The following is a 72,089-nucleotide window of genomic DNA, read 5'->3' on the forward strand; positions in this document are numbered from 1 at the left end:
AATGACCCACTAGCCTATACCAATCCCTTTTCGTCCATAAACCTATCCAGAGATCTCTTAAACGCCCCCAAACTAGACGCATTTACAACTGCAGCAGGCAGGGCATTCCAATCCCTCACCACCCGCTGGGTAAAGAACCTACCCCTGACATCCGTCCTGTAGCTACCCCCCCTTAATTTAAAGCCATGCCCCCTCGTGCTAGCTTTCTCCATCCGAGGAAAAAGGCTATCACTATCCACCCTATCTAAACCTCTAATCATCTTATATGTTTCAATAAGATCCCCTCTTAGCCGCCTTCTTTCCAACGAAAACAACCCTAGATCCCTCAGTCTCTTCTCATAGGACCTCCCCACCATACCAGGCAACATCCTAGTAAACCTCCTCTGCACCCTCTCCAACGCCTCCACATCCTTCTTGTAATGCGGGGACCAGAACTGCACACAGTACTCCAAGTGCGGCCGCAAGTTCCTCTTGTTCAGAGGGCAATTATGTCTCAACCACATTTCTGTGTCCCTGGGGTCACATTTAGCCCTGACCGTATAAGGGCGACAGATTTCCGTCCCTGGGACATTAGTGATCCAGACGGATTTTTTTTTCCCGAAAATCTACAATGGTTTTCTGGTCACCAACAGATTCTGAATTCCAGATATATTTATTCCAATTCCACCATCTGCCGTGTGGGATTGGAACCCGAGCACCCAGAACATCAGCTGAGTTTCTGTACTAATGTTCTAGTGATAAAACCACCAGTCCATCACTTTCACACCCTGAGTGTACACACCCTGAGTTCTGGAAACACAGACACAGTATATTGTATACGTCTGCAGGGCTCCCTGATAGTACAGCATTAACTGTCTCAATCAGGGAGCTCATAATCCAACAAGTCCTCCTGATAGTTATTGCTAAAGTCATTAAATATCTTTTTCTCTCTGTCTCTGTCTCTCTCCCTATATCTATATCCATCTCTCTTTCTATATCTATAGGTATGTCAGGAATGAAAGAATGATTAGGGTAAGATTAGGGCCAGTCAGAGACAGTAGTGGGGAAGTTGTGCGTGGAGCCTTAAGAGATAGGAGAGGCACTAAATGAATGTTTTTCATCAGTATTCACGCAGGAAAATGTCAATGTATCGAGGAGAATACTGAGATACAGGCTTTTAGATAGATGGGATTGAGGTACATAAGGAGGAGGTGTTAGCAATTCTTGAAAGTGTGAAAATAGATAAGTCCCCTGGGCCGGATGGGATTTATCCTTGGATTCTCTGGGAGGCTAGGGAGGAGGTTGCAGAGCCTTTGGCTTTGATTTTTATGTCATCATTGGCTGCGGGTATCGTACAGTAAGATTGGAGGATAGCAAATGTTGTCCCTTTGTTCAAAAAGGGAGTAAAGATTGTCAAAAGAACAAATGAACAACACAGCACGGGAAACAGGCCCTTCAGCCCAACGAGCCCGCGCCGCCATTTTAACATTGTGGGTTCCCTCCGCTACCCGTGACCTTTGTCTACGCCTATTGGGGAAGATTGAGGGAAGACTAATTTAGGGATAATTTGTTACACCAATCAGCCTAATAGCACATCTTTGGGGTGTGGGAGGAAACCGGAGCACCCGGAGAAAACCCACGCAAGCACGGGGAGAATGCGCAAACTCCCACAGACACCGGCCCAAATCCATGTATCTGCACAGCAAACAGTGATAGTCACTGAGCTGTCATGTTGCCCGTCAGATGGTCCAGTTTAAGCGTACACTAACGACATGAAGCCCGAGGCAACTCTCGAAGCAACAACCAAGAGCAGCCCTCGCACGACCCACCGCGTGTATACACCTTGTTGGAAAACAAGGCAGACTGAGTAACCGGTCAAGTAAAAGAGAAAGACATCAATAAACATGCAGATTTCGACAGACATTTATGGAACCCCCAGAAGTTCAGAGTAAGACAAGTGAGCCATGAAATATGTTGGAAGGTCCATAGGAATCAATTGATTCCCAGGGACGTCCCAAGGCTCTTGATCTTTATTTCGAACAGTCTCCTGTATCCCTCCATCTCCAGTCCGCTTGTGTGCCTGTCTAAGAATCCCTTAAACAACTCCAGCGTGCCTGCCTCCATCACCCTACTTGGCAGTGCATTCCAGGCCCCCACAACCCTCTGTGTGAAAAACCTCCCTCTAACATCCAAATTATACCTTGCCCCCCTCACCCTAAGCCCGTGGCCCCTCGTAATTTTTGTATCCAACCCACGAAAAAGCTTACCACTGTTTACTCTAGCTATACCCTTCATAATCTTATACCCCTCTATTAGATCCCCCCTCATTCTCCGCCTTTCGAAGGGGAACAGCCCCAATTTGCCCAATCTCTCCTCATAACCCAGTCCTTCCATACCAGGCAGCATCCTGGTAATCCTCCTCTGTACTCTCTCCAGGGTCTCCACGTCCTTCCGGTAGTACGGCGACCAGAACTGGACGCAGTACTCCAAATGTGGTCTAACCAACGTTCTGTACAACTGCAACATTAGACTCCAGCTCTTGTACTCTATACCCCTCTCTATAAAGGCAAGTATACCATAAGCCTTCTTCACCACCTTCTCCACCTGTACTGCCACCTTCAAGGACTTGTGTACTTGCACCCCCAGGTCCCTCTGTGTCTCTATACTCTTAATAGTCCTACCATTTATTGTATAACTCCCCCCTACATTATTTCTTCCAAAATTCATCACCTCGCATTTATCTGGATTAAATTCCATGTGCCATTTATCTGCCCGATTTACCAGCCTATCTGTATCCTGCTGGATTGTCCGACACTGCTCCTCACTGTCTGCCCAGTCCAGCCGTCTCCATGTCATTATGGCCGTGAAATCCAATTCCACAAATCATGGTGATTTTTATTGAATTATCCAGAGAGCACATTTACTTTAATCTGACAGATTGTTGTTTTTCGTGAAGGAAATAGAATGAATAATATGAATAAATAATTCATAATGAGAATAATCACTTTGTTCTGCGATGGGGGATAAATTTTGTTAACAGGGCTTCAGAGATACAATTTAAAATTCACAGCTTTTAATACGGCCACTGCATATCACCCTGCCTTTGGGAATTATTTGTGTGAAGCCTTTACAAACACAATTTCATTTCTCATTCACATTGTGTTCTTCAGAATCATAGAAACGCTACAGTGCAGATGGAGACCATTCGGCCCATTGACCTGCACTGACAACTATCCCAGCCAGGCCCTATTTCTGTAACCCGACATGTTTATCCTGTTAACCCCCGATACTCAGGGGAAATTTCGTCTGGTCAATCCCCCCTAACCTGGGCATCTTTGGAAACATTAGGGGCAATTTAGCACAGCCAATACCCCCTAACCCGCACATTGTTGGGCAAATTAGGGGTAATTTGGCAGGGCCAATCCACCGAACCTACACACTCGGGCAGCACTGTAACACAGGGGTTAGCCATGCTGCCTCACAGTGCCAGAGAGCCGGGTTCAATTCCATCCTGAGGTCACTGTCTGTGTGGAGTGTGCTCATTCCCCCTGTGTGTGTGAATTTACCCGTCACTGTTCTGGCTTCCTCCTAAACTGTATCTATCACCTGGTCAGACAGCGAAACTCTGCCCACTGCACCTACCTGGGTTCAGCTGCCAATCCTCCCCCGGCTCAGAATCCGCACCCTCACACTCGAGTGGCTTCTCCCCCCACCTCATCACTCCGTACGGTCAGGCCCGGTCACTCCGTACGGTCAGGCCCGGTCACTCCGTACGGTCAGACCCGGACACTCCGTACGGTCAGACCCGGACACTCCGTACGGTCAGACCCGGACACTCCGTATGGTCAGGCCCGGTCACTCTGTATGGTCAGGTCCGGTCACTCTGTATGGTCAGGTCCGGTCACTCTGTATGGTCAGGCCCGATCACAAGGTTCATTAGAAATTTTCCCTCTTTGGGCCACATTACTACAGTCGGCAAATCTCGCCCCATCCTGACTTTGAAACATGTCGGCTGTTCCTTCACTGGGTCCAAATCCTGGAATGTTCTCCCGAACAGAGCTGTGGTTAAACCCACAGGACAGACTGGAGTGGTTCAAAAAGGGAGCTCATCCCCAACTTCTTAAGGGCAGCTACGTGTGCACAATAAATGCTGGGAATAGCCAGCGGTACACATATTTCATAAAATTATATTTTTAATGAAGTGGGCAGATTGAAAGTTTATGGCCAGTGTCTCCGCTATTTCCACTCATCCTGCTCTGAGTGAACCTCCACCATTATCCAGGCTGGGTACATGTTCTATTCCATTGTGATGTGAAAAGTGTTGGATTGAAGGGGGTTAATTGAACTGTTTGTTTAGTGACTGGAATCGATGTGAGTCTCCATGGATCTGATTAGTGTTTCTGCAAGAATTCCCCTTTCTATTAATAAGGGAATCTGTTCAATGTGTTGTCCCATTGAGTCAATGAGAGAGGCAACTCCGACACTGACAGAGATCAGCGGCTGTGGAGAGAGAGGGAGGGGGAGAGGGAGAGATCAGAATCCGGGAACAATGGAATGGAATGTTTCAACAATGGCTCAGAATCCGGGAACAATGGAATGAATGTTTCAACAATGGCTCAGAATCCGGGAACAATGGAATGGAATGTTTCAACACTGGACAGGAGTTTTGCCGAGGGTCTGTACTTTCTTTCCTTGCACTGGTTTGGTTCGATACGGTTAACAGGCCGTATCCGTTTTGTGCTCTGGGTAATTCAGGGGGTTTACTATCCAATCCTGGCCATTGTTGGTGTCCCTGGTAAGTCTCTGTGTTCACTTATTCAATTTGTCAGGTATGTTTGATGACTGTTCTTATTATTTCAGTTTTGGGAACATGGAGTCCATTGGCTTCAGTTTCCCAATTAATCTCTGTTTCCTGTCCATATTCCTGTACCTGAAGCTGGTCCACACTGATCACACCCCCCATTATCCCTTTGACATTGAGTTGATTACTCACCCCATATCCCATGCAGCCATATAAAACATTAGTCTGTCCACACTTCGGGTATTGTGTGCGTTACATTACCTGAAGGATGAGTAAGCTTTGGAGACATTGCAAAGAGAGTTCACCAGGATGTTACCATTTACCAAAAACTCAACTGGTCTCACCACACAAACACAGTGGGGCCAACCGCAGGTCAGGGATGAGGAATACTGCGGGCGAGTAAGTCACCTCCTGACTCAGAAAGATTGTCCACCATCTACAATGCACAAGTCAGGTGTGTGATGGAATACTCCCCACTTGCCTGGATGGGTACAGCTCCAACAACACTTAAGAAGCTCGACACCATCCAGGACAAAGCAGACCCACTTGATTGGCACCACATCCACAAACATCCACTCCCTCCATCATCGATGTTCAGTAGTAGCAGTGTGTACTATCTACGGGATGCACTGCGGCAATTCACCCAAAATCCTTAGGCAGCACCTTCCAAACCCAAGACCACTTCCACCTCGAAGGATAAGGGCAGCAGATGCATGGGGACACCACCATTTGCAAACTCCCCTCCAAGCCACTCAACCTCCTGATTTGAAATATATTGTCAGTCCCTTCACAGTCCCTGTGTTAAAACCCTGAAAATCCCTCCTAAAGGGCACTTTGGGTCAACCCACAGCACATGGACTGCAGCGACTCAAGAAACCGGCTCACAACCAACTTCTCAAGGGCAACTGCGATTGGACAATTTAAACTGCTGGCCACCCAGCAATGTCCATATCCAACGGATGCATTTAAAGATATGTTGCTGATCTTGAGAGTTTGTTTAAGAGGAGAGGCTGGATAAACTAGAATTGTTTTGACTGGAAAGATAGTGGCTGAGGGGATTCCTGATAGATGTCTACAAGATGATGACAGGGGAAAGCAGGGTGGGTGGTCAGAAGTATTTTTCAGGGTGGAAGTATCAACTACAGGGTAGCACAGGTTCCAGGGAGAGACACTAAGGAAGGTGAGCAGGAGGGTTCTGTTTTCACACAGAGTGTTGTGGGTGTCTGGAAAATGCTGCCAGAGGATGTGTTGGAGTAGAGAGAGACGCAGTCAGAGTAAGGGCAGTGGCTTTATGTTGAATTGGGACATTATAGAAACATAGACATGTAGAAGACGAGAGCTGGAGGAGGCCAATCAGCTCATTGAGCCCGCTCTGTCATTCATTACCATCATGGCTGATCACCCAACTCAATAGCATCATCCAGTCTTCCTCCCATAACCTTTGATCTCATTCAGACAGCCCTTGGAACACATTCAGTGTTTTGATACCAGCTGCTTCCTGTGAGAATGACTACCACAGCTGTACCACTTCTTGCATGAAGAAATGTCTCCTCATCTCTGTCCAAAATGGTCTACCCTGAATCCTTAGACTGTTCTGGATTCCCCCACCATCAGGATTGTCCTCTTTACATCTACCTTGTCTAGTCCTGTTAGAATTGAAGAAGTCTCTGTGAGATTCCCCCCTCATGCATCTGAACTAAGTGAAAATAAACCTAACGGAGTCACTCTCTCCTCGTACATCAGTCCCACCATCTCCGGAATCAGCCTGGTAAACCGGGTAAATCATGATTGGCATTGGCTTGGAGGGCCCAATGGCCTGTTCCTGTACTACCCAGTACATCACAAATCCTATACCCCGTCACCACCAGAACCATCCTCCCTCATTCCAGCTGTCACATGTCCCGACTCAAATATACTCTGCTGACTAATCTCCAAGTTACAGAGCTGCAAAGTTAAAGCTCATTGGAAACTTCTCTATCCATATACTAACTATCACCAAGTTCCCATTTACCATCATCCTTCTGTTCACTGACCTCTGTCACCAGCTGATCTGGTTAAGACATCAACTTTTCACACTCATTCGATTGAACCCCTCCACCTGATGGTCTCACACTATCGATTTTCCTAGATGTTTCTGTTAGTGGGCATTTCAACAGGCAGTGCCAACCACTGCCCCCCCCCAAACCCCACCCTTCCCCCGCTCCACCCCTCCCCCCCTAACAACAGTACAAAACCAGGTTAGGTTAAGGGTCCATGGTGTGCACAGCCGGTAACATAGGGAGAATGAGAAATGGTGGTTAAAGTAGAACATAGAACATAGAACATAGAACATAGAACATTACAGCGCAGAACAGGCCCTTCGGCCCACGATGTTGCGCCGACCAGCTTTTTAAAAGAAAACACTAACCCACTAATCTAAACCAATCCCATTTCGTCCATAAACCTATCCACAGATCTCTTAAACGCCCCCAAACTAGGCGCATTTACAACTGCAGCTGGCAGGGCATTCCAGTCCCTCACCACCTCTGGGTAAAGAACCAACCCCTGACATCAGTCCTATAACTACCCCCCCTTAATTTAAAGCTGTGCCCCCTCGTGCTAGCTTTCTCCATCCGAGGAAAAAGGCTATCATTAAACTCCATCCGCCACCTCTCGGCCCAGCTCTGCAACCTGTCTAAGTCTCCCTGCAAACTATGACACCCTTCCTCACAATCTACCACACCTCCGACTTTGGTGTCATCAGCAAACTTACTAATCCACCCAACTATACCCTCATCCAGATCATTAATAAAAATTACAAACAGCAGTGGCCCCAAAACAGATCCCTCAGGTTGCTGTATTTAAAAGCCAAAAAAATTACAAAATGAAGTCAATGAGCTTGTAATGCAGACTGAAACTGACGGGTACAATGTTGTGGGCATCACAGAGACGTGACTGCAAGGATGCCAAATCTGGGAGCCAAATATTCAAAACTACAAATCCTATTGAAAAGACAGACAGGGGGTGGGGCTGCTTTGTTCGTAAGAAAATAAATCAAATTGATTGAAAGAATGGATATAGGGTCGGAAGATACAATACGGGACTTTACAGCCTCGCTCATCCCCAAACTGTAACATCCAACCCGAGGTCAAGAGGCCTTTCCCGTGTCTCCCATCGCCCACTCCGATTGCCGTGGAAAACAGGGCAGGAAAATTCTGGCCAATCAGTGTGGGTAGAGTTGAGAGAATAAAAATGTAAAAAGAACCTGATGGGAGTAATGTACAGTCAGGATGTGGGTCAAAATACACCTGGAGATAAAAAAAAAGACGGGCAAGTTTACAGTGATGATGGGAGACTTCGATATGCAGGTGGACTGGGAAAAGCAGGTCGGTAGCCGGATCCCAAGAAAAATAATTTGTGGAATGGATGTGAGATGGATTCTGGAGCAGGTTACGGTGGAGTCCACTAGTAAACAGGGAATTCTGGACTTGGTGATGTGAAATGAGACAGTCCTGATATGGGAGCTTGGGATGAAGGAACCCGAAGGAGACAGTGAGCCATTGTATCATATAGTTCACTCTGCAGTTTGAGAGGGAGCAGCTGGAATGGGATATAATCGGATACAGTGGAGTAAAGCAACTATCGGAGCAGGAGGGAGGAGGGACCTTGTCAGAAATCCCTCTATCATCAGCTACAGGTGAAATTCTAGAGCACTGGAGAACGGCAAATATTAATCCACTGTTTAAAAAGGGCAGCAGGGATAATCCAGGGAATTATATGCTGGTGAACCTTTCAACAGTTGCACAGAAAATATTGGAAAATGTTCTGAAGGGCAGGGTTTACTCACATTTGGAAAAAAATGGACTTGTTAGTGACAGACAGCGTGGTTTTGAAAAGGGGAGGTCGGCAGCATTAACTTGTTTGAACTTTTTGAGGGCGTGACCGAAGATGAAAGCTGGGGAAAATGCACTGGATGTGAAATACATGGACTTCAATAAAGGCTTTGACAAGGCACCTCATGGTAGACTGGTATGAAAGTTGGTCACGGCATTGTTGTCCCCAGCCAGGACAGTTAGTGAGATTTTGCAAGCCCAGGCAAGTCGTGGAGGTTGCAGATAGTGTGACATGAACCCAGGATCCCAGTTGAGGCCATCCTCATGTGTGCAGAACTTGGCGATCTTGTGTTCTGCGCCAATGGAGTTTGAAATTACTGTTTCTTCTTGTGTTGTGCTAACGGTGGCCCCAATGCGATGGTCTCCTCCCTTGTATACAGTCCTGGATAAATATGATAGAGATTCTGTGCTGTCAGGGCATCAGGAACTCCCTCTGCCAACTGTTAGTATGTTCCGGGGGAAGGGTGAAACCAGCAATGTTTGGTACCAGCTCTGCTGCAGGGATTGTCAGTGAGCTGTCTGAGAGACAACAGATTACCACCCACAGGACTCCAGTCGGGATTTTCTGACAATGTTTAATCCCTCAGCCTACATACCCTCCAAATCCCCCACAAGGTAGAGGGGCTATTTACTTGTAGCTGAGTGAGGGTCAATGTTGTGGAATCTCCAGAAAGTGGAGCAGCACGGTGACACAGTGGTTAGCACTGCTGACTAACAGTGCCAGGGACCTGGGTTCAATTCCAGGCTTGGGTCACTGTCTGTGTGTAGTTTGGACCTTCTCCCCATGTCTGTGTGGGTTTCCTCCGATGATCCTCTTTCCTCTCACTGAAAAAAGATGTGCTGTTAAAAAAAAATGTGATTTTATCCGTGTACATTCTTTTTAATTTCAACCCATCCTCAGTCTAAATGGTAACTTCTTTCCCTGAATCGTGTCTAATTTTATTCTTTATTTCCCTTCCTGACAGTGAACATAATCACAATTGTGACCCTGGTGAGGAGAAACTGTGGTCTGTCCGGCTGTGTCACTTGTTACCTGGTGGCCATGTCAGTGGGGGATCTGCTGGTCATTATCCTCGACCTGATATTGAGACACATTCCTATCGTTTATCAGGAGAAGTTTAATTTCTTGACATCGGTCCCCGTGTGTAACATCCACGCCGTCCTGCTTTATACAGCCACTGACTGTTCTGTCTGGTTCACCGTCACTTTCACCTTTGATCGATTTGTGGCCATTTGCTGCCCCAAGCTGAAAAGTAAATATTGCAGTGAGAAATCAGCGACTGTGGTTCTGGGAACAGTGACAATTTTGGCCTCTTTAAAGAACATTTTCTGGTATTTTCTGTTTTCAAACGAATATTTGCTGGTGAATGAACCGTGGTTTTGTGATGTTACACTGAATGTTAAGGAATCTCTGGTCTGGGGAACAATTGAGTTTCTCCACTACATTCTAACCCCATTTGTCCCATTCATCCTGATTCTGCTGCTGAATGCTGTCACTGTCAGACACATTTTAGTGAGCAGCAGAGCCCGCAGGAGACTCCGGGCTCACAGCAGTGGGGAGAATCCCAAAGACCCAGAGATGGAGAGTCGAAGGAAATCCATAATTTTACTGTTTGTTATCTCAGCCAATTTCATCCTATTATGGTCAATATTAATGGTTTATTCAATATGGAATCGGATGTTTTACTTGGATGATCAGTTGGGATGGTTAGATTATTTTGTCGTGGAATTGGGTTTCATGCTGCAACTCACAAGTTGCTGCACAAACACGGCAATTTATGCTGTGACACAGACTCACTTCAGACAACAGCTAATACATCTACTGAAATGTCCTCTTACTTCAATTCTTCAACTCATTTTCCCCAAGAAGAAACTACAACCACAAGACTCCTGACTCTTCCTATTGGGCATTCAAATTGTAAATAACAACAGTGTATGAGTGACAGATGGAAAGCGAGGACAGTGATAGCAACAGTGAGTGTGATAGAGAGTTAGAGATTGACAGATGGGGCAGGGCACAAAGAGATTGAGAGTGACAGAGTTCGAAAGAGTTTCCAACAGATACAGAAAAAAGAGACAGACAGAGAGAAAAGGCAGAGACAGAGATTCTCAAAGAACGAGAGAAACAAGAGTAGAGGGTAAGAAAAATGGCAAGGGAGATAGACTGGTAATGAGAAAGGAAAACAGAGAAAGAAAGATGGGACGATGGAATAAGAGATGGTGAGGGAGACTAAGTGTGAAAGGGAGACAGAAATGTAGGCAGAGGAAATAGTCAAAGGCAGAAAGAAACAGAGATACAGAGACAGAGATTGGGAGCAAATGGGAAAGAGTGAGATTGAACGAATACAACAGACATAGCAATATCAAAAGACAGGGTGAGGTAGAGGGACAGAGGGGGGGAGAGAGAGACAGAGAGACAGAGAGAGAGAGAGAGAGAGAGAGAGAAGCACAGAAAGAGACACAGATACATACTTAATGACTTTTACGACAACCAACAGGTGGACATTTTGGAATATGACCTCCCTGATTGAAGCAGTTAATCCGTGAGCCCTGCAGACATACATAAAATGGTGTGTCCAGGTTACCAGAACTCAGGGTGTGGATGTGATGGACTGGTGGTTTTATTACTAGACTATTAATACAGAAATTCAGCTAATGTTTTGGGCACCCGGGTTCCAATCCCATGACAGGAGATGGTGGAATTTGAATAAATATATCTGGAATTCAGCAAGAGCTCGACCATAAAACCATTGTTAATTTTCGGAGAAAAAACATCGAGTTCACTAATGTTCTAGGGAAGGAAATCATTCGTCCTGACATGGTCAGGCCTAAATGTGACTCCAGGGTCACAGCAATGTGTTTGACTCATAATTCCCCTCTGAACAAGGGCAACTAGGGATGGGCCATGCATGTTTGATGGCCAGTGACACACAAGTCCCAAGAATGAATAAAAATGTGTTGTACTGGGAAACTTTAAACAAACGGTAAACTGTTTCTCACAGCTGGGTAAATACTCAATCCCTTGGATCGAGGAGCTAAACTCAAAGCTGCAGGAGGATTCTTGTTTCAGAATGTGGAGTTATTCACGTTCACTTAACTAACAGCTAGATGAGGATTCTCAGCAATATTCAACAATTCGTAATCAGAGGAAGCTTAACATTTATAAAGTTTCAACTGCTTACATTAACATTGCAATGAAGTTACTGCGAAAATCAGCTGGCCGTCACACACTGCTGCCTGTTTGGGTACAGTGAGGGAGAATTTAGCATGGCCAATGCACCTAACAAACTAATGGGCCTAACAAGCTTGTTTCTCAGATTGTGGGAATAAACGAGAGCAACCGGAGAAAACCCATGCAGATACAGCGAGAATGTGCAGACTCCACACAGGCAGTGATGTAAGCCAGGAATTGAACCAGGTCTCTGGCGTTATGAGGCAGCAGTGCTCACCACTGTGTGAATGGTGTGGGATGTGTTTGGAGACAGGGTGTCCCAGTTTACCCCAGGGATTCTCAGTTTGGACAGGGTGGGAAGTGTTTGCAGAAAGGATGTCCCAGTTCCCAACCCTATTGTCCTCAGTATGAACAAGGTGGGATGTTTTTGTGTCAGCATCTCCCAGTTCTCACCTAGTATTCTCAGTGTGGACAGGGTGGGGTGTGTTTGGAGACAGGAATGTTCCAGTTCCCCACCCTGGGATTCTCAGTGTGGAGGGGGTGGGATGTGTTTGGAGGGAGGATGTCCCAGTTCCCCACCCTGGGATTCTCAGTGTGGACAGGGTGGGGTGTGTTTGGAAGGAGGATGCCCCAGTTCCCCACCCTGGGATTCTCAGTGTGGAGAGGGTGGGATGTGTTTGGAGACAGGAATGTTCCAGTTCCCCACCCTGGGATTCTCAGTGTGGACAAGGTGTTATGTGATTGGATACTGGATATCCCATTTCCCCTCCGTGGGATGCTCAGGGTGGATAGGTTGGGATGTGTTTGGGGACAAGGTGGCCCAGTTCTCCACCCAGGGATTCTCAGCGTTAACAGGGTTTTATGTGTTTGTGGGCAGTTTGCCCCATTCCCCCACACTGGGATTCTCAGTGTGAAGAGGGTGCGATGTCCCAATTCCACACCTTGTGAATCTCGGAGTGAATGGCGTGGGATGTGTTTGGGGGCAGGATGTCCCAATTCACCAAGCTTGGATTCTCAGAGTGAATCATGTGGAATCTGATTGGGGGCAGGATGTCCTGTGGGTGAGGGACTGACCACCCTGTCTCCAAACACATCCCACCCTGTCCACACTGACAATCCCAGGGTGGGGAACTGGAACATTCCTGTCCCCAAACACATCCCATCCTGTCCACACTGAATGAGAACTGGAACATTTCATCTCCAAACTTATTCCACTCCACTCGCACAGAGAATTTCAGTGTGTGCCACGAGGATACCGTGTCCACAACCATAACCAGGAATTGGCTATCAGATAGGAGACAGAGGGGGGTGGTTGATGGTAAATATTCGTCATGGAGTTCGGTTACGAGTGGTGTGCCTCAGGGATCTGTTTTGGGGCCACTGCTGTTTGTAATTTTTATTAATGATCTGGATGAGGGTATAGTTGGGTGGATTAGTAAATTTGCTGATGACACCAAAGTCGGAGGTGTGGTAGATAGTGATGAAGGGTGTCATAGTTTGCAGGAAGACTTGGACAGGTTGCAGAGCTGGGCCGCGAGGTGGCGGATGGAGTTTAATGCGGAGAAGTGTGAGGTAATTCACTTTGGTAGGAATAACAGATGTGTAGAGTATAGGGCTAACGGGAGGACTTTGAATAGTGTGGATGAATAGAGGGATCTAGGTGTATGTGTACATAGATCCCTGAAAGTTGGGAATCAAGTAGATAAGGTTGTTAAGAAGGCGTACGGTGTCTTGGCGTTTATTGGTAGGGGGACTGAATTTAGGAGTCGCAGCGTTATGTTGCAACTGTACACAACTCCGGTGCGGCCGCACTTGGAGTACTGTGTGCAGTTCTGGTCCCCACATTACAGAAAGGATGTGGAGGCTTTGGAGAGGGTGCAGAGGAGGTTTACCAGGATGTTGCCTGGTATGGAGGGGAGGTCCTATGAGGAGAGACTGAGGGATTTGGGGTTGTTTTCGCTGGAAAGAAGGCGGCTAAGAGGGGATCTTATTGAAACATATAAGATGATTAGAGGTTTAGATAGGGTGGATAGTAATAGCCTTTTTCCTCAAATGGAGAAAGCTAGCACGAGGGGGCATAGCTTTAAATTAAGGGGGGGTAGTTATAGGACGGATGTCAGGGGTAGGTTCTTTACCCAGAGGGTGGTGAGGGATTGGAATGCCCTGCCTGCTGCAGTTGTAAATGCACCTTGTTTGGGGGCGTTTAAGAGATCCGTGGATAGGTTTATGGACGAAAAGGGATTGGTTTAGGTTAGAGGGTCATTGTTTTTTAACTGGTCGGCGCAACATCGTGGGCCGAAGGGCCTGTTCTGCGCTGTAATGTTCTATGTTCTATGTTCTATGTTCTATAACCAACCCAGGGTAAGAGAATCCTGTGGTCGGGAACTGGGACATTTGTCCAGAACACATCCCACCCTATTCACACTGACATTCCCAGTGAGGGGAACTGGGACATCCTGCCCTCAAACACATCACACCCTTTTCACACCGAGAATCTCAGAATGAGAACAGGTACATTCCACCTCCAAACACATGCCATCCTGTTCACACTGAAAATCGCGTGCTGGGGAACCCACACATCCTGTCTCCAAACATATCCCACCCTGGTCCCGCTGAGATTCCTAGAATGAGAACAGGGACATTTCATTTTCAAACATAGAATCCCAGAGTGGGGAAATGGGATATGCGACCCCAAACATATCCCACCCTGTTCACCCTGAGAATGATGTGGAGATGCCGGCGTTGGACTGGGGTAAACACAGTAAGAATTCTGACAACACCAGGTTTAAGTCCAACCGATTTATTTGATAGTAAACTCACAAGCTTTCTCGGTTTGTCCCTTTGTCAGGTGAATGGAGAGTTCGGGCCTCAGACAGAGCATATAACAGCACAGACAGTTTACAGATTAGATCAGTAATCAGTAATCTAATCAGGAATCTGTAAACTCGCGTCCCTTATTTGCCTGGCTATTTGCAGAGTGACCATCATCTTCATCCTTTTTCATACAGAGGGTGGTGAGTGTCTGGAACGAACTGCCAGAGGTAGTTGGAGAGGTGGGTATGATTTTGTCAGTGAAAAGGTGTTTAGAGAGTTATATCGGTAAAATAGATATAGAGGCATATCAGCCAAGTGTGGGCAATTGGGACTAGCTTTGGGGTTTAAAAAAAAGGGTGGCACAGTCAAGTTGGGCCAAAGGGCCTGTTTCCATGCTGTGAAACTCTAAATCTCTAAGGAAAGGATAAGTATAAACATAGAAACATAGAAGGTAGGAGCCGGAGGAGGTCTTTTGACCCTTTGAACGCATTCCACCATTCATTTTGACCATGACTGATCATCCAACTCAATAGCCTAATCCTGCTTTCTCCCCATCAATTTTGATACCAATTGTCCGAATGCTCTATCGAGCTGTTCGATGCTTTGACATCAATTACTTCCTGTGGTAATGAATTACACGTTCCCCACTCTTTGGGTGAAGAAATGTCTCCTCATCTCGGAACTAAATGGCCTAAATCCTCAGGCTGTGAATCCTGATTCTGGCCTCCCCCATCATCGGTGCAGTAGGGAATGGGTTAATGAACTTTGTAATACTGAGAGATTGATTAAAAAAAAACTATTGGAAGACTTGTTTTTGTGTGTCCCAGACAAAGAGACTGCAGCTGTCCTCGCTGTTGTAACAAGTTTATGAAAGTCTGTTCAGGAATGTAGCTGATCCAACTCGTATCTATGTGCCTTTAACATAGTGAAGCTTGCGTGCCATAAATATATTCATACATATTCATTATGTGCTGCTTACATGTCGGGTACCAACACATTATATGCTGTACAGCTTATGAACATAAAATTGTTATACCGGCCTGGTTAACTTTAATTTGTTTTGCCAGATGTTAGCTCAGGGCTAATCACACCACCAATAAACTGATTTAAACTGATTCAGAGGAGGGGTGGGATCCTGGGTAGAGGGGGTGAAAGTGAGGGGGGCATAGAAGGGGACGGCATTGCACGGCATTGTGGGGGTGGGGCGGAGCGAGGTTTGAAATGTATATACTTTAATGCGAGGAGTATTCGCAATAAAGTGGATGAACTTGCAGCGTGGACCAGTACCTGGGACTTTGATGTTGTGGCCATTTCAGAGACGTGGATAGAGCAGGGTCAGGAATGGATGTTGCAGGTGCCGGGGTACAAGTGCTTTAGTCGGAGTAGAGAAGGAGGTAGAAGGGGGGGTGGAGTAGCATTATTGGTCAAGGACTATATCACAGTCTCAGAGAGGAAGTTTAATGAGGACTTGTCAGTTGAGGTAGTATGGGCAGAAATTAGAAATAGGAGAGGAGAGGTCACCCTGTTGGGAGTCTTTTATAGACCTCCAAAAAGTTCTAGAGAGGTTGAGGAAAGGATTGCAGAGACGATCCTGGTTAGGAGTGAAAGTAATAGGGTAATTGTTATGGGGGATTTTAACTTTACTAACATTGATTGGAATTGCTATAGCTCTAGCTCGTTAGAGGGGTCAGTGTTTGTTCAAAGTGTGCAGGAAGGTTTTTTGACTCAATATGTAGATAGGCCAACTAGAGGTGAGGCTATATTGGACTTGGTGCTGGGAAATGAGCCAGACCAGGTGCTAGACTTGGAAGTTGGTGTGCTTTTTGGTGATAGTGACCACAATTCGGTTACGTTCACCTTCGTGATGGAAAGGGATAGGCATGAACCTCGGGTCAGTAGTTTTAGCTGGGGGAAGGGTAATTATGAGGCCATTAGGAGAGAATTAGGAAGCATTGGTTGGACTAGGAGATTACAGGGACTAGGAACGTCTGAAATGTGGAGTTTTTTCAAGGAGCAGCTACTGTGGGTCTGTGATAGGTATGTTCCTGTCAGGCAAGGAGGAATTGGTAGGGCTAGGGAACCGTGGTGCACAAAAAAAGTTGATGTGTTGGTTAGGAAGAAGAAGGAGGCTTATGTTCGGATGAGGCTTGAGGACTCGGGTAGTGCAGTAGAAAGCTTTAGATTGGCTAGGAGGGAGTTGAAGAGGGAGTTAAGAAGGGCTAGAAGAGGGCATGAGATGACTTTGGCTGATAGGATTAAGGAGAATCCTAAGGCGTTCTATAGGTATGTCAAGAACAGAAGGTTGGTCAGGGCAAGATTAGGGCCAGTTACAGACAGTAGGGGGAAGTTGTGTGTGGAACCGGAAGAGATTGGAGAGGCATTGAAGCATTATTTCTCTTCGGTGTTCACGCAGGACGATATGAATGTAGCTGAGGAGGTCACTGGGGTGAAGGGGTGTAAAATAGAAAGTATTGTAGTTGATGCAGAGGATGTGTTGGATATTCTAGATGGGTTGAAGATAGATAAGTCCCCTGGTCCAGACGGGATTTACCCTAGGATTCTATGGGAGGCAAGAGAGGTGATTGCAGAGCCACTGGCTCTGATCTTCAGGTCGTCGTTGGTCTCTGGTATAGTACCGGAAGATTGGAGGACAGCGAATGTTGTCCTATTGTTTAAGAAGGGGAGCAGAGGCTTCCCTGGGAATTATAGACCAGTGAGTCTTACTTCTGTAGTGGGCAAGGTTTTAGAAAGAATTATTCGGGATAGGATTTATAGTTATTTGGAGAGTAATGAATTGATTAGAGATAGTCAGCATGGTTTTGTAGCGGGAAGGTCGTGCCTTACTAACCTTATTGAGTTCTTTGAGAAGGTGACCAAAGAGGTGGATAGGGGTAAGGCAGTAGATGTGGCATATATGGATTTTAGGAAGGCGTTTGATAAGGTTCACCATGGTATGCTTCTGCAGAAAATGCAGATGTATGGGATTGGTGGTAATTTAGGTACTTGGATCAGGAATTGGTTAGCAGATAGGAGACAGAGGGTGGTGGTTGATGGTAATTATTCATCATGGAGTTCGGTTACGAGTGGTGTGCCTCAGGGATCTGTTTTGGGGCCACTGCTGTTTGTAATCTTTATTAATGATCTGGATGAGGGTATAGTTGGGTGGATTAGTAAGTTTGCTGATGACACCAAAGTCGGAGGTGTGGTAGATTGGGAGGAAGGGTGTTGAAGTTTGCAGGGTGACTTGGACAGGTTGCAGAGCTGGGCCGCGAGGTGGCGGATGGAGTTTAATGCGGAGAAGTGTGAGGTAATCCATTTCGGTAGGAATAACAGATGTGTTGAGTATAGGGCTAACGGGAGGACTTTGAATAGAGTGGAGGAGCAGAGGGATCTAGGTGTATGTGTACATAGATCCCTGAAAGTTGGGAATCAAGTAGATAAGGTTGTTAAGAAGGCGTACGGTGTCTTGGCGTTTATTGGTAGGGGGATTGAATTTAGGAGTCGCAGCGTCATGTTGCAACTGTACACAACTCTGGTGCGGCCGCACTTGGAGTACTGTGTGCAGTTCTGGTCCCCACATTACAGGAAGGATCTGGAGGCTTTGGAGAGGGTGCAGAGGAGGTTTACCAGGATGTTGCCTGGTATGCAGGGGAGGTCCTATGAGGAGAGACTGAGGGATTTGGGGTTGTTTTCACTGGAAAGAAGGCGGCTAAGAGGGGATCTTATAGAAACATATAAGATGATTAGAGGTTTAGATAGGGTGGATGGTGATAGCCTGTTTCCTCGGATGGAGAAATCTAGCACGAGGGGGCATGGCTTTAAATTAAGGGGGGGTAGTTATAGGACTGATGTCAGGGGCAGGTTCTTTACCCAGAGGGTTGTGAGGGACTGGAATGCCCTGCCTGCTGCAGTTGTAAATGCGCCTAGTTTGGGGGCGTTTAAGAGATTGGTGGATAGGTTTATGGACGAAAAGGGATTGGTTTAGATTAGTGGGTCAATGTTTTTTTTTAAAAATAAGACTGGTCGGCGCAACATTGTGGGCCGAAGGGCCTGTTCCGCGCTGTAATGTTCTATGTTCTATGTTCTAATAGTTGTGGCCTTGAGATAAGCATGAAGAAACGCCAAGGAAGTCATGTTCTCACAGTGAAGGACAAGCCGCAGCCTGGGAACCCGCTGAGAATGAGATGTATACGTGATGGGGGCAAGGGAGGTATAAATACACGCTGTTAAATTGTGTTCCGAGAGAAGCCTGGGGAACTGCGGTTAGGTACCAGGTGTATCTCCCAAAAGCTTTTAAGAACAAAGAACAACCCAGCACGGGAAAGAGGCCCTTCGGCCCAACGAGCCCGCGCCGGAATAACCTGGCTATACTCCAACTCACAATCACCTCAGAGTTATCTTTTACCCACAGCACCGGGAATATCCTCCCTGCAGCTACCCTACCTGGTACTGTTAGAATTATACAGGTCTCTCTCTGGGATCCCCCATCACCTGTCTGAACCCAGTGAAAACAATCCTAGCCCAGTCCACCTCTCCTCACACATCAGTCCCGTCACCCGCAGAATCAGCCTGGGAAAGATTTCCTGCCCTTCCTCAAGAGTATCTTTCCTCAGAAAATGAGACCAAATCTGCGCACAATATCCCCGGTGTGTCCTCACCAAGGCCCTGTATAATTGCAACAACATATTCCAGTGCTCGAAGCCTCTCACATTGAAGCCCAACATGCCATTTGTCCCCTTTCCCACTGCGCTTCCCTTCAGTAACTGGTGCACGAGGACACCCAGGTCCCACCGCACACTCTTCATTCCCCATTTACAACCATTCAGGTAGTAATCTGCCGTCTTGTTTTTGCTGCAAAAGTAAATATCCACGTAATTATCCAAATTATTCTGCATGTGTTATTGATTTGTCCACTCAGCCAACTGGCCCACATAATTCTGAAGGATCACTGCATTGCCGTCACAGATCCCTCCCTCCCAACCATCCTGCTATCAGCTGCAAACCTTGAGATGTTACACTGTGTCTCATCCAAATCATTGATATATATGTTGTGAACAGTTGGATTCCCAACAACGATCCGTGTAGACCCCACTAGTTATTGCCCGCAATTTGAAAAGCGCCCATTAATTCCTACTCTTTGTTTCCTCTCTGCCAACCAGATTTCCATTCATCTCAGCACACTTCCCCAGTCTCACGCACTTTAATCTTGCATGATAATCTCTTGTACCAGACTTTGTTAAAACCTTCTGAAAATCGAAATATACCACATCGACTGGTTTTCCCCTTGTCAACTCTGCTAGTTACATCTTCAAAGAATTCCAACAGATTCATCAAGTGTGATTTCCCCTTTATAAGTGCATTCTGACTCTGTTTGTTCCTGCCACTGCTTTCTAAATGCTTTGCTATAAGTCCATGATAATGGATTTGAGAATTGTCCCCACTACCGATATTACACCCACTGGTCTATAATTCCCTGTTTTCTCAATTCCCCCCTTTTTGAATATTGAATTGTCTTTTGCTACCGTCCAACATGCAGGGACTGTTCCAGCGTCTACTGAACCCTGAAGATGACCACCAATGCATCCACCATTTCGAGCTACTTCTTTAAATACTCTGCAATATAGATTTTCAGGGGATTCACCCACCTTCAATCCCATCAATTTTCCCAGCACCTTTTCTCTATTAACATTGATCACCCTCAGTTGGTCCCTCTCATTAAATCTTCCATTCTCCAAAATCCTTGGCATTTAATTTGTGCTCTCTTATGGGAACCCAAAACTAAAGCATGTATTCTACCATCAGCCATTTCTTTGTCCCACTTCAAGATAATTTAAAAGCTCTGCAAATGTTAGGAACATTTGAATGCATTTAACACGTGTATATTTTGTTTAAAATTGATCAAATTAACATCCAATGGGAGCCACTAACAGCTATCAAATCTTTGGAACATCACCTCAACATCAATTGTCGCAAAGTGATTCAGCCCCTGGAGGATGTTGAAATGTTTGATTAGACCATGCCTAATCTGAGTGTGCCCGCTGGGCACCACAGGGGCTGGGGTGTGTTATAGACCCTTATAATCACATTTTGATTTAATGTTTTAAGTTTCCTTTGGACTTTGCTTTCTGTTCGGGCCGTCCCCCTTCCTTTTTGGGCGACTGCCCCTTTTAATTTGTCCCTAAATTAATTTGAGTCTGTTTACTTGTTGGGTTGTCAAAAGACATGCCTAATCTGAGTGTGATCTCAGATTTCCATTCTGTCTATTGTCAGTAACCACCCTGAATAACTTGTTAATGCTTTTAAATGTCTAAATTAGCGCAGATCATCATCCACTGTTATCTATGATAAACAGAACTGAACAGAATACTGAAGGTTTGAGAGTGTAAATTTCTCCTCATTTCATTTTTTAATATAGCTGCCCTGTTCTGAGATGATGCCTAATTTTTGATCCCCCCACATTATCTCACCATCCATCCGATTCGACAGGGAAATCATCGATCTCTTTTCCGATATGCTTGTGAGCAGTTTCATTCTTCACCGAACCCAAGTTTTGTCACTGAATGTCAGAACCGGATTGTGTGCTGAACAGCCTGAGTCTGTTCCTATATTCCAGTCTCCCACAACCTAGATCAAACGTGTATGACCAATTGGCCAATGGCCAAAGCAGTTTGGCCCAACATATCATTAGAGGCCTCAAATCTACAGATTACCAGCTTCTGCAAGAGAAAAAAACCCTGATAGGACTCAGAACGGTCAAGGCTGTTATTGGTCAAAAGCAAAGAGGGAACAATCAGTTCTGTATTACTTATTCACCAGCGGTGCTCAACCTTAACATTGAAAAATATCTATGGTTTGATACCAATTAAGCCACACTCAGACATCAACAATGTAGGAGAGAAATTTGTTTCCCAATGATGGACAATCTAGTCCCTTGGATACCGACCTTATCATTATTTGGCAGAAGGAGAAACGTGTGCCCATAGCCCCCTGACAAGGACAGTTTGGGCGACCATTCCGAATCCCATTGGGTGTCACGTGCCCTGCTCTGTGACTCAATTGGCAGAAAGCCAGATAGCGATCCAGAAGGGGGTCCAGGAAGGCGCAGGGGTCAAAGACAATGAGAATTCAAGGGAAATGCTGCAACCCGTGATGGTGGAAAGGGACCTGCGACATCCGTGTTCGCGCCAAGGAGACCCTGAGTTCATCGGTTCAGTGAATTGGATCCAAAAGTTCAGCCAAAATAAATGTTATCTTTAATCGCAAGGAAGTGTTACATTATCAATGCAATGAAGTTGCTGTGGGATACCCCTATCTGTCATGTGCCGGCCTGTTTGGTTCAAAGCACCCGAACCGACACGTCTGTCAGGCTGTGGGAGGAAGCCAGAGAGCCTGCAGGAAACCCAGGTAGACAGGGGAGAACATGCAGACTCCATACTGATAATCTCATATCTGTCCCTGGCGCTGTGAGGCGACCCTGCCAACCATCCGTCCTCTTGTTCAGTTGCGCAGAATTGGTAGCATTTGTGTTTATTCAGCTAGGTTTAGAGAAAAATTAACTTCATTTCTGTTATAAGAATTGTTTCATTTAACTTGCATGTGTTCTTAATAACAATAAATTTGAACCTCGGAACAAGCCCGTGTCCTTTGATTGTGTCATAGCAGCATCTGGGTAAAGGTGTTTTTCATCAAAAACTGGGTGAAATTCTGTATGTGAGTTGCCACTGACAATACGTTTTCAGATTGTGAACAAATCTGGATTCTGTGTCAGCTAAAAGGCAGCTCTTTCCCCATTCGTTAAACAGGAATGATTTCAAATCACAACAAAATAACTTCGAAAGCTGGACCTTCGAAAACAGGTCAAACCAAACACTGATACAGCACCAGAGAAAGCAGTTCTGTTCCAGCATCAGGCACCGGAACTGGGAATATAAAAAAAAATGCAAAATGATGTTCGCTGGTTCAGATGGGCGGCTACGGAAGGGGTTTCAGTGGAACGAATAAACACACAAGATTGGAAAGCAGGTGATGGGAAAGGTGAAGGCAGATAATTCACCAACATGTGAGTGACAAAACACACAAATCATCAGGAAATGTCCATAATCCGCAATTACAAAGAAATGCATGTCCGGTGGAATGCATTATTATTAGCTGTCCATTGGTACAAATTCCTGGATGATAGTTTATTCACCTGAATAACGGACAACTTGAAATTCCACCTATGTTTTATTACATGCTAATAATATCCGATGGAATCAGGTGATTTTAATAATGAATTGAATAATTCTGTATTTCAATTTCCTTCAATTGAAATATCAGGAAACCAGCATATATAAAAAAACAAACACTGTTCACTGTGCTGTGTTGGTGCTTTCAGAGAGTCACATACTAGCTCCTGCCGAAGTGTATCTGTAACAACTCAATGAGTTGTTCTGGAAATGCAAAACTTTTTTTAAACAAGTTTGAACCTGACTTACTGAGGTTCTGGTTTTGACAATGTCCATCCAAGTATTTTCTCTGGAAAGATATTTGACATTTCAGTAACATTCAGTAGGTATAGATGTGATGGGTGCAACTTGTGGACCGAAGGGCCTGTTTGTGCTGTAGTGTTCTATGTTCTATAGAGCCGAGAGTTAGCTTTGGAAAGCTGATTCATCTCCCTCCTGAAGATGCAGATTTCCTTTCAAGTTCAGCAAAGGACCGAGTAAACTGACTGCTCACACAACACAGTGGGAAACAAATGTTATTCAGTCGGTCTCGGGGGCGAGAGAGTTACTGATCTTCAGGGAATTGGAAAGCATCATAACCAACAGGTCTTGGAGTCAGGTTGTGTAACCTACAGAGGAACACAACCCAGAGTGAAAATATCCCTTTGTCAGTAATGTTAAAGCTGCCATTATAAATTGTATAAAACAATACAGTCTAGGAACCCGTGTGGGAGACAGGCACTGGAGACAGAGACCATCAAACACTGTTCATAAATTCAAAGATTAAAAATAAACAAATACTTAAACAACTCACTCAAGAAAAACGCTGAACATTTTGCCGTTTCGGTCTCTCCAGTAAACTTTCTGAATCTCAGTCTGTTTATCCAGCCGCTAGCGCACTCTCCTTTAACTTGGAAGGTTCAAACAATCCGAGAACTTTGGACCCGATTTTCCTGGTTGTTGTCTGTTACTCCACCTGCACCAAATTAAACAGTGGTGTTTATCTGTGTGTCTGTTCACAGGGGAAGCAGGTCCCACACCCTGGAGCAGAATGGTCCTGGAAACAAACATAGAACATTCCAGCGCAGTACAGGCCCTTCGGCCCTCGATGTTGTGCCGGCCAGTGGAACCAATCTAATGACCCTCTAACCTAAACTATTCCAATGTTATCCATATGCCTATCCGCTGACCATTTGAACACCCTTAAAGTTGGCGAATCCACAACTGCTGCAGGCAGGGCATTCCACACCCTTACTACCCTCTGAGTAAAGAACCTACCTCTGACATCCGTCCTATAATTATCACCCCTTAATTATAAATCCTATCCCTTATAATCCTTTCCAAAACTTTGCCCACAACAGAAGTAAGGCTCATGGGTCTATAATTCCCAGGATGGTCTCTACTCCCCTTCTTGAACAAGGGGCCAACATTTGCTATCCTCCAGTCTTCCGGCACTACACCTGAAGCCAATGACGACGAAGATCAAAGCCAAAGGCTCTGCAATCTCCACAATAGCAACGTTTAACAGGCATCTTTACAGATACATGAATCGACAGGGATAGAGAGATACGGACTGTGTGGAGACAAAAGATCTTTAGTTTAGAAAAGTGTCATGTATCAATGCATGCTTGACGGGCAAACGGGCCTGTTCCTGTGCTGGAACAGCCATCACCATCCGAGGTAAAAGGCTCTCACTGTCCACCCTATCTAACCCTCTGATCATCTTGTATGCCTCAGTTAGGTCATCTCGTAACCTTCTTCTCTCTAATGAAAATAACCTCAAGTCCCTCAGCCTTTCCTCATAAGACCTTCCCACCATACCAGGCAACATCCTGGTAAACCTCCTCTGCACCCTTTCCAATGTCTCCACATCTTTCTTATAATGCGGCGACCAGAACTGTACGCAATACTCCAAGTGCGGCCGCACCAGAGTTTTGTACAGTTGTAACATGATCTCATGGCTCCGAAATTCAATCCCTCTACCAATAAAAGCTAACACACCGTACGCCTTCTTAACAACCTTATCAACCTGGGTGCCAACTTTCAGGGAGCTATGCACATGTACACCGAGATCTCTCTGCTTGTCAACACTACTAAGAGTCCTTCCATTAGCCCTATATTCTGTACTCCTGTTATTCTTACCAAAGTGAATCACTTCACACTTTTCCGTATTAAACTCCATCTGCCACCTCTCGGCCCAGCTCTGCAGCTTATCTATGTCCCCCTGCAAACTGTACCATCCATCCTCACTGTCTACAACTCCTCCAACTTTGGTGTCGTCAGCAAATTTACTAATCCATCCTTCTACACCCTCATCTAGGTCATTTATAAAAATGACAAGCAGCAGTGGTCCCAAAACAGATCCCTGAGGTACACCACTTGTAACTGAACTCCAGGTTGAATATTTCCCATCAACTACCACCCTCTGACTTCTATCAGCTAGCCAATTCCTGATCCAAACCAATAAATCTCCCTCAGTCCCATGCATCCGTACTTTCAGCAGTAGCTTATCATGGGGAGCCTTATCAAACGCTTTGCTAAAATCCATATACACCACATCAACTGCCTTACCCTCATCCAACTCTTTGGTCACCTTCTCAAAGAACTCAATAAGGTTTGTGAGGCATGACCTACCCTTCACAAAACCGTGAAGGGTAGGAGAGTAATGGTAATGGGGGACCCAATAGTTAGAGGACAGACTTGTGGTTCTGTGGGCGTGAACGAGTGTCCGGGATGGTAGTCTTCCTCCCTGGTGCCAGGGTCCTGATGTCTCTGAGCGGATAGAAAACATCCTAAAAAGAGAGGGAAATTAGACAGACATCATTGTCCACATCTGTTCAAATGACATAGGCAGAAAGAGCAGGGAGGTCATGCAAGAACAATTTAGGGAGTTAGGAAGAATGGTAAAAAGCAGGACCTCTAGGGTAGCAATCTGTATAGACAGAGATATAGATATAGATAGGCTGGGAAACTGGGCAGACAAATGGCAGATAGAATTTAATCCAGATAAATGTGAAGTGATGCACTTTGGTTGATCTAATGTAGGGGGGGAGCTATACAATAAATGCCCGAACTATCAGGAGTACAGACACACAGAGGGATCTGGGTGTGCAAGTCCACAGATCCTTGCCCAGGTGGGCAAGGTGGTGAAGAAGACATATGCCAGGCTCGCCTTTATTGGACAGGGCATAGGGTGTAAAAGTTGGCATATGATGTTGTAGTTATATAGAACGATGGTTAGGCCCCGTAGGGCCTGGGTGTGATTGTTGTCAGTGCAGGCTCGATGGGCTGAATGGCCTCTTTCTGTACTGTCGGGATTCTATGATCCTGTGAGCTAAGCAATTCTTACCCAGCATCCCCCGAGACTGGATGTGAATAAATTCTGATGGCTTTACGAATTTGTGCTTAATTGCATTAAGTGTAAAAGAAAGTTCTTAATTAACTAAGTCAGTGATTATATATAGAATTTTACATTGTTTCTTTGTTTACAACAGTAAAATTATTAAAACAGGTTTATGAACACAAACGTCTGTGGCTGGTAGATGTGAAAGAGATTCGAAAAACAAACACAGACACTTTTCTCTTGCGATGAAATAGTTATTTATTCGGCAAACAAAGTGCAGCTACTTTGCCCACCATTGAAACAGTAACACAGTAACACCATTGAAACAGTAACACATTGAAGGTCAACATAAACTATCTCATAGTGACATCTTAGCGTTCAACTAAACTCAACCGTCCAATCTGCTTTGAGCTCAGCTCAAGTCATGCCATGTCAAGTTGTATAAACCCAAACCACTTGAAGCCAATGCAGAAACGAAACTGACCCATTGGATTCCATTCAACCCAAAATAATGCAACACTTAAAAAAGCAAAACCATCGTATCGCCGCCGGGAATTACTGGAGCTTTCAATCCAAACTGAAGGCAGCCTTATGGACAAAGCTTCATTGTGAATAACTCCTGTGCTATGTTATTTTTTTAGCTCCCATATTTCACAGATTGGCAATGTTTAAAATGAGAAAGAATGTCTCTTTTTTTCTGTTCTGCATGATGCTATAAATAAGAGATATTTAGGCCAAATTCACCTGTTAAAACAGCAATGTCATGATGCTGAAGAAGGAAAGGACTAATGAACTCTGTAATGAACTTTGTAACACGAAGAGATTTGTACAGAGCATTGGACGACTTGTTTTTGTGTATCCCAGACAGTAAGAAAAGCAGCTGTCCTTTCTGTCGTACATAAGCTTATGATTTTCCCAGCTAATTGTGTTCTAATTCAGCCAGGATCCATTCTGTGTCTTTTAATATTGTGTTACACGCATGTTTTTTTTTGTGATCGGATAACAATAAATTCATACATATCTATTACCGATATAAATCCTTATCAATATAAATTGCTGTACAGGTACCTTCGAAACGTAAAATTGTGATTAATGCTCCGTACAAATCTCTTCGTGTTACAAAGTTCATTACAGAGTTCATTAACCCTTTCCTTCTTCAGCATCATGACATTGCTGTTTTAACAGGTGAATTTGGCCTAAATATCTCTTATTTATAGCATCATGCAGAACAGAAAAAAAGAGACATTCTTTCTCATTTTAAACATTGCCAATCTGTGAAATCTGTACCCTTGTACGTCAGTTCGTGTAAAACCTGTAATCTTGTATGCCGTACGGCGGCTAAACAAATTGCAGATGTGCATCACATAGAGGGATAGAACAGAGACAGTCGAGGCCTTGAGATAACTACAATTACACAGACAACACAAATGACAAGATCACCAAGGCAGCAATATTTGTGAGAAACTGCACTGTGGACGTGACCAGGGGCAAGAATATATGCATAAATATCTGTTTGTAACCTGTATTCAGGGAGAAGTCCAGAGAACAGCTGTTAGGAGCGTGACTTCACCCACAAGCTTGTGAAAAACTAAACCACTGCACTTTGACTCACTACTAGTCTCAGAGGTATATTTTACCGACAGGGTAGATTCAGAAAGAATTTCTTGAATGGTGGGGAAGTCCAGAACTAGGGGTCATAATCTGAGGATCAAAAGCCTTTGGGACTGAGGTGAAAAGCGATTTCTTCCCCCTGAAAGTGGTGAATGTGTGGAATTCACTACCACAGAAAGTAGTTGAAGTCAAAACTTTGTGTGATTTCAAGAAGAAATTAGATATAGGTCTTGGGGCTAAATGGATCAAAGGATATGGGGGGAAAGGAGGGATCAGGATGTTGAGCTCAGAATCTGACATGATCATAATGAATGGTGCAGCAGGCTCAAATATCCGAATGGCCTCCTCCTGTTCCTAGTTACTATGTCTTTATATTAAGAAAAACGTCAGTGAAAATACGTCTCAAATTGACAGAATCCCTTCCCTTGTCTTCAGGGAATTTTCGAGTTGGAAACTCCGCTGTGATTGTTAAGAGATTTGGAGCGTTCGCTTCTGACTTTGTTTGTTCACCGATTGGAAGTAAGTCCAGGCATCAAGGGACCCTGTTTCCCCTTCCATAAATTAGGGGTTCCTCCTAAAACATACAAGGCAGAATTTATTCCAACACCAAACCGGCTGGATTGAACAGAGGAGAAAATATCTCCAAGTTTTCTGATGATGTTCAACATCCTTTGGGCACTTTACAAGGTCAAAAAGATTTACTTCCCCATCCTGGCTGCGATTGGGGTCCCAGGTAAGTCACTGCCTATCTCCAGGGCAATCTAGTGTCTTGGAATGATTGGATAGCATTGTGAGCATTGACCAATGTGAACTGAACTTACATTCTTTCTGTCTTCCTATTTTTTTCTCTCTCCTTTCTTTCATTCTCGTTCTCTCTTTCTTTCTTTCTCTCTCTCTCTCTTTCTTTCACTCTTTTTCTTCCTCTCTTCTTTGCTTTTTTATCTGTCGCTCTTTCTCTCTCTCTCTATCTCTGCTTCTTTCTCTCTCTTTCTGTTCCCTTCTGTCTTTTTTTTCTTTCTTGCTATCTTCCTTTCTGTTTATCTTTTTTTCTGAATTCCTCTCCCTTTTTTTCCGGTTCTCTCTTTCTTAGTCTCTTTTTCTCTTTCTCTCTTTTTCCTCCCTTTCTTTCTTTCTTTCTTTCATTTTCTCTTTCTCTCTCTCTTTCTTCCTGTCTCTCTTTCTTTCTTTCTTTCTCTCATTCTTTCTTTCTCTCTCTCTTTTTTTCTCGTTCTTTCTCTTCCTGTCAATGTTTTTTTCTTTATGTCTTTCTTTCTTTCCATCTCTCTTTCTTCCTATCTTCCTTTCTATCTTTTTTCTGCATGTCTCTCTTTCTTTTTTTCTCTCTCTCTTTTTCCTAATTCCCCTTTCTCTCATTCTCTCTTTCTCCATTTCCCTCTTTCTTTCTCCCTGTCTCTCTTTTGACCTTGCTCACGTTCTTTCTTTCTCTCTGTCTTTCTTTCTTTTATCTTTCTTTCTTCCTGTCTTTCTCCCTCTCTCTTTCTCTCTTTCCCACTTTGTTTACTTTCTTTTTCAGTTTATCTCTCTCTTTCATTCTTGCTGTCTCTCTTTCTCTCTTTCTTTCTTCCTTTCATTCTATCTTTGTTCCTTTATCTATTCCTTTCTCTCTTTCTTTCTTTTCTTCTTTCTTTCTTTCCTTGTCTCTTTCTCTTGTTCTTTCTCTCTTTCACTCTATCTCACCCTCACATTTTCTCTTTTTCTCACTCTTTCTCTTTCTTTCTCTCTTTTCCTTTTCTTTCTCCCTCTCTTTCTTTATTCCTCTCTTTCTTCCTTATTTTCTCTTCTTTTCGCAGTCCCTTTCCGTCTTTCACTCTCTCCCTCACACTTTCTCTTCCTCTATCTCTCTCTCTCTTTCTTTCTTTCTCTCTCTTTTTCTGTCTTTCATTCATTTATTTATTCTGTTATCTGCGCAGTCCGGCACATCAAGCCTCTTCAACAGTGAACTGACATCTGTCGAGTATCTGCAGCGATGAAATATAGTATTTTGTAATATTTAACATCTAACATTGGGTCTTGTATCTGGGTTGGGAAATTGTGCAATTCACAAAGTAAGTGATATAAATTATAGAATTCCCACAGTGCAGAGGGATGCCATTTGACCAATTGAGCCTGCAGCGACTCTCCGACAGAGCACATTACACAGACTCTATCACCATAACCTCATGCATTTACCCTAATAATTCCCCGAGTATACTGATATTTGGTCATTAAGGGGCAATTTAGCATGGCCAATCCATCTAACCTGTAAATCTTTCAACACATTAGTGTTACCCTCCCTCCTTTCTCTTCTAACCAAAAAAAGGCGACTGTGAGAAGTTAAATTAAAGGTAAGAGTTTTATAAATGTTCTTATATAATTGAATTGGTGCTCCAAATGTCAGCCAGTGGGGTTAAGTGCTGCACTTGTGAGATGTGGGAGAACCAGAACACTTCCAGCACCTCGGACGACTGTATCTGCAGAAAGTGCACCCGATTGGCAGCTCCTTCCAGACCTTGTGGACAGGTTGGAGAAGCAGCTGGATGCACTTAGGAGCATGAGGTTGGTGGAACGCGTCATGGTCTGGAGCTTTAGAGACACGGTCACACCCAAGGTGCAGGCAGATAGATGGGTGACTGCTAGAAGGTGCTTGATGTCAGCTAGTGGTGAGCGGGAGGTTTAAAGAGCAAGCCACTCGATACTGTGGGCAGCGGAGAGAGAGGGAGCAGAGTGAAGGCTGAAGGGCTTTGGCTCATAGTGGGCTTTGGCGAGAACAGGCAGAGGCGAGAGTAGGTTTTTGTTTTTGGAAAGTTTATTCTTGTTTTTTTTAAGAAACAAAAAATGCCAGGTGAGATGTTGGAATGCTCCTCTTGCAGGATGTGGGAGATCAGGGAGACCGTCGGTATCCCTGATGACAACACCTGCAAAAGATGCATCCCACTGCAGCTGTGAGCAAAATGTGTTAGGGAACTGGAGAAGGAGCTTGGTGACCTCTGTCTAATTTGGGAGAATGAGAAGTTTATAGACAGTAGCTTTAGGGAGGTAGTTACTCCCAAGCAGCAGAGCACAGGAAGTTGGGTTACTGTAAGGAGAGGGAATGGAAATGTGAAAGGATAGGCAGAGCAGGGTTCCTCTGTGGCCATTCCCCTCCACAACAGGCATACCGAATGAGATACTGTAATAGGGCATGATTTACCTGGGACAAGTTACGACAGCCGGATCTCAGATACTGAGTGTGATTCAGCAGCGCAAAAGGGTGGGAGGGAGAAGTGGTAGTGATAGGGGACTCGATGGTCAGAGGCACGGACAGGAGGTTCTGTGGTTGGGACAGAGACTCCCGCGTGGTTTGTTACCTCCCGGGTGCCGAGGTCAGGGATGTCTCTGATCGCGTGCACACTGTTCTAAAGTAGGAAGGTGATCAGCCAGATGTCTGGTACACATCGGTACCAATGGCGTAGGTGGGAAGAGTGAGGAGGTCCTAAAGAGAGAGGATAGAGAGCTTGGAAGGAGGTTAAAAAGCAGGAGCCCGAGGGTAGTAATCTCAGGATTGCTGCCTGTACCACGTGCCAGTGAGGGTAAGAGTTGGATGCTTGGGCGGATGAACACGTGGCTGAGGAACTGGTGTAGGGGCAGGGTTTCCGATTCTTGGATCATTGGGACCTCTTCTGGGGCAGGTGGGACCTGTACAAGAGAGACGGGTTACACCTAAACTACAAGGGGACCAATATACTCGCAGGTAGGTTTGCTAGTGTTATTGGGGAGCGTTGAAACTAGATTTGCAGGGGGATGGGAACCAGAGTGCCAGAGCAGATGATGGAGCAGGGGTAAAAGAACGGGTTAATTCAACTAAAATCACCAATGGAAGGATTGGGTGTTGTGGAAATAATCTTTTGAGGTGTGTCTATTTCAATGCCAGGAGTGTTGTGGGGAAGGCAGATGAGCTGAAGGTGTGGATTGACGTGTGGAAATATGATATTATAGCCATTAGTGACACTTGGCTACAGGAGCGGGAGGACCAGCAGCTCAATGTTCCAGGGTTCCAATGTTTCAGGCGTGATAGAGGCAGAGGGATAAAAGGTGGGAGGGTGGCATTGCTGGTCAGGGAAAATGTTACTGCGGTACTCAGGCAGGATAGAGGCCCTCTGGGGGGAGCTGGCAAAGTGGATACAGAAATGGCTCTGCCATAGAAGACAGAGGTAGCAGGGGAAGGGTACGATTGTGAATGGAAGACTGTAACCATTGACGTTCCTCAGGGATCACTGCTGGGACCATTGCTGTTTGGAATATATATAAAAGATTGGAGGAAAATATGACTGGTTTGACCAGCAAGTTTGCAGACCACACAATGTTTGATGGATTCACGGATAGCGATGAGGAACATCAGAGAATACAGGAGGATATAGCTTAGTTGGAGATGTGGGCGGAGGAATGGCAGGTGGAGTTTAATCCGGAGAAATGTGAGACAATACATTTTGGAATGTCTCATGTAGTAAGTTGCAGAACCCTTTGGAGTATTGATAGGCAAAGAGATCTGGGTGTACAGGTACACAGGTCACTGCAAGTGGCAACGAAGATGGAAATGATAGTCACAAAGGCATCAGCCAGGGCATTTGGTTTGAAAATTGGCAAGTTGTGTTGTAGCTTTATAGAACATTAGTTAGACTGCACGTGGAATAGAGTGTTCAATTCTGGTCTCCCACACTACCAGAAGGATATCAAGGCTTTGGAGAGGGCACAGAAAAGATTTACCAGGATGTTGCCTGGTGTGGAGGGCATTAGCTATGAGGAGAGGTTGGAGAAACTTGGTTTGGTCTCAAAGGGTTGACAGCAGCTAAGGGCCAAACTGATTGAAGCTCACAAGGTTTTGAGGGACTTGGGCAGAACGGCTAATCAGAAGCTATTTCCAGGGTGAGAAGGGTCACTTGCTAGGGGGGCAAGCTGCGAGGGGCAAGGCTAAAAGGAAATGTAAGGGGCAATTCTTTTACAGAGAGGGTGCTGGTTGCCTGAGACTCACCTGAAGAAGAGGGAAACCCCTCGAAAGCTAGTGAGTTTACTATCAAATAAATGGGTTGGACTAAAACCTGGTGTTGTCAGACTTTTTACTGTGCCTGAGACTCACCAGGGGGAGGCAGTGGAAGCAGACAGTGAATTATAAGGGGTGTCTGGACAAATACATGGATAGGATGGGAATAGAAGGACATGATCTCCTGAAGAGTAGGGGGTTTTAGATCAGTCGGGCAGTGTGGTGGTGCAGGCTTGGAGGGCTGAGAAGCCTGTTCTTTGTTTTTTTGTTCTTTAATATCCTCACTGCCTTTGGGAATGATTGCTGATTTCTGAACCCATATCCCCTCCACTTCACACCCTGGTTCCCATCCCCTCAACGCTATTCTGAAGACTATAAGAAAAGGAAGTGGGAATGAGCCACGTGACCCTTCAGGCCTGCTCCTCCGTTCATTTTGATCATGACTGATCATCAAACTCAATATCCTTCCCACCCCCCACCTCATAACCCCTGACCCCTTAAGCCCCAATTACTGTATCAAATTTCTTTTTGAAAAAAAATTAGTCACAACTACTTTCCGTGGTAGTGAATCCCACACACTCACCCCCTCTGGGTGAAGGGATTTCTGTTCACAGAACACTACAGAGCAGAAAGAGGCCCTTCAGCCCATCGAGTCTGCACTAACCACAATCCCACCCAGGCCCTATCGCCATATCCCTACATCTTTACCCACTAATCCCTCTAACCTACACATCCCTGGACACTAAGGGGCAATTTTAGCCTGACCAATCAACCTAACCCGCACATCTTTGGACTGTGGGAGGAAACCGGAGCACCCGGAGGAAACCCACGCAGACACGAGGAGAATGTGCAAACTCCACACAGACAGTAACCTGAGACGGGAATTCCACATCAGTTTGAAAATTTTTACCCCTTATCCTCAAACTCTGACCCCTAATTTTGGATTCCTCACCATCAGGAACATTCTTTCTGAATCTACCCTGCCTTTGATTTGAAAATAATTTCATTTATTATTGCCTCATGTATTAGTATACAGTGAAAAGTATATAGACAAGTCATACTGTTCTTAGACAAGGTAAGGAGAGAGTGCAGAATGTAATATTCCAGTCATAGATCGGGTGCCGAGAAAGATCAACTCCGTGTGAGGTCCATCTTTTCAACAGTTTGATGGCAGCAGGGAAGAAACTATTTTTGAGTCGATTTGTACGTGTCTTCAGAACCTTGTTTCTTTTTCCTGACGGAAGGAGGTGGGTATGTCCGGGGTGCATCGGGTCCTTGATTCTGCTGGCTATTTTCCCACTGCAGTGGGAAGTGTAGACAGAGTGAATGGATGGGAGGCTGGCTCCCACCATGGACTGGGTTTCATTCACGACTATTGGTATTTTCCTGCAGTGTTGGGAAGACTAGGAGCCCAGACCAAGCTGTGATACAACCAGAAAGAATGCTTTCCATGGTGCATCGGTAAAAGTTGGCGAGAGTTATAGTGGGCTTGCCAAATTTCCTTAGTCTTCTGAGAAAGTAGAGGCGTTGGTGGGGCTTTCTTATCTACAGCATTACCACAGGGGTAGAGGTTGTTTGTGTCCTTTACAGTTAAATCTTAAAGCTGTCAACCATTTCCACTTCATCCCCATCGATATAGACAGAGGAATTGTGGAAGAGATTATTGTTGTCACACCAGTTCACTCGATTCTCGATCTCATTCCTGTGCTCCTTCTCATCATTGTTTGAGATCCGAATCACTGCGATGGTTTCTTCAGCAAACCAGGAAATCGGGTTGGAGGAGAGTTTGGGCACACAGTCAGAAATAAGGAGTACATTGGAGATTGAAAACGCAGCCTTGTAGGGCACCAGTGTTGAGGATGATCGTAAAGGAGGTGTTGTTATCTATCCTTACTGATTGCAGTCTGTTAAGGAGTTCAGAATCCAGTTGCAGGGGGATGCCTAATTTTGTTGAATTTTATAAGTGTCTATGAGATCCCCTTCTCCCTCGTTTAATCTCCAATGAATATAACCCTATCCCACTTAATGTCTCCTTGTATGACAGTTCTTCCATCCCAGGAATCAGCCAGGTAAATCTTTGTTGTACTCCCTCTATAGCCTTCCTCAGATAAGGACATCTAAATTGTATACAATATTCCAGGTGTGGCCTCACCCATGCCCTGTCCAATTGCACTCAAACATTGCATGGGAGCACAGTGGTGGAGGCGTGGTAGCACAGTGGTTAGCACTGCTGCTTCACAGCTCCAGGAAGCTGGGTTCGATTCCCGGCTCGGGTCACTGTCTGTGTGGAGTTTGCACGTTCTCCTCGTGTCTGCGTGGGTTTCCTCCGGGTGGTCCAGTTTCCTCCCACAGTCCAAAGATGTGTGGGTTAGGGTGATTGGCCGTGCTAAGAAATCGCCCCTTAGTGTCCAGAGATGTGTAGGTTAGAGGGATTAGTGGGTATAATATGGGGCTAGGGCCTGGGTGGGATTGTGTTCAGTGCAGACTCGATGGGTCGAAGGGCCTCTTTCTGCACTGTAGGGTTCTATGATTCTATCTCTCTTCCAATTCTCAAATCTTCTCAATATAGAGGCCAATTTATCATTTGCCTTCTTTGCTGCCTGCTGGAACTGCACGCTTGTTTTCACCAACTGGAGTATGGGGACACCTCGGTCTGGTTAGACATTTCCCTCTTCTAATTCACAGCCAGTCACATAATAATCTGCCTTCCCATTTTTGCTACCAAAGTGGATAAATTCACATTTGTCAAATTATTCTTGTAAAATAGCCCTTGATTTCACATATTAACCTAGAATTCCTTCTTTTCAATGCCTCTCGTGAAATGAAATTTTAAACAGTATTCAGTCCAAGTTTTGTATTACTAGTGCCCAATCATTGCTTTTGCAATTTTGTAATGAGTGTCATAATGAATGGCATCCAATTATCTTTCCCACTCTCATTCTGTTCCTATTGGGTCACCATGACTTTTGCAGTTTGACACACAGATCCCACTGCCTTCAATTTGATTGTAGTGTTCCAGTCATAGTTAGGATGGCAAGAAAGACCAACTGAGTGTGAAGTAGGTCCTTTCAATAGTGTAACGGCAACAGGGAAGGAGCTGTTCTTGAGTTAGTTGTCCTCGGCCTGCATCAATTTGATCAAGCGACACAAAAATTGGCGGAGCTGAGGATAGTGAAGAGATTTGTCACAGGATACAGCAAGATATAGACTAGTTAGAAACATGAGCAGAAATATGACAGATGGAGATAAAACTGGACAAACATGTGATCATGCAGTTTGGAAGGCCCACTCCATGTAAGAATTATGCAGTAAATTGTAGAACATTTCAGAGTATTGAGAGGCAGTGAGATCTAGGCGTGCACATCCACCGACCACGTAACATGGCAACGCAGGTGGATAAGTTAGTCAAGAAGCCATACGGCATGCTTGCCTTCATCGGTCGGGTCACTGAGTATAAAAAATTGGCAGGTTATGCTGCAACTGCACAGAAACTTAGTTCGGCCTCATTTGGAATATTGTGCACAATTCTGGTCACCACAATACTAGAAGGATGTGGATGCATTCGGAAAGGGTACAGGAAATCTTTGCCTGGATGTTGCCTGGTCTGGAGGGTGTTAGCTATGAGCAGAGTTTCAACAGGCTCAGTTCATTCTCACAGGAATGAAGGAGTTTGAGGGCTGAGCTGTTATATTAGGGGTGGCACGGCAGCACAGTGGGTTAACACTGCTGCTTCACAGCTCCAGGGTTCGGTTCCTGGCTCGGGTCACTGTCTGTGTGGAGTTTGCACATTCTCCTCGTGTCTGCGTGGGTTTCCTCTGGGTGCTTTGGTTTCCTCCCACAGTTCAAAGATGTGCGGGTTAGGTTGATTGGCCGTGCTGAGAAATTGCCTCTTAGTGTCCAGGGATGTGTAGGTGGGATTAATGGTTATGATATGTAGGGATATGGGGGTAGGGCCTGGGTAGGATCATGTTCGGTGCAGACTCGAAGGGTGTCTTTCTGCACTGTAGGGTTCTATGATTCTATAAGATTATGAATGGTGTGAACAGAGTGGATAGTCAGATGCTTTTTTCGAAGGTTCAAAATTCAAGTACCAGGAAATGTAGTTTTAAGGTGCATGGGGAAATGTTTCGAGGAGATGTGTGAGGCAGGTTTACTAAAACAGATGTTGGTGAAGGTCTGGAGTGCTCTGCCCAGGGAGGTGGTGTGAGCAGGCACAATAGAGACATCTTAGGGGCAACTAGACAAATACATGAATCGGATGGGAATGGAAGGATACAGACTCTGTAATCGCACAGGGTTTAGGCTGATATCCTGATCAGCGCAGACTTTGAGGGCCTTTCCTAGGTTCTACTGCTCATTGTTCTTTGTTCTTCCATTGGGAAAAAGATATCAAATTCTGAGATCATGTACCAACGGACTCAAAAATACCTTCATCTATGCATTCTGCATTTGAACAAGCAACTTTGATGACATTCTGGAAAATAATTGCACTATTTCTTCATCTTCTTCGCAGTGAACATTGTAACGATTGTGATCCTTTCCCATGGAAAATGTGGTCTCTCTAAATCTGTCACTTGTTACCTGGTGGCCATGTCAGTGGGGGATCTGCTGGTCATTATCCTCGACCTGATATTGAGACACATTCCCATTGTTTATCCAAGATATTTTTATTTCCTGCAATTTGTCCCCGTGTGTAACATCCACGCCGTCCTGCTTTATGCAGCCACTGACTGTTCTGTCTGGTTCACCGTCACTTTCACCTTTGATCGATTTGTGGCCATTTGCTGCCCCAAGCTGAAAATTAAATATTGCACTGAGAAATCAGCGACTGTGGTTCTGGGGACAGTGACGGCGCTGAGCTGCTTAAAGAACATTTTCTGGTATTTTATGTTGAGTGGAAAGTATTTTTTCATGAACTTTCCCTGGTTTTGTTATTCCCCATGGGAAGTTATGGAATCTCCTGTCTGGGGAACAATCGAGTTCATCCATTACATCCTAAACCCGGGTGTCCCATTCATCCTGATTCTGCTTCTCAATGCATTCACCATCAGACACATTTTAGTGAGCAGCAGAGCCCGCAGGAGACTCCGGGCTCACAGCAGTGGGGAGAATCCCAGAGACCCAGAGATGGAGAGTCGAAGGAAATCCATCATTTTACTGTTTGTTATCTCAGCCAATTTCATTCTGTTATGGTCAACATTTATGGTTTATTCTATTTGGAGGCGGATGTATGATATGGGGTTTCAGTCAGTTTGGTTAGATTCTTTTGTTCAAGAACTGGGCTTTGTGTTCCAGCTCCTGAGTTGTTGCACAAACACTGCTATTTACGCCGTGACCCAGACCACGTTCAGAGAGCAGTTGAAGAATGTGATCAAATACCCACTCATTCAATTCTGCAAATTATTCAATGATGGGAATGTCCAAATCTTATTTTAAAAATCATAATCTATCACACCAATCTATCAACCCTTTGTCATCACCTGCCTCCCATTTGCCACACAGGGGAAGTAAGACAGGAAGATGGGAAGAGAGATAAACAAAGAGTGACAGGGAGAAAGAAAATCATAGACAAAAGAAAGACAGAAAAAAGAAAGACAGAAATAGGGGAGAAAGGGGGACAAACAAAAAACAGAACGAGAAAGAGAAAGATAGATAGAAAAAAATGACAGAGAGTCAGAGAGCTTGGGACAAAACGAGGGAACTATAACAATGGAGACAGAGTGGGAGATGGTGGGGTAGGAAGTAAGACAGTTGGCAAAATAGACATAGAGAGGGAGAAAAAGGAACAAAGTGAGATGGGGGAATGAAAATAACACGAAGAGAGAGAGACAGAGAGACAGAGATAGAAGTGGGGTGGGGGGTAAGAGAGAGAGAGAGAGAGAGAGAGAATGAAAGAAATATAGTCAGAGAGGGAAAGACCCAAAGTGAGAGCATGGGAGCAGAGGGGGAGAGAGAAGCAAGGTCTGAGAGAGAGAGACAAGAGAGACAGTGATAGATTCACAGAGGATTCAGGAACGGCAGAAAAGGAATAGATGAAACATATTCTATCAGAACCTCACAAAAGCTGATGTGTGTCTGAACATTCAGTTCTATTATTCAACTCTATTCTGTTCTGCTCCATTATTTAGACTATTGTTAACGGGAGCTACTGTAGGGAGCAGATGTTTAATCTCAGAGAGTAGGTGCTCATTTACCCCTCCAAAAATTAAAAAAAAGATAATCAAGCTAAACAGTGAAGAGGTAGTGGGGCAGATTGGTGATGATGTTCCAGATCACTGGGGGCTGGTGGTTTAAATCATTCAGCAGGTCATATTCCAGCGTATGGTCAGTTTATGCAGTGACTTGTAAAGAACATTGTTACGGTGGCAATGACCCCATATTTCCCCAGGAAATAGAAAGTATTGAATAGCCAAAATCTGCAGAAAGCTGCAACACAAAAAGATTTTGGAGGGACTTGTGCAGGAAACACAGAAATCTTGCACCCAGCTACTGCAGGTAATCAGGAGAGCGAAATAAAGAACAAAGAACAAAGAACAATCCAGCACGGGAAACAGGCCCTTCGGCCCAACGAGCCCGCGCCGCCGCATCACCCTACACCTATTCTACCCTGCATGTCTACGAATGGAACCCTACTCAGTCAGATGCAGGGAAGAAATAGTGTCAATTTGGTGGAAACCAATTAGCCTAAGAGCACATCTTTGGGGGTGTGGGAGGAAACCGGAGCGCCCGGAGGAAACCCACGCAACCACAGGGAGAATGCGCAAACTCCCACAGACACAGGCCCAAATCCATGTATCTGCACAGCTAGCAGTGCTAGTCACTGAGCTGTTGCGTCTCCCGTCTATCGGTCCAGGATCAAGCACACACACCGACATGAAGTACTAGGCCACTCCCGGACTTCCAAGAGCAGCCCACGCACGACCCGCCGTGTGCATGCCCCTCGCTTGACACGAGGTGGACCTCCACCTGTGGAATAAAGACAAAACATATTAATCATACAGCCTGCCCTTCCGGTGTCTCCCGAGGTTTAACCCTATTTAATAGCCCCTACCATATCCCTCCATTCTCGTTTCACTCATATGCCTATCTAACTGCATCTTAAACGAGTCCAACGTGCCTGCCTCCACCACCCTACTCGGTAGCGCATTCCAGACCCCCACAACTCTCTGTGTAAAGAATCTTCCTCTTACCTCCAAATTATACCTCCCCCCCCTCACCCTTAATTGATGACCTCTTGTGTTCGTACCCAGTCTAGGGAGCAGTCTCTCACTATTAACTCTATCTATTCCCTTCAGTATCTTATATACCTCTATCATGTCCCCTCTCAATCTCCTTCTTTCCAAGGAGAATAGCCCCAGTCTCTTCAGTCTCTCCTCGTAACCCAGTCCCCCCATGCCAGGCAACATCCTGGTAAACCTCCTCTGCGCCCTTTCCAGAGACTCCACTTCCTTCCGGTAACAAGGTGACCAGAACTGGACGCAGTACTCCAAATGCGGTCTAACCAACGTTCTGTATAACTGAAGCATTAGACGGCAGCTTTTATACTCTAAGCCCCTTCCTATAAAGGCTAACATCCCATAAGCCTTCCTAACAACGTTCTCCACTTGTGACACAACCTTCATGGATTTGTGGACCTGCACTCCCAGGTCCCTCTGTACGTCTATACTCCTAATCGGCCTACCTTTTATCACATAGCTCCTCTCTGCATTATTCCTTCCAAAATGCATCACCTCGCATTTGTCAGGATTAAATGCCATCTGCCACCTATCTGCCCACTGCACCAACCTATCTATATCCTGTTGTATCACCTGACAATCCAGTTCTGTACCCGCCAACCCTGCCATCTTGGTGTCATCAGCAAACTTGCTGATCACACCACCTACTCCCTCTTCTAAGTCATTTATGTAGACTACAAAGAGGAGAGGTCCCAGTACCGAGCCCTGCGGCACACCACTGGTCACTGGCCTCCAGCCCGACAAGGTACCCTCCACAACTACCCTCTGTCTCCTATTTCCCAACCAGTTCTCAACCCACCTAGCTACCTGGCCTCGTATCCCATGCGCCTTAACCTTTTCTACCAGCCTACCGTGAGGGACTTTGTCAAACGCCTTACTGAAATCCATATAGATGACATCAACGGCTCTCCCATCGTCAACCGTTTTTGTCACCTCCTCAAAGAATTCCACCAGATTCGTAAGGCAAGACCTCCCTCTAACAAAGCCATGTTGCGTATCCCTAATCAGATCGCAACGCTCCAAATGCTCATACATCCTACCCCTAAGTATTTTTTCCATTAACTTCCCTACCACCGACGTCAAACTCACCGGCCTATAATTCCCAGGGTTATCCCTACTACCTTTTTTGAACAACGGGACCACATTTGCTACCCTCCAGTCCTCTGGGACCTCACCTGTGTCCAAAGAAGAGACAAAGATGTGCGCCAGAGGCCCAGCAATTTCATCTTTCGCCTCCCTGAGCAGCCTGGGATAAATACCATCAGGCCCCGGAGCTTTATCCGTCCTTACGCTACCTAAAAGCCCTAGCACTTCCTCTCTCGTAATAACTATATCCTGCAACTGAACCTCCGCTCCCTCCAAGAGACTGCACGATTCCGAACCCCTCTCCTTCGTGAATACCGACGCAAAGTATTCATTCAGGAGCTCCCCCATTCCCTCCGACTCAATGCACAACTCTCCACTCTTGTCCCTAAGAGGACCAATTTTCCCTCTAACTACTCTCTTGCCTCTAATATAGGAATAAAATGCCTTAGGATTATCCTTAATCCTACCGGCCAAAGCCATCTCATGCCCTCTCTTCGCCCTTCTAATTCCCCTTTTTAGCTCCCTCCTACTCTCTCTATATTCCTCCAGCGCACACTCCGTACCCATTTGTTTTGACCTAACATACGCCTCCCTCTTCTTCCTAACCAAGTCTTCAATATCCCCCGTAATCCACGGCTCTCTAATCCTACCTTTCCTATCCTTTTGCTTAACCGGAACAAACCTCCCCTGCAACCATTTCATTTTGTCCCTAAAAGCCTCCCACTTGCCAACCGTGGACTTGCCAGCTAACAGTCCCTCCCAATCAGTTTGCTGCAGCACCCTCCTAATCCTGCCATAGCTCGCCTTTCCCCAGTTCAGCACACTCCCGCTTGGACGGCACTCGTCCCTTTCCATTTTTATCCTAAAGTAGACGGACTTGTGGTCACTGTTCGCCACATGTTCGCCTACCTCTACCTCACCCACCTGCCCCGGCTCGTTTCCCAACACTAAATCCAGTATAGCCCCTCCCCTAGTCGGGCAAGTTACATACTGTTCTAGCGACCCTTCCATAACACATTTCACAAACTCCTCTCCCTCCGTACCCCCAGCTCTAGGCCCCCTCCAATTCACTCCGGGAAAATTAAAATCACCCACTACAACCACTCTATTCTTCCTGCACCTGTCCAAAATGCCCCTGCAAATGCCTTCCTCCACTGACTTTGGGCTGTTGGGTGGCCTATAGTACACCCCTAGCAATGTGATCTCTCCCTTTTTATTCCTCAACTCCACCCACAGCGACTCAATCCCTATCTCTTCCATATCGCCCTCCCTCTGCACTACTGTGATGTTTTCCTTGACTAACAGTGCCACCCCTCCACCTCTCTTCAACCCTCCTCTGTCACACCTAAAACACCTGTACCCAGGAACATTCAGCTGCCAGTCCTGCCCTTCCCGTAACCACGTCTCCGTTACAGCCACCACATCCAACTGCCTCACAAACATCAAGGCCCTCAGCTCATCCGTTTTCCCTGCCACACTCCTAGCATTGAAACAGACACAGTTCAACCCAGAAACGTCCCTCGGAACCACCTTCTCTCTTATAATTTTCCTTTCACCCGTCTCTCTCCCAGCCACCTCCCCACCCCCCCTCCCTATTAGTTTAAATCATTCCTGAACACCCCAGCTAACCTCCCTGCTAAGACACTAGTCCCCCTCCCGTTCAAATCCTCCCCACCCCTCCTGTACAATTGCCTTTCTCTCCTAAACACCTCCCAATGATCTACATAAGTAAACCCCTCTACCCTACACCAGTCCCTCAACCATGCATTCAACTGCATGATCTCATCATTCTTAGCCCTGCTCATACTGGGCAGCAACCCAGACAGTGCCACCCTGGAGGTCCTGCTCTTTAGTTTGGCCCCCAACTCCCTAAATTGCCTACGGACCTCTCCCCTACTCCTCCTTCCTATATCCCCCTCCCCTACGTGTACTATGACCTCTGCCTGGGTCCCCTCCCCTTTCAAAATTCCCTCTACCCTTTCCATTATATCTTTTACCCCTGCTCCAGGGAGGCAGACCACCATCCTGGAGTCGCGCCCCTGCCCACAGAACCTCCTATCAATCCCTCGGACCCTCCCATCCCCTACCACTATCACCTTACCAGCCCCCTTCTGTCCCTCTAAGTCAGTCTCCCCTTCCTTCCTATTTTTCTGTGCCCCTGCCGACGAACCTTGGGGGGCCTCCGGGGAGGCCGGGGGACCCTGACTACTCTTCTTCTTCCTCTTTCCCCTCCTCACAGTCGTCCATCCTCCCTTCTCTTCAGCCCTTGAGACCTCCTCCTGCTCATGGTTCCCAGCCATTATCTCCTCGTTCTCCCTGACTAGAAACGCATCTTCCAGCCGCCCCTCGAGTTGCCTGACCCGGGCCCTCAAGTGCTGCAGTTCTAAACATTTACTGCAGATGTGGACCTTGGGGACGCGTGACACCACCAGGAACTCCCACATGTGGCACCGGACGCAACTTATATTCCTCCCTATATTCCCTACCATGTCCCAACCTCCTGTAAGCGCCCAAGGTAGGAATCTGTCACTCACCTTCTCTAAGCCTGCACTCGCCTAAGCCCAGCGAGCCAAAGCCCTTCTCACTCAGTTCCCACTCACTCCGCTGCCCGCTCCCGACACTGCCCGCTCTATACTGCTACCCCTTTTTTATACCCCCCGCTCCCCCTTAACGACAATCCCCTGGCCTAACTTCCGGTACGGAAGTAAACTACACTCTAACAAGCCCCGAGAACCGGAAGTACAGGAAAAAAGCGGTTTTCACTTTAAATCAGTCACTCACCACAGCCACAGCCACCAGGTTCAATGCTCCGGAGAACAATGAAATGGAATATTGCCCCTTATTTCAAGGGGGGCTAGAGTATAAGAGTCAGAAAATCTTGTTGCAACTGTACAGGGTACAGGTGAGACCACAGCTGGCGTTCTCAGAGCATTTTTGGAACACTTATTTAAGGGAAGATATTATATTTTGGGGGGGGGGTGCAGTTCAGAGAAGGATGATCCCCAGTATGGAGGGGTTGTCTTATGAAGAACGGTTAAACAGGCTGACACTGAACTCATTTGTGGCACAGTGGTTAGCTCCACTGCCTTTCAGCACCAAAGACCTGAGTTCGATTCTGGCTTTGGTTGACTGTCACGTGGAATTTTAATATTCTCCTCGTGTCTGCGTAGATTTCCTCCAGGTGCTCTGATTTCTGCCTACAATGCAAAGGTGTGCAGGTTAGGTAGATTGACCATTCTAAACTGTTCCATTGTGTCCACAGATGTGCAGTTTAGAATCACAGAATTATAGCCATATTGTCATCGAGTGCAGAAGAGACCTTTCGGGCCACTGAGTCTGCACTGGCACACGAGAAACACATGAACTGCCACCAAATCTCATTTACCAGCACGTGGTCAATAGCCCTGAATGTTATAATGTACCAAATGCTCATCAAATAACATGTTTAAATGATTTGAAGTAACCCGCCTCCACCATTCTCCAGGACAGCACATTCCAGACAGTCTAGGTAAAAAGGTTTATCCTCACATGCCCCCTAACCCTCATCCCCCTCACCTTGAACCTGTGTCCCTTTGTGACTGACCCTTCAACTAAGTTGCTCCTTATCCACACTGCCCATGTTCCTTATAATCTTGTACACCTCAATCAGGTCACCCATCGGTCTTCTTTGTTCCAAAAAAAAACAACCAATGCCGACTCACCCTTTCTCTATAACCGAAATGTTCCATCCCAGGCAGCATCCCGGGGAATCTCCTCCGCACCCCTCCAGCGCAAGTACATCCTTGATAATTTGGCGAAAAGAACTGCGCACAATATTCCAGCTGTGGCCTCAACAAAGTTCTACACAACTTCAACAAGACTTCCCTGTTTTTGTAATCTATGCCTTGATTGATAAAGGCAGGTTTCTCAAAAGTCTTTCTTTGATGACCCTAACATGCTCTTCCCAGTTCAGAGATTTGTGGGCAAACACACCAACTACCCATTGTTCCACAGAGCATCTTCGTGTCCTGCCATCCACTGAATACTTCCTTGTCATATTTGTCCTTCCAAATTGTATAACCTCACACCTTTCAAGGTTAAATTCTTTCTGCTACTTACCTGCCCATTTGACCATTCTGTATTTATTTTCTTGTAATCCAAGACACTCAGCATCACTGTTAACCATCTGGCCAATGTTTTGTCATCCTCACACTTACTATTTCTACCCATTATATCGTCGTCAATATCATTGATATAAATGATGAATAACAGGGGACCCATCACAGTTACCTGTAGTGCTCTAATAGACCCTGGCTTCCAGTCATTGAAACAGCCTTCTGTCATCACCCTCTGCCTTCTGTAACTGAGCTACAACTTAAATCCACTTTATCAAATTGCCCTGGACCCCGTGTGCCTTTATCTTCCTTACAAGTTTCCCATGTGGAACTTGTCAAAGGCTTTGCTGAAATCCTTAAAATCGATACACATTGAGTCACCTCTTAAAAGCATTCAAATAAAAATTGTTCAGTATGACATCCCTCTGATGAAGCTATACTGACTAACCCTGATCAAGCTTTACATCTCAAAGAGCAGAATAAAATCACTCCTTTAGAAGATTCTTTGATAGTTTTGACACTAAGGAGCAATTTAACGTGACCAATCCACCTAACCTACACAGCTTTCGACACTAGGAGGCAATTCCGCAGGGTCAACCCATTGATCTAATAAAATCCATCAAAGGTGCAAAAATACAGAACCGGAACAAGCTCGAGTTCCACGCTAGATTCACAGAACCCCAGCGACTATGGGAAGGTTTGCAAGACATAACAGGCTACAAGAGTAAGACATGTAAAACTGCCGGCTCCAACGCATCCCTCCCTGATGAGCTCAGTGCATTCTATGTCCATTTTAAGCAAGAGATCAACGAGAACACCTCCTCCACCATGGAAGCCCTGGGTGAACCTTTTATCTGCCATCACCATTGCAGATGTCAGAGCAGCTTTCTAGAAAGTCCACCCATAGAAAGAAACTGGCGCGGACATGCACTCAGATCCTGCACGGATCTGCTGGCAGGGGGATTTTCAGACATCTTCAACCTCTCTTTACAACAGTTTGAGGTCCCTATCTGCTTCAAGAAGACGAACATCATTCCGGTACCAAAGAGAAACCAACCAGTGTGTCTCAATGACTACTGGTGGCTCTGATGTCCATCATTATGAAGTGCTTTGAAAGGCTAGTCATGGCACAAATCTATTCCAGCCTCCCAGACTACCTGGATCCACTACAGTTCGCCTACCACCACGACAGCCCCACAGCAAACACCTGCACTCAACACTGGAACACCTAGAAAACAAATGCACCTATGTCAGACTCAAATTTATTAACTACAGTTCAGCCTTTAACACCATGATTCCCATGGAACTCATCTCCAAACTTCTTAGCCTGGGCCTCAGTACCTCCTTCTGTAACTGGATCATGAATTTCCGAACTCACAGACCACAAGCAGTAAGGACAGGTAACAGCGCCTCCTCAACAACCAGCTTCAACCCCGGAGCCCCACAGGGCTGTGTCCTCAGCTTCCTACAATACTCCTTATACATTCCAGACTGTGTGGCCAAACTCTCCTCCAATTCCATTTCCAAATTTGCTGACGACACCACCATAGTGGGTCGGATCTCAGACAAAGATGAGACGGGTTATAGGAATGAGAGAGACAATCTGGTGAGAGGGTTTGGCAACAATTATCTGTCGCTCAATGTCAGCACAATGAAGGAGGTTGTCATCGACTTCAATCAGCGTAAAGGAGAACATCCCCCTGTCTACATCAATGGGGACGAAGTAGAATTGGGTGTGAACGTCATATTATTAGGTTCTTAGATCACCAACAACTTGTCCTGGTCCTCCGTGCTGATGCTATAGTTAAGAAAGCTCACCAACGCCTCTACTTTCTCTGAAGACTGAGGAAATTTGGCATATCAGCTACCACTCTCACCGACGTTTACTTATGCACCATAGAAAGCATTTTTATTTCTGGTTGTATCACAGCTTGGTCTGGGCTCCTGCTCTGCCCAAGACCACAAGGAACTACAGAAGTTCATGAATGTAGCCCAGATCATCACACAAACCTGCCTCCCATCCATTGACTCAGTCTGCACTTCCCGTTGCCTCGGCAAAGCAGCCGGTATAATTAAGGACCCCACATACCCCGGACATTCTCTCTTCCACCTTCTTCCACTGGGGAAAGTATACAAAAATTTGAGGTCACGTACCAACCGACTCAAGAACAGCCTCTTCCCTGCTGCTGTCAGACTTTTGATTGGATTTACCTTGCATTAAGTTGTTCTTTCTCAACACCCTAGCTATGGCCGTAATGTTATATTCTGCAGTCTTTCATTTCCTTCTCTCCGAGCAGAATGCTTTGCCTGCATTGCACGCAGTTAACAGTACTTTTCACTGTGTGCTAGTACATGTGACAATAATAAATCAAATCAAATAATTAAAAAGAAACCCAATTAGCTACACATCTTTGGACATGAAGCTGACATTAGGCTGATTTAGGCTGATTAGGGTTACTGGTCTGGTTAGGTGGATTGACCGTGATACAATCGGGCGGTACGGTAGCACGGTGTGTTAGCACAGTGGTTAGCATTGCTTTTTCACAGCTCCAGGGTCCTGGGTTCGATTTCCGGCTCAGGTCACTGACTGTGTGGAGTTTGCACATTCTCCTCATGTCTGCGTGGGTTTCCTCTGGTTGCTTCGGTTTCCTCCCACAGTCCAAAAATGTGCAGGTTAGGCTGATTGGCCATGCTAAGAAATTGCCCCTTAGTGTCGAGGGATGTGTAGGTTAGAGGGATTAGTGGGTATAACATGTACAGGTATGTGGGTAGGGCCTGGGTGGGATTGTGTTCGGTGCAGACTCGATGGGCCGAAGGGCCTCTGCCTGCACTGTAGGGTTCTATGATTTAATGCCCCCTGGTGTCCAAAGCTGTGTACGTTATGTGGATTGGCCCTGCTAAATTATCCTTTGGAGTGAAAAGATTTGTGATGATGTTGTTAGGGCCTTAAGAAGATATTCTGTCAGAGACTTGGAGCAGAATCGATCAACGAAATGGCTTCCTTCAGCAATATAAATATTCTCTGAATTTAGGTGACCTCGGTGGAACATATCAGATTCGGAAGGGGATTGACAGGGTAAATTCTGTGAATGAGTTCATAGAATCATAAAAAAAAGGCACGGAGACAGGCCCTCCAACCCAATCTGGTTCATGGCTACACAAAAGCCCATCTAAGCTAACCCCATTTGCCTGCATTTTGCCCATATCCCTCGATTTTTTTTCCTTGTATCTGGCTCAAATGCCTTTTAAATGTTGCCAATGTCCCTGCCTCAACCACTTCCTCTGGAATCTCACTCCACACACACACCACTTTGTGTGTAAAAAAACAGGTTCTCATTCATTCTCTTCCCTCTCAACTAAACCTCCGTCCTCACTTCCCCAACTCTGGTCAAAACACTGAATGAATTCCCCTACTTACGCTCTTATGACCTTATAAATCACTGTAAGATCACCTCCCAGTTTCCTATACTTCAAAGAAAATAGTCCTAGCCTATCAAATCTCTCCCGGAAACCCAATCCCTTCAGTCCTGGCAACATCCTTGTCAATCTCTTCAGCACCCTCTTCGGTTAAATAGCATCGTTCCTATAGCAAGGCGAACAAAACTGAATGGAATACTCCAGGTGCGGCCTCACCAATGTCCTGTATATCTGCAGCATAACTTTCCAACTGATACACTCAATGCCCAGGCAGATGAAGGCTAGTGTGCCGAAAACCTTCTCCACTGCCCTGCCTACCTGTGACTCAGCCTTTCGAGAACCATGTACCTGAACTCCAAGTTCCACGGTTTCCCCTCAGGCCCCACCATTCACAATGAACGCCCTACTTTGATTTAGCTTTCCAAAATGCAACACCTTACACTTGTCTGCATTGAACTCCATTTGCCATTTCTCAGGCCACTTCCCCAGCTGATCAAGATCCTTTGCAATTTTTGATAACCTTTCTCAATGTCTAAAGAACATAAGAACATAAGAAATAGGAGCAGGAGTAGGTCATCCAGCCCTTCGAGCCTGCCCCGCCATTCAATAAGATCATGGCTGATCTGTCGCTGCTCAGTTCCACATTCCCGCCCTCTCCCCATAACCCTTAATCCCCTTGCTTATCAAAAGCCCATCAACCCGCGTCTTAAATATATTTAGCGAGGCAGCCTCCACCACTTCAACGGGCAGAGAATTCCAGAGATTCACCACCCTTTGAGTGAAGAAGTTCTTCCTCAACTCCGTTCTAAACCGCCCCCCCTTTATCTTGAGGCTGTGCCCCCTAGTCCTACTGTCCTTTCTGAGCGGGAAGAGTCTCTCCACCTCTATCCTATCCATCCCATTCATCATCTTATATGTCTCAATGAGATCTCCCCTCATTCTTCTAAACTCTAACGAGTACAAGCCTAGTTTATTCAGCCTCTCCTCATAGCTCAACCCCCTCAACTCCGGTATCAGCCTAGGAAACCTCCTCCGTAAAATGCCAACTATTCTCGTGTCATCTGCAAACTTACTGATTATGCCTTGTACATTCTCATCCAAATTATTGATAAAGATAACAAACAGCAAAGGGCCCAGCCCTGACCCCTGAGGCACACAACTAGTCACAGGCCTCCAGTCCGACCAGCATCCTTCCACCATAACCCAGTGCTTCCTACCATCAAGACAATTTTCTATCCAACTTGCAAGCTCTCCCTGGATTCCATGTGATCCACCCTTCCAGAGCAGCCTCTCTAGCTTGTCAAAGGCCTCACTAAAGTCCATAAAGACTCTGCCGACTGCCCTTCCCTCATCAAACTTCCTGGTCATGATCTCCCGCGCACAAAGCCGTCCTGACTATTCCCAATCAAACCCTGTTTTCCAAATGCCTGTGTATCTCCTGCCTCAGAATCTTCTCCGTGAACTTACCCACCACAGATATCAGGCTTACCATTCCCAGGTGTTATTTATTTGCTGCCTTTCTTAAATAAGGGCACAACATTTCTTAATCGCCAGTCTATTGGTACCTTACCCAAGGTTACTGATGATGCAAATATCTCAGCCAGCACTGCCGCAATATCTTCTCTAACCTCATACAGTGTTCTTAGGCATTCCTGGTCAAAGGCAGGAGACTTATCCACCTTCATACACTTTATTATTAACCCCCAAGGGAGAGTCTAAGGCTAAAGGGCATAGTCTCCAAATATAGAAGAGGATGCAATTTAATTCTGAGTCCGGGAGGAATTTCTTCTCTCGAAGAGTCTTTGGGCCTCCTTGCCACAGAGAGCTGTGGAGAAAGGGACCTTGTGTAGATTTAAGTCCAAGATAACTATTGAAATCACTCAAGGAACAAAGAAAAGTACAGCACAGGAACAGCCCCTTCGATCCTCCAGGCCTGTGCCCTAAACTATAAGCAACTTTTTGGCTCTTACTTGGACCATATCCCTCTACTCCCTCCCTATTAATGAACTCATCCAGATATCTCTGAAATGTTGCTCATGTACCTGGTTCCACCACCCCCTCTGGCAGCCCGTTCCAGGCACCCACCCCCCTCTGTGTGAAAAACTCCTCCCACACATCTCCCTTAAACTTTCCCTCAGTGAGATTACAGACTGACAGAAGCTGAATTAGATGGGCTTTATTTTCGAGTTGGATTTTATTTTGCCATTCCAAGAACACATGGTGCTGCAAGTGATTTTATTTTTCTCTGATGTCTAAAACATTGATCAAGGATAATCTGTATGACTGAGCACACTGGATCAGAGTGTAACTGCGTTAAATAAAAATGAACATCGACCAGTACACCATGAAAGGCAGCCGTGGGCTCACTGAAGATCCAAGTAATTCAATGGGATGATTTACAGAATCCCAGAATGGTGCGGTTCCACAGTGGTTACATAAGAACATAAGAAATAGGAGCAGGAGTAGGCCATCTAGCCCTTCGAGCCTGCCCCGCCATTCAATAAGATCATGGCTGATCTGTTGTGGCTCAGTTCCACTTTCCGGCCCTCTCCCCATAACCCTTAATCCCCTCTCTTATCAAAAACCCATCAACCAGCGTCTTAAAAATATTTAGCGAGGCAGCCTCCACCACTTCAACGGGCAGAGAGTTCCAGAGATTCACCACCCTTTGAGTGAAGAAGTTCCTCCTCAACTCCGTTCTAAACCACCCCCTCTATATCTTGAGGCTGTGCCCCCTAGTCCTACTGTCTTTTCTGAGCGGGAAGAGTCTCTCCACCTCTATCCTATCCATCCCATTCATCATCTTATACGTCTCAATGAGATCTCCCCTCATTCTTCTAAACTCTAACGAGTACAAGCCTAGTTTATTCAGCCTCTCCTCATAGCTCAACCCCCTCAACTCCGGTATCAGCCTAGTAAACCTCCTCTGCACTCCCTCCAAGGCCAAAATATCCTTGCGCAGGTGCGGCGCCCAAAACTGCACACAGTACTCCAGCTGCGGCCTCACCAATGCCCTTTACAGCTGCAGCAAGACCTCCCTACTTTTATATTCAATCCCCCTCGCTATGAAGGCCAGCATCCCATTCGCCTTCCTGACCACCTGCTGCACCTGCAGGCTGGGTTTTTGCGACTCATGCACAAGGACCCCGAGGTCCCTCTGCACCGTCGCCTGCTGCAGTTTTTCTCCACGTAAGTAATAGTCCTTCCCACCATTATTCCTACCAAAGTGGACCACCTCGCACTTGCCAACATTAAATTCCATTTGCCAGTTCCTGGCCCATTCGCCCAGCCTATCTAGATCCTTCTGCAGACTCTCCACACCCTCCGCACAATTTGCCGTTCCCCCAATCTTGGTTAGCTCTGCTGCCCCACAATGCCAGAGACCTGTGTTCAGTTTGTGGCTTGGGTCACTGTCTCTGCGGAGTCCGCATGTTCTCCCTTTGACTGCGTGTCTTTCATCCGGGTGGTCTGGTTTCTTCCCAGAATGTGAAAGATGTGCAGGCTCGGTGAATTGTCCATGCTGCATTCTCCCTCAGTGTACCCGAACAGGCGCTGGAGTGTGGCCACTCGGGGATTTTCACAGTAACTTCATTTCAGTGTTAATGTAAGCCGACTTGTGACAAGAATAAATAATCTTTAAACTTATCATTTGTCGAGCGAGTTCCAACTCAGGCTCTGAGTGTTTAATACGCTGTTCATACTCAATATAAATGTAGCAATATGTGTAACAAAAGATGAATATGAACATTAAGATAGCTCTTAACCACCAAGGTATCAAATATTTACAAAATTAATTAAGAATTTAAAAAATTCACGTGCAGCACAACACAGGATTTCTTGAAAATGCAGTTATTAGTGTCACAAATAGGCTCACATTAACACTGCAATTAAGTTACTGTGAAAATTCCTGAGGTCACCACACTCCCGTCCCTATTCGGGTAAACTGAGGGAGAATTTATCATGACTTAACCAGCATGTCTTTTGGACTGTGGTAGGAAATTGGAACGCCCGGAGGAAAGCCTTGCAGACACACGCAGAACATACAAACTCCACACAGGCAGTCACCAAGCCAGTTAATCGAACCTGAGTTCCCCGGTGACATGAGGCAGCAGTGGAGCCACCTCACCAAATACAGCGACAACAAGGATTCCAAGGCTGGCCTTGCTAATGTCTTGGACAACTTGTACATGTCTCGCACAAAGATGTCCCAACTCCGATATTCAATGTTCTGACCAATGAAACCAAGCGTGTCAAATGCCTTCTTCCCCACTCTGTCCTCCTGCGATTCCATTTTCATGGAGCTATGAACCTGTTCCCCTCGATCTCTTTGTTCAATAGCTCTCTGCAACACCTTACCATTGACTGAATAAATCCTGCTCCGGCTCAATCTACCAAAATTCATCACCTCGCTCTTTTTCTCTAAATCAAACTCCACCTGCCATTCATCAGCCCACTGGCCCAAACTGATCAATTGATTGTTGTTGGTGTGGACTCGATGGGCCGAATGGCCTCCTTCTGCACTGTGGGAATTCTAAGATTTCTTGAACTTCCTCTTGACCCTCTCCAAGGCCAGCACATCCTTCCTTAGATAGAGGCCCAGAACAGCTCGCAATATTACAAATGTGGTCTCAATAGAGGGTTATAAAGCCTCAACTAACACTCTTTTCAGGCACATCGATTCCTGGGTCTCCCTGATTTAACTCCTGTAACTTCTTCCTGCATTCACATTCATCTCTACAGGGGTCTTACTTTCTCTGTACAGACACCCTTCCCTTCCTCTGTTTCTCCATTATCTCTCATGCAGAACTCAGCCAACACAAGCCAGCAAATACTGAAATATCTGAACAATATTGCTGAGGAGTTGTTTTAAAATTCTCACACTTACAATTCTGTACATTAACCCAGTGAGACCTTTTTTTTGCATCTATATCCACTCCACAATAAACTTTTATTTGCAACCCTAATTTTCTTCTTTCTGTCAAACTGGGGGTATATTCTCAGGATGAGAGGAACAGATCTATCAATGCACTGACTGTTGGCGGGACAGTCTGTGAGGCGAGGCAGACCTCACCTCTGTCTGTGAGGCAAACAAAAGGCAGGGAATGATAGGCCGGTTAGCTTAACGTCGGTCGTTGGAAAAATGCTAGAGTCCGTCATCAAAGAAGAAATAGCAAGACACCGAGAAAAGAATGATTTGATCGAGCAGACACAGCACGGATTCGTTAAGGGGAAGTCGTGTTTGACAAATTTATTGGATTTCTATGAGGATGTGACTAGTGCGGTAAACAGAGGGGAACCGGTGGATGTGGTGTTTTTAGATTTCCAGAAGGCGTTCGATAAGGTGCCTCACAAAAGGTTGCTGCAGAAGGTTAGGGGGCATGGAGTTGGGGGTAAGGTGTTAGCGTGGATAGAGGATTGGTTGTCTAATAGGAGGCAGAGAGTTGGTATCAATTGGTGCTATTCTGATTGGCGGTTGGTGACTAGTGGAGTACCGCAGGGATCGGTGCTGGGGCCTCAGCTATTTACCATTTATATAGATGATCTGGAGGAGGGGGCTGAGTGTAGGGTAACAAAACTTGCTGATGACACGAAGATGAGTGGAAAAGCAAATTGCTTGGAGGGTGCGGAAAGTCTGCAGAGGGATCTGGATAGGCTGAGCGAATGGGCAAGGACCTGGCAGATGGAGTATAAGGTTAGCAAATGTGGAGGGAGCTTTACTCTGTATCAAATGCTGTGCTGTACCTGTCTTGGGAGTGTTTGATGGGGGGACAGTGTAGAGGGAGCTTTACTCTGTATCTAACCCCATGCTGTACCTGTCCTGGGAGTGTTTGATGGGGGACAGTGTAGAGGGAGCTTTACTCTGTATCTAACCCCGTGCTGTACCTGTCCTGGGAGTGTTTGATGGGGGACAGTGCAGAGGGAGCTTTACTCTGTATCTAACCCCGTGCTCTACCTGTCCTGGGAGTGTTTGATAAGGACAGTGTAGAGGGAGCTGTACTCTGTATCTAATCCCATGCTGTACCTGTCCTGGGAGTGTTTGATGAGGACAGTGTAGAGGGAGCTTTACTCTGTATATAATCCCGTGCTGTACCTGTCCTGGGAGTGTTTGATGAGGACAGTGTAGAGGGAGCTTTACTCTGTATCTAACCCCGTGCTGTACCTGTCCTGGGAGTGTTTGATGAGGACAGTGTAGAGGGAGCTTTACTCTGTATCGAACTGGCAATATTCAGAGAGCTGAAAACTAAATGTATCTTTGTGTACATCTGCGCTCGAGTTCCTGATGGGCAGGGTAGAGAGGTTTTCCGTGTACCTTACCCTGTGCTGCTCCTACACAGGTCTTTACAGTTTGGACAATGTATATGGACATTTTTTTGTGCATCTCACCCTTGCTTCACCTTCACTGGAGTTCTTGCTGAAACAGTCTGGAGGGAGGTTTCTGGAAATCTCAGCCTGAGCTGCATCTGAACTCACATGTGTTGGTAGGAAGATGCAGTGGAAATTTTACCCTAGGAATGGTTTGATAGGCACAGTCTTGCGGGTATCAGGTCTGAATTTGGATATGGGACCATGATGAATTCTCCAGATTGAACCTACACATTACTATCCATGGGATTGGTGGGTCACACAGTTTAGAGGTGCTGTGGTTAATGTCCATACACTGTAAGTCTATAGCTTACATTGGAGTGTCTGATGGATGGTGCAACTGAGATTAGCTCATTGTTAAGCTGCTCTCTCGCTGCCCACCTCAGTTCGGTTGGCTAACCCCTTCTGCAAATACCCTGGGAGTGTTCGGTGGACGAGTGTGGAGTGACATAACTCCATGTTCTCCCCCTCAACACAACACTCCCCTCAGATTCATACAAACCCCTCACCTCAACACATCCCTTCCCCTCCCAATAACCTCAAAATGACCCCCGCAACACAACACACTCCCTCTCTCAAATCATCACCACGTCATCACCTCAACACTGAATCCCCTCAACACAAAACACTTCCCCTCACTTTAACCCTCTCCCAACAACGAGACTCCCCTCTCACCTCCGCTCTCCCCCGAACTGCCACACACCTCCTCTCAGCTGCACACTTGTCCTCTCAGCCAGAGGGTGCTGGGTTCATTGCATGGAGACAGCAGGAGCATGAGAAACCTGTGCAATGGAGTGATGGGTTGAATGTGGAATGTCTGACCGTCAGGAGCAAGCAAATTCCAGCAGGGATTTCAACAGGAAACTGAAGGGGAAATTGAAGGGACAATATTTCCAGCGTTAAGGGGAGAGAGAGATATCAAATCAGCCATTATCTAATGGAATGGAGGAGCAGACCAGAGCCACAGTCGCCGAATACTTCCCCTATTTCTATATGGGTGTTGTAAAATAAACTCTATTCGCCATCTGTCCGAGTACTGGAGCTTCCCTGAGAGTTTCTCAGAGGGTCAGAGGGAACTGACCTCCGTATAAAAGCCCGTGCTGTGCCTGTCTTGGGAGAGTTTGACGTGGACAGTGTAGAGAGAGACCAGTCTCTGAACCCTGACCCCGAGTGCAGACCCCAGTCCCTGAACCCTGACCCCGAGTACAGACCCCAGTCCCTGAACCCTGACCCCGAGTACAGACCCCAGTCCCTGAACCCTGACCCCGAGTGCAGACCCCAGTCCCTGAACCCTGACCCCGAGTACAGACCCCAGTCCCTGAACCCTGACCCCAAGTACAGACCCCAGTCCCTGAACCCTGACCCCGAATACAGACCCCAGTTCCTGAACTCTGACCCCGAGTACAGACCCCAGTCCCTGAACCCTGACCCCGAGTACATAGAACATAGAACATTACAGCGCAGAACAGGCCCTTCGGCCCACGATGTTGCGCCGACCAGTTACAAAAACAATGACCCACTAGCCTATACCAATCCCTTTTCGTCCATAAACCTATCCAGAGATCTCTTAAACGCTCCCAAACTAGACGCATTTACAACTGCAGCAGGCAGGGCATTCCAATCCCTCACCACCCGCTGGGTAAAGAACCTACCCCTGACATCCGTCCTGTAGCTACCCCCCCTTAATTTAAAGCCATGCCCCCTCGTGCTAGCTTTCTCATTCCGAGGAAAAAGGCTATCACTATCCACCCTATCTAAACCTCTAATCATCTTATATGTTTCAATAAGATCCCCTCTTAGCCGCCTTCTTTCCAACGAAAACAACCCCAAATCCCTCAGTCTCTCCTCATAGGACCTCCCCACCATACCAGGCAACATCCTAGTAAACCTCCTCTGCACCCTCTCCAATGCCTCCACATCCTTCTTGTAATGCGGGGACCAGAACTGCACACAGTACTCCAAGTGCGGCCGCACTAGAGTAGTGTACAGTTGCAACATTACACTGCGACTCCTAAATTCAATCCCCCTACCAATAAACGCCAGCACACCGTACGCCTTCTTGACAACCTTATCTACTTGATTCCCAACTTTCAGGGATCTATGTACACACACACCTAGATCCCTCTGTTCATCCACACTATTCAAAGTACAGACCCCAGTCCCTGAACCATGACCCCGAGTACAGACTCCAGTCCCTGAACCCTGACCCCGAGTACAGATCCCAGTCCCTGAACCCTGACCCCGAGTACAGACCCCAGTCCCTGAACCCTGACCCCGAGTACAGACTCCAGTCCCTGAACCCTGACCCCGAATACAGACCCCAGTCCCTGAACCCTGACCCCGAGTACAGACCCCAGTCCCTGAACCCTGACCCCGAGTACAGACCCCAGTCCCTGAACCCTGACCCCGAGTACAGACCCCAGACCCTGAACCCTGACCCCGAGTACAGACCCCAGTCCCTGAACCCTGACCCCGAGTACAGACCCCAGTCCTTGAACCCTGACCCCGAGTACAGACCCCAGTCCCTGAACCCTGACCCCGAGTACAGACCCCAGTCCTTGAACCCTGACCCCGAGTACAGACCCAGTCCCTGAACCCTGACCCCGGGTACAGACCCCTGTCCCTGAACCATGACCCCGAATACAGACCCCAGTCCCTGATCCCTGACCCCGAGTACAGACCCCAGTCCCTGAACCCTGACCCCGAGTACAGACCCCTGTCCCTGAACCATAACCCCGAGTACAGACCCCAGTCCCAGAACCCTGACCCCGAGTACAAACCCCAGTCCCTGAACCCTGACCCCGAGTACAGACCCCAGTCCTTGAACCCTGAACCCGAGTACAGACCTCAGTCCCTGAACCCTGACCACGAGTACAGACCCCAATCCCTGAACCCTGACCCCGAGTACAGACCCCAGTCCCCGAACCCTGACCCCGAGTACAGACCCCAGTCCCTGAACCCTGACCCCGAGTACAGACCCCAATCCCTGAACCCTGACCCCGAGTACAGACCCCAGTCCCTGAATCCTGACCCCGAGTACAGACCCCAGTCCCTGAACCCTGACCCCGAGTACAGACCCCAGTCCCTGAACCCTGACCCCGAGTACAGACCCCAGTCCCTGAACCCTGACCCCGAGTACAGACCCCAGTCCTTGAACCCTGACCCCGAGTACAGACCCCAGTCCCTGAACCCTGACCCCGAGTACAGACCCCAGTCCCTGAACCCTGACCCCGAGTACAGACCCCAGTCCCTGAACCCTGACCCCGAGTACAGACCCCAGTCCTTGAACCCTGACCCCGAGTACAGACCCCAGTCCCTGAACCCTGACCCCGAGTACAGACCCTAATCCCTGAAACCTGACCCCGAGAACAGAACCCAGTCCCTGAAACCTGACCCCGAGTACAGACCCCAATCCCTGAACCCTGACCCCGAGAACAGACCCCAGTCCCTGAACCCTGACCCCGAGTACAGACCCCAGTCCCTGAACCCTGACACCGAGTACAGACCCCAATCCCTGAACCCTGACCCCGAGTACACACCCCAGTCCCTGAACCCTGACCCCGAGTACAGACCCCAGTCCCTGAACCCTGACCCCGAGTACAGACCCCAGTCCCTGAACCCTGACCCCGAGTACAGACCCCAGTCCCTGAACCCTGACCCCGAGTACAGACCCCAGTCCCTGAAACCTGACCCCGAGCTCAGATGTCAGTCCCTGAACTCTGACCCCGAGAACAGACCCCAATCCCTGAACCCTGAACCCGAGTACAGACCCCAGTCCTTGAACCCTGACCCCGAGTACAGACCCCAGTCCCTGAACCCTGACCCCGAGTACAGACCCCAGTCCCTGAACCCTGACCCCGAGTACAGACCCCAGTCCCTGAACCCTGACCCCGAGTACAGACCCCAGTCACTGAACCCTGACCCCGAGTACAGACCCCAGTCACTGAACCCTGACCCCGAGTACAGACCCCAGTCCCTGAACCCTGACCCCGAGTACAGACCCCAGTCCCTGAACCCTGACCCCGAGTACAGACGCCAGTCCCTGAACGCTGACCCCGAGTACAGACCCCAGTCCCTGTACCCTGACCCCGAGTACAGACCCCAATCCCTGAACCCTGACCCCGAGTACAGACCCCAGTCCCTGAACCCTGACCCCGAGTACAGACCCCAGTCACTGAACCCTGACCCCGAGTACAGACCCCAGTCACTGAACCCTGACCCCGAGTACAGACCCCAGTCCCTGAACCCTGACCCCGAGTACAGACCCCAGTCCCTGAACCCTGACCCCGAGTACAGACCCCAGTCCCTGAACGCTGACCCCGAGTACAGACTCCGGTCCCTGAACCCTGACCCCGAGTACATACCCCAGTCCCTGTACCCTGACCCCGAGTACAGACCCCATACCCTGAACCCTGACCCCGAGTACATTCCCCAGTCCCTGAACGCTGACCCCGAGTACAGACCCCAGTCCCTGAACCCTGACCCCGAGTACAGACCCCAGTCCCTGAACCCTGACCCCGAGTACAGACCCCAGTCACTGAACCCTGACCCCGAGTACAGACCCCAGTCCCTGAACCCTGACCTCGAGTACAGACACCAGTCCCTGAACCCTGACCCCATTCCCTGAACCCTGACCCCGAGTACAGGCCCCAGTCCCTGAACCCTGACCCCGAGTACAGACCCCAGTCCCTGAACCCTGACCCCGAGTACAGACCCCATACCCTGAACCCTGACCCCGAGTACAGACCCCAGTCCTTGAACCCTGACCCCGAGTACAGACCCCAGTCACTGAACCCTGACCCCGAGTACAGACCCCAGTCCCTGAACCCTGACCCCGAGTACAGACACCAGTCCCTGAACCCTGACCCCATTCCCTGAACCCTGACCCCGAGTACAGACCCCAGTCCCTGAACCCTGACACCGAGTACAGACCCCATTCCCTGAACCCTGACCCCGAGTACAGACCCCAGTCACTGAACCCTGACCCCGAGTACAGACCCCAGTCCCTGAACCCTGACCCCGAGTACAGACCCCAGTCACTGAACCCTGACCCCGAGTACAGACCCCAGTCCCTGAACCCTGACCCCGAGTACAGACCCCATTCCCTGAACCCTGACCCCGAGTACAGACCCCAGTCCCTGAACCCTGACCCCGAGTACAGACCCCAATCCCTAAACCCTGACCCCGAGTACATTCCCCAGTCCCTGAACCCTGACCCCGAGTACAGACCCCAGTCCCTGAACCCTGACCCCGAGTACAGACGCCAGTCCCTGAACCCTGACCCCGAGTACAGACCCCCGTCCCTGAACCCTGACCCCATTCCCTGAACCCTGACCCCGAGTACAGACCCCAGTCCCTGAACCCTGACCCGGAGTACAGACCCCAGTCCCTGAACCCTGACCCCGAGTACAGACCCCAGTCCCTGAACCCTGACCCCGAGTACAGACCCCAGTCCCTGAACCCTGACCCCGAGTACAGACCCCAGTCCTTGAACCCTGACCCCGAGTACAGACCCCAGTCCCTGAACCCTGACCCCGAGTACAGACTCCGGTCCCTGAACCCTGACCCCGAGTACAGACCCCAGTCCCTGAACCCTGACCCCGAGTACAGACCCCAGTCCCTGAACCCTGACCCCGAGTACAGACTCCGGTCCCTGAACCCTGACCCCGAGTACAGACCCCAGTCCCTGAACCCTGACCCCGAGTACAGACCCCAGTCCCTGAACCCTGACCCCGAGTACAGACTCCGGTCCCTGAACCGTGACCCCGAGTACAGACCCCAGTCCCTGAACCCTGACCCCGAATACAGACCCCAGTCCTTGAACCCTGACCCCGACTACAGACCCCAGTCCTTGAACCCTGACCCCGAGTCCAGACCCAGTCCCTGAACCCTGACCCCGAATACAGACCCCAGTCCCTGAACCCTGACCCCGAGTACAGACCCCAGTCCCTGAACCCTGACCCCGAGTATAGACCCCAGTCCCTGAACCCTGACCCCGAATACAGACCCCAAGCCCTGAACCCTGTCCCCGAGTACAGACCCCAGTCCCTGAACCCTGACCCCGAGTACAGACCCCAGTCCCTGAACCCTGACCCCGAGTACAGACCCGAGTCCCTGAACCCTGACCCCGAGTACAGACCCCAGTCCCTGAACCCTGACCCCGAGTACAGACCCCAGTCACTGAACCCTGACCCCGAGTACAGATCCCAGTCCCTGAACCCTGACCCCGAGTACAGACCCCAATCCCTGAACCCTGACCCCGAGTACAGACCCCAGTCCCTGAACCCTGACCCCGAGTACAGATCCCAGTCCTTGAACCCTGACCCCGAGTACAGACCCAGTCCCTGAACCCTGACCCCGAGTACAGACCCCAGTCCCTGAACCCTGACCCCGAGTACAGACCCCAGTCCCTGAACCCTGACCCCGAGTACAGACTCCGGTCCCTGAACCCTGACCCCGAGTACAGACCCCAGTCCCTGAACCCTGACCCCGAGTACAGACCCCAGTCCCTGAACCCTGACCCCGAGTACAGATCCCAGTCCTTGAACCCTGACCCCGAGTACAGACCCCAGTCCCTGATCCCTGACCCCGAGTACAGACCCCAGTCCCTGAACCCTGACCCCGAGTACAGACCCCAGTCCCCGAACCCTGACCACGAGTACAGACCCCAATCCCTGAACCCTGACCCCGAGTACAGGCCCCAATCCCTGAACCCTGACCCCGAGTACAGACCCCAATCCCTGAACCCTGACCCCGAGTACAGACCCCAATCCCTGAACCCTGACCCCGAGTACAGACCCCAGTCCCCGAACCCTGACCCCGAGTACAGGCCCCAATCCCTGAACCCTGACCCCGAGTACAGACCCCAGTCCCCGAACCCTGACCCCGAGTACAGACCCCAGTCCCTGAATCCTGACCCCGAGTACAGACCCCAGTCCTTGAACCCTGACCCCGAGTACAGACCCCAGTCCCTGATCCCTGACCCCGAGTACAGACCCCAGTCCCTGAACCCTGACCCCGAGTACAGACCCCAGTCCTTGAACCCTGACCCCGAGTACAGACCTCAGTCCCTGAACCCTGACCCCGAGTACAGACCCCAGTCCCTGAACCCTGACCCCGAGTACAGACCCCAGTCCCCGAACCCTGACCCCGAGTACAGACCCCAGTCCCTGAACCCTGACCCCGAGTAAAGACCCCAGTCCCTGAATCCTGACCCCGAGTACAGACCCCAGTCCCTGAACCCTGACCCCGAGTACAGACCCCAGTCCCTGAACCCTGACCCCGAGTACAGACCCCAGTCCCTGAACCCTGACCCCGAGCACAGAGCTCAGTCCCTGAACCCTGACCCCGAGTACAGACCCCAGTCCCCGAACCCTGACCCCGAGTACAGACCCCAGTCCCTGAACCCTGACCCCGAGTAAAGACCCCAGTCCCTGAATCCTGACCCCGAGTACAGACCCCAGTCCCTGAACCCTGACCCCGAGTACAGACCCCAGTCCCTGAACCCTGACCCCGAGTAAAGACCCCAGTCCCTGAATCCTGACCCCGAGTACAGACCCCAGTCCCTGAACCCTGACCCCGAGTACAGACCCCAGTCCCTGAACCCTGACCCCGAGTACAGACCCCAGTCCCTGAACCCTGACCCCGAGTAAAGACCCCAGTCCCTGAATCCTGACCCCGAGTACAGACCCCAGTCCCTGAACCCTGACCCCGAGTACAGACCCCAGTCCTTGAACCCTGACCCCGAGTACAGACCCCAGTCCCTGAACCCTGACCCCGAGTACAGACCCCAGTCCCTGAACCCTGACCCCGAGTACAGACCCCAGTCACTGAACCCTGACCCCGAGTACAGACCCCAGTCACTGAACCCTGACCCCGAGTACAGACCCCAGTCCCTGAACCCTGACCCCGAGTACAGACCCCAGTCCCTGAACCCTGACCCCGAGTACAGACCCCAGTCCCTGAACGCTGACCCCGAGTACAGACCCCAGTCCCTGAACCCTGACCCCGAGTACAGACCCCAATCACTGAACCCTGACCCCGAGTACAGACCCCAGTCACTGAACCCTGACCCCGAGTACAGACCCCAGTCCCTGAACCCTGACCCCGAGTACAGACCCCAGTCCCTGAACCCTGACCCCGAGTACAGACCCCAGTCCCTGAACGCTGACCCCGAGTACAGACCCCAGTCCCTGTACCCTGACCCCGAATACAGACCCCATACCCTGAACCCTGACCCCGAGTACATTCCCCAGTCCCTGAACGCTGACCCCGAGTACAGACCCCAGTCCCTGAACCCTGACCCCGAGTACAGACCCCAGTCCTTGAACCCTGACCCCGAGTACAGACCCCAGTCACTGAACCCTGACCCCGAGTACAGACACCAGTCCCTGAACCCTGACCCCATTCCCTGAACCCTGACCCCGAGTACAGACCCCAGTCCCTGAACCCTGACCCCGAGTACAGACCCCAGTCCCTGAACCCTGACCCCGAGTACAGACCCCAGTCCGGAACCCTGACACCGAGTACAGACCCCAGTCCCTGAACCCTGACCCCGAGTACAGACCCCATACCCTGAACCCTGACCCCGAGTACAGATCCCAGTCCCTAAACCCTGACCCCGAGTACAGACCCCAGTCCCTGAACCCTGACCTCGAGTACAGACCCCAGTCCCTGAACCCTGACCCCGAGTACAGACCCCATACCCTGAACCCTGACCCCGAGTACAGACCCCAGTCCTTGAACCCTGACCCCGAGTACAGACCCCAGTCACTGAACCCTGACCCCGAGTACAGACCCCAGTCCCTGAACCCTGACCCCGAGTACAGACACCAGTCCCTGAACCCTGACCCCATTCCCTGAACCCTGACCCCGAGTACAGACCCCAGTCCCTGAACCCTGACCCCGAGTACAGACCCCAGTCCCTGAACCCTGACCCCGAGTACAGACCCCAGTCCGGAACCCTGACACCGAGTACAGACCCCATTCCCTGAACCCTGACCCCGAGTACAGACCCCAGTCCCTGAACCCTGACCCCGAGTACAGACCCCAGTCCCTGAACCCTGACCCCGAGTACAGACCCCAATCCCTAAACCCTGACCCCGAGTACATTCCCCAGTCCCTGAACCCTGACCCCGAGTACAGACCCCAGTCCCTGAACCCTGACCCCGAGTACAGACGCCAGTCCCTGAACCCTGACCCCGAGTACAGACCCCCGTCCCTGAACCCTGACCCCATTCCCTGAACCCTGACCCCGAGTACAGACCCCAGTCCCTGAACCCTGACCCGGAGTACAGACCCCAGTCCCTGAACCCTGACCCCGAGTACAGACCCCAGTCCCTGAACCCTGACCCCGAGTACAGACCCCAGTCCCTGAACCCTGACCCCGAGTACAGACCCCAGACCCTGAACCCTGACCCCGAGTACAGACCCCAGTCCCTGAACCCTGACCCCGAGTACAGACCCCAGTCCTTGAACCCTGACCCCGAGTACAGACCCCAGTCCCTGAACCCTGACCCCGAGTACAGACCCCAGTCCCTGAACCCTGACCCCGAGTACAGACTCCGGTCCCTGAACCCTGACCCCGAGTACAGACCCCAGTCCCTGAACCCTGACCCCGAATACAGACCCCAGTCCTTGAACCCTGACCCCGACTACAGACCCCAGTCCTTGAACCCTGACCCCGAGTCCAGACCCAGTCCCTGAACCCTGACCCCGAATACAGACCCCAGTCCCTGAACCCTGACCCCGAGTACAGACCCCAGTCCCTGAACCCTGACCCCGAGTATAGACCCCAGTCCCTGAACCCTGACCCCGAATACAGACCCCAAGCCCTGAACCCTGACCCCGAGTACAGACCCCAGTCCCTGAACCCTGACCCCGAGTACAGACCCCAGTCCCTGAACCCTGACCCCGAGTACAGACCCGAGTCCCTGAACCCTGACCCCGACTACAGACCCCAGTCCCTGAACCCTGACCCCGAGTACAGACCCCAGTCACTGAACCCTGACCCCGAGTACAGATCCCAGTCCCTGAACCCTGACCCCGAGTACAGACCCCAATCCCTGAACCCTGACCCCGAGTACAGACCCCAGTCCCTGAACCCTGACCCCGAGTACAGATCCCAGTCCTTGAACCCTGACCCCGAGTACAGACCCAGTCCCTGAACCCTGACCCCGAGTACAGACCCCTGTCCCTGAACCATGACCCCGAATACAGACCCCAGTCCCTGAACCCTGACCCCGAGTACAGACCCCAGTCACTGAACCCTGACCCCGAGTACAGACCCCAGTCCCTGATCCCTGACCCCGAGTACAGACCCCAGTCCCTGAACCCTGACCCCGAGTACAGACCCCAGTCCCTGAACCCTGACCCCGAGTACAGACCCCAGTCCCTGAACCCTGACCCCGAGTACAGACCCCAGTCCCTGAACCCTGACCCCGAGTACAGACCCCAGTCACTGAACCCTGACCCCGAGTACAGACCCCAGTCCCTGAACCCTGACCCCGAGTACAGACCCCAGTCCCTGAACCCTGACCCCGAGTGCAGACCCCAGTCCCTGAACCCTGACCCCGAGTACAGACCCCAGTCCCTGAACCCTGACCCCGAGTACAGACCCCAGTCCCCGAACCCTGACCACGAGTACAGACCCCAATCTCTGAACCCTGACCCCGAGTACAGGCCCCAATCCCTGAACCCTGACCCCGAGTACAGACCCCAATCCCTGAACCCTGACACCGAGTACAGACCCCAATCCCTGAACCCTGACCCCGAGTACAGACCCCAGTCCCTGAACCCTGACCCCGAATACAGACCCCAGTCCCTGATCCCTGACCCCGAGTACAGACCCCAGTCCCTGAACCCTGACCCCGAGTACAGACCCCAGTCCCTGAACCCTGACCCCGAGTACAGGCCCCAATCCCTGAACCCTGACCCCGAGTACAGACCCCAGTCCCTGAATCCTGACCCCGAGTACAGACCCCAGTCCCTGAACCCTGACCCCGAGTACAGACCCCAGTCCTTGAACCCTGACCCCGAGTACAGACCTCAGTCCCTGAACCCTGACCCCGAGTACAGACCCCAGTCCCTGAACCCTGACCCCGAGTACAGACCCCAGTCCCCGAACCCTGACCCCGAGTACAGACCCCAGTCCCTGAACCCTGACCCCGAGTACAGACCCCAGTCCCTGAACCCTGACCCCGAGTAAAGACCCCAGTCCCTGAATCCTGACCCCGAGTACAGACCCCAGTCCCTGAACCCTGACCCCGAGTACAGACCCCAGACCCTGAACCCTGACCCCGAGTACAGACCCCAGTCCCTGAACCCTGACCCCGAGCACAGAGCTCAGTCCCTGAACCCTGAACCCGAGAACAGACCCCAATCCCTGAATCCTGACCCCGAGTACAGACCCCAGTCCCTGAACCCTGACCCCGAGTACAGACCCCAGTCCTTGAACCCTGACCCCGAGTACAGACCCCCGTCCCTGAACCCTGACCCCGAGTACAGACCCCAGTCCCTGAACCCTGACCCCGAGTACAGACCCCAGTCCCTGAACCCTGACCCCGAGAACAGAACCCAGTCCCTGAACCCTGACCCCGAGTACAGACCCCAGTCCCTGAACCCTGACCCCGAGAACAGACCCCAGTCCCTGAATCCTGACCCCGAGTACAGACCCCAGTCCCTGAACCCTGACCCCGAGTACAGACCCCAGTCCCTGAACCCTGACACCGAATACAGACCCCAGTCCCTGAACCCTGACCCCGAGTACAGACCCCAGTCCCTGAACCCTGACCCCGAGTACAGACCCCAGTCCCTGAACCCTGACCCCGAGAACAGACCCCAGTCCCTGAATCCTGACCCCGAGTACAGACCCCAGTCCCTGAACCCTGACCCCGAGTACAGACCCCAGTCCCTGAACCCTGACACCGAATACAGACCCCAGTCCCTGAACCCTGACCCCGAGTACAGACCCCAGTCCCTGAACCCTGACCCCGAGTACAGACCCCAGTCCCTGAACCCTGACCCCGAGTACAGACCCCAGTCCCTGAACCCTGACCCCGAGCTCAGATGTCAGTCCCTGAACTCTGACCCCGAGAACAGACCCCAATCCCTGAACCCTGAACCCGAGTACAGACCCCAGTCCTTGAACCCTGACCCCGAGTACAGACCCCAGTCCCTGAACCCTGACCCCGAGTACAGACCCCAGTCCCTGAACCCTGACCCCGAGTACAGACCCCAGTCCCTGAACCCTGACCCCGAGTACAGACCCCAGTCACTGAACCCTGACCCCGAGTACAGACCCCAGTCCCTGAACCCTGACCCCGAGTACAGACCCCCGTCCCTGAATCCTGGCCCCGAGTACAGACCCCAGTCACTGAACCCTGACCCCGAGTACAGACCCCAGTCCCTGAACCCTGACCCCGAGTACAGACACCAGTCCCTGAACCCTGACCCCATTCCCTGAACCCTGACCCCGAGTACAGACCCCAGTCCGGAACCCTGACACCGAGTACAGACCCCATTCCCTGAACCCTGACCCCGAGTACAGACCCCAGTCCCTGAACCCTGACCCCGAGTACAGACCCCAGTCCCTGAACCCTGACCCCGAGTACAGACCCCATACCCTGAACCCTGACCCCGAGTACAGACCCCAGTCCTTGAACCCTGACCCCGAGTACAGACCCCAGTCACTGAACCCTGACCCCGAGTACAGACCCCAGTCCCTGAACCCTGACCCCGAGTACAGACACCAGTCCCTGAACCCTGACCCCATTCCCTGAACCCTGACCCCGAGTACAGACCCCAGTCCGGAACCCTGACACCGAGTACAGACCCCATTCCCTGAACCCTGACCCCGAGTACAGACCCCATACCCTGAACCCTGACCCCGAGTACAGACCCCAGTCCCTGAACCCTGACCCCGAGTACAGACCCCAGTCCCTGAACCCTGACCCCGAGTACAGACCCCATACCCTGAACCCTGACCCCGAGTACAGACCCCAGTCCTTGAACCCTGACCCCGAGTACAGACCCCAGTCACTGAACCCTGACCCCGAGTACAGACCCCAGTCCCTGAACCCTGACCCCGAGTACAGACACCAGTCCCTGAACCCTGACCCCGAGTACAGACCCCAGTCCCCGAACCCTGACCACGAGTACAGACCCCAGTCACTGAACCCTGACCCCGAGTACAGACCCCAATCCCTGAACCCTGACCCCGAGTACAGACCCCAATCCCTGAACCCTGACCCCGAGTACAGGCCCCAATCCCTGAACCCTGACCCCGAGTACAGACCCCAATCCCTGAACCCTGACACCGAGTACAGACCCCAATCCCTGAACCCTGACCCCGAGTACAGACCCCAGTCCCTGAACCCTGACCCCGAATACAGACCCCAGTCCCTGATCCCTGACCCCGAGTACAGACCCCAGTCCCTGAACCCTGACCCCGAGTACAGACCCCAGTCCCTGAACCCTGACCCCGAGTACAGACCCCAGACCCTGAACCCTGACCCCGAGTACAGGCCCCAATCCCTGAACCCTGACCCCGAGTACAGACCCCAGTCCCTGAATCCTGACCCCGAGTACAGACCCCAGTCCCTGAACCCTGACCCCGAGTACAGACCCCAGTCCCTGAATCCTGACCCCGAGTACAGACCCCAGTCCTTGAACCCTGACCCCGAGTACAGACCTCAGTCCCTGAACCCTGACCCCGAGTACAGACCCCAGTCCCTGAACCCTGACCCCGAGTACAGACCCCAGTCCCTGAACCCTGACCCCGAGTACAGACCCCAGTCCTTGAACCCTGACCCCGAGTCCAGACCCCAGTCCCTGAACCCTGACCCCGAGTACAGACCCCAGTCCTTGAACCCTGACCCCGAGTACAGACCCCAGTCCCTGAACCCTGACCCCGAATACAGACCCTAATCCCTGAACCCTGACCCCGAGAACAGAACCCAGTCCCTGAACCCTGACCCCGAGTACAGACCCCAGTCCCTGAACCCTGACCCCGAGAACAGACCCCAGTCCCTGAATCCTGACCCCGAGTACAGACCCCAGTCCCTGAACCCTGACCCCGAGTACAGACCCCAGTCCCTGAACCCTGACACCGAGTACAGACCCCAGTCCCTGAACCCTGACCCCGAGTACAGACCCCAGTCCCTGAACCCTGACCCCGAGTACAGACCCCAGTCCCTGAACCCTGACCCCGAGTACAGACCCCAGTCCCTGAACCCTGACCCCGAGCTCAGATGTCAGTCCCTGAACTCTGACCCCGAGAACAGACCCGAATCCCTGAACCCTGAACCCGAGTACAGACCCCAGTCCTTGAACCCTGACCCCGAGTACAGACCCCAGTCCCTGAACCCTGACCCCGAGTACAGACCCCAGTCCCTGAACCCTGACCCCGAGTACAGACCCCAGTCCCTGAACACTGACCCCCGAGTACAGACCCCAGTCACTGAACCCTGACCCCGAGTACAGACCCCAGTCCCTGAACCCTGACCCCGAGTACAGACCCCCGTCCCTGAATCCTGGCCCCGAGTACAGACCCCAGTCCTTGAACCCTGACCCCGAGTACAGACCCCAGTCACTGAACCCTGACCCCGAGTACAGACCCCAGTCCCTGAACCCTGACCCCGAGTACAGACACCAGTCCCTGAACCCTGACCCCATTCCCTGAACCCTGACCCCGAGTACAGACCCCAGTCCGGAACCCTGACACCGAGTACAGACCCCATTCCCTGAACCCTGACCCCGAGTACAGACCCCATACCCTGAACCCTGACCCCGAGTACAGACCCCAGTCCCTGAACCCTGACCCCGAGTACAGACCCCAGTCCCTGAACCCTGACCCCGAGTACAGACCCCATACCCTGAACCCTGACCCCGAGTACAGACCCCAGTCCTTGAACCCTGACCCCGAGTACAGACCCCAGTCACTGAACCCTGACCCCGAGTACAGACCCCAGTCCCTGAACCCTGACCCCGAGTACAGACACCAGTCCCTGAACCCTGACCCCACTCCCTGAACCCTGACCCCGAGTACAGACCCCAGTCCCTGAACCCTGACCCCGAGTACAGACCCCAGTCCCTGAACCCTGACCCCGAGTACAGACCCCATTCCCTGAACCCTGACCCCGAGTACAGACCCCATACCCTGTACCCTGACCCCGAGTACAGATCCCAGTCCCTGAACCCTGACCCCGAGTACAGACCCCAATCCCTAAACCCTGACCCCGAGTACATTCCCCAGTCCCTGAACCCTGACCCCGAGTACAGACCCCAGTCCCTGAACCCTGACCCCGAGTACAGACCCCAATCCCTGAACCCTGACCCCGAGTACAGACCCCAATCCCTGAACCCTGACCCCGAGTACAGACCCCAGTCCCTGAACCCTGACCCCGAGTACAGACCCCAGTCCCTGAACCCTGACCACGAGTACAGACCCCAGTGCCTGAACCCTGACCCCGAGTACAGACCCCAGTCCCTGAACCCTGACCCCGAGTACAGACACCCGTCCCTGAACCCTGACCCCGAGTACAGACCCCAGTCCCTGAACCCTGACCCCGAGTACAGACCCCAGTGCCTGAACCCTGACCCCGAGTACAGACCCCAGTCCCTGAACCCTGACCCCATTCCCTGAACCCTGACCCCGAGTACAGACCCCAGTCCGGAACCCTGACACCGAGTACAGACCCCATTCCCTGAACCCTGACCCCGAGTACAGACCCCATACCCTGAACCCTGACCCCGAGTACAGACCCCAGTCCCTGAACCCTGACCCCGAGTACAGACCCCAGTCCCTGAACCCTGACCCCGAGTACAGACCCCATACCCTGAACCCTGACCCCGAGTACAGACCCCCAGTCCTTGAACCCTGACCCCGAGTACAGACCCCAGTCACTGAACCCTGACCCCGAGTACAGACCCCAGTCCCTGAACCCTGACCCCGAGTACAGACACCAGTCCCTGAACCCTGACCCCGAGTACAGACCCCAGTCCCTGAACCCTGACCCCGAGTACAGACCCCAGTCCCCGAACCCTGACCACGAGTACAGACCCCAATCCCTGAACCCTGACCCCGAGTACAGGCCCCAATCCCTGAACCCTGACCCCGAGTACAGACCCCAATCCCTGAACCCTGACACCGAGTACAGACCCCAATCCCTGAACCCTGACCCCGAGTACAGACCCCAGTCCCTGAACCCTGACCCCGAATACAGACCCCAGTCCCTGATCCCTGACCCCGAGTACAGACCCCAGTCCCTGAACCCTGACCCCGAGTACAGACCCCAGTCCCTGAACCCTGACCCCGAGTACAGACCCCAGACCCTGAACCCTGACCCCGAGTACAGGCCCCAATCCCTGAACCCTGACCCCGAGTACAGACCCCAGTCCCTGAATCCTGACCCCGAGTACAGACCCCAGTCCCTGAATCCTGACCCCGAGTACAGACCCCAGTCCTTGAACCCTGACCCCGAGTACAGACCTCAGTCCCTGAACCCTGACCCCGAGTACAGACCCCAGTCCCTGAACCCTGACCCCGAGTACAGACCCCAGTCCCTGAACCCTGACCCCGAGTACAGACCCCAGTCCTTGAACCCTGACCCCGAGTACAGACCCCAGTCCCTGAACCCTGACCCCGAGTACAGACCCCAGTCCTTGAACCCTGACCCCGAGTACAGACCCCAGTCCCTGAACCCTGACCCCGAATACAGACCCTAATCCCTGAACCCTGACCCCGAGAACAGAACCCAGTCCCTGAACCCTGACCCCGAGTACAGACCCCAGTCCCTGAACCCTGACCCCGAGAACAGACCCCAGTCCCTGAATCCTGACCCCGAGTACAGACCCCAGTCCCTGAACCCTGACCCCGAGTACAGACCCCAGTCCCTGAACCCTGACACCGAGTACAGACCCCAGTCCCTGAACCCTGACCCCGAGTACAGACCCCAGTCCCTGAACCCTGACCCCGAGTACAGACCCCAGTCCCTGAACCCTGACCCCGAGTACAGACCCCAGTCCCTGAACCCTGACCCCGAGCTCAGATGTCAGTCCCTGAACTCTGACCCCGAGAACAG

General features: G+C 49.3%; 1 protein-coding gene across 1 annotated transcript; it reads left to right on the top strand.

Annotated features, from left to right (window-relative positions):
• Window positions 1-4,590: 4,590 nt before the first annotated feature.
• On the top strand, window positions 4,591-38,180 carry LOC145338915 (putative G-protein coupled receptor 139; the record flags this gene model as incomplete). Its single annotated transcript, XM_080183309.1, has 5 exons — window positions 4,591-4,774; window positions 21,702-21,845; window positions 28,232-28,315; window positions 28,425-28,529; window positions 37,327-38,180. Coding segments are annotated over exons 1-5 (1,371 nt in total), but the record flags the coding sequence as incomplete, so codon positions are not given.
• Between the last annotated feature and the right edge of the window lie 33,909 nt (window positions 38,181-72,089).

Source organism: Carcharhinus amblyrhynchos, unplaced genomic scaffold (genome assembly GCF_965287045.1).
Source record: "Carcharhinus amblyrhynchos unplaced genomic scaffold, sCarAmb.v2.hapA chromosome_234, whole genome shotgun sequence".
Taxonomy (NCBI): Eukaryota; Metazoa; Chordata; class Chondrichthyes; order Carcharhiniformes; family Carcharhinidae; genus Carcharhinus; species Carcharhinus amblyrhynchos.